A 72089-nucleotide genomic window follows, 5' to 3' on the forward strand; every position below is an offset into this window, starting at 1 on the left:
GCGACCAGGCAAGAGCCGAAGGAGGGCTTTTCTAATTTTGTCACTCGATGGAGGGACAAGGCCTCCATGATGACAACTCGGCCACTTGAGAAGGATCAGATAAGAATGGTTGTGCACAACCTGCAACCCAAGCTGATGCAGAAAATGATCGTCTTACCCATTCCCACCTTTACTGACTTACATGAGATTGGGGTACAGATTGAAGATGCTATGAAGCAAGGTCTGATCGACCAGGAAAGGGAGCAGCCCAAGAGGGCGTTTCCCGCGGTTCGAATGCAGCTACCAGTAGTAGTGCAGCCGCCAGAACTTCTGATGTCGGCATGGTCACCGCCATTCCAAAAACAGCTACACCCTTCACCGGTGCGTCTGGAACCAGCTCGCAGCCAGCGAAAAATCCACCTCGAGGTCAGAGGACTTTCTCCCCGCTTTACATGTCTCTGTCAGCAGCCTTGAGGGTCTTGATTAGAAAAGGGCATTTGAAGCCTCTGGAACCGTGCCCACTACCAAATAACTCCCTCTAACACATAACCCGGCCAAATATTGCGCCTTTCACCGGCAATACGGTCACGACACCGACCTCTGCTTCATACTGCATCATGAGATCCAGGATCTCATTGACAACAAGGTGATTGCACCTCCCAACAAGCCAAATGTCACTACCAACCCACTCCCACCACATTACCAAGCTCCACCGCCCAAGCAAATAAACCTGATCCAAACCGCGGCCATCCCATATGACCCTTGCATATACATCACTTCGTCCCACCTACCTAAGCCTGAGGTGTTCATCCCAGATAGCACAGCCTTGTGCATGATAAGCACCTCCCTAACCCAGCCCAAGCCAGTGGTGGTGACAGTCGAAGACAAAATCGGGGTGACCTTGGAGGGAAATGGGAATGTTAGTTCAGAACCTGAGGGATCTGGGAGCTTTACTGAGGAAGCATACGACCCGTGCGGTTATATAGTGTCAACAGATCAGTCCAAGCTAATGGTAAAGTTGCCAACTGGTGCAGAGGTATATGTTATCCGGGAGGATGGACCGAGTCAGGGGCTAGATGACCTTGCCGAGCTAGAGGAGGATATCAGCAACCTTCAGTTCTTTGATGAGCAGGACTCGGGGGATGTGAGCATCAATTGGTTCGACCTGAATGGATTGACAAATAATGTAGGGTGGCTCAGTGACGACCCAAATGTTGTTGAGGAGCCTCAATCAGAACAGGGACCGCCAGAGATGGGAACATCAGCAGTGGCCGGAATGGCCGAGAATCAGGAGAAATTGTCGGAAAGCACCGGTGCAAAGAATCTTACTCGGGAATCGAGTAGTTTGTATATAGCAGACACGGAGCAGGAAGCCACGCTGAAGCAATTTGAGCAAAAGAAAATTGAGAAGGACGACAGGGCTAGAAAAGCCAAGGCACCTGAGGGGACAAAATGTATTGAGAATACGAGAATAGTCACAACAGAACCGGACAGTTGTCTGTCGGTTGCCGATGGGATATGGTGGGAAGACAACGACTTGCGTCTTGCCCATACTGACGAGGACTGGGGTCAGAGCCAACCAGACAGCACCTTGTACATCGAGGAGGTCGACCATATGACCCGAAGTGGGTGGTACTTCAAGCCCCCACACTTGGACTAGCCAGAGGCATCCGGAAAAGACAAAGAGGTAGAAAAGCAGAAAGAAAAACTACTAGAGGAGGAAGTTGTGCTGAAACAGCTAAAGAAAATTCAAGCAGACATCTCCATCTGGGGACTGCTTATGGCCTCGAGGGTTCACAGACAAGCCGTCCTTACAGCCATGGACAGGGCTAAGCTGTCGATTGATACAACGCCCGAGCAGTTGGTAGGGTTGATTTTCCCAGGTGGAGCTTTCCCGACCTTGACCTTCACAGACAAAGAACTACAGCTTGAGGGCTTTGATCATAACAAGCCGCTCTATATTTCTGTGGAGTGTAAGGAGAAATGGATACCGGTGGTCCTGGTTGACACGGGATCTGCAATCATTGTATGTCTGTCGAGAATGGCGTATGCTATCGGGTTGCAGCCCACAGATTTCGTGCCTACAGCCCAGGTGATACGGGCCTATGATAACACCAGTCAGGGAGGTAATGGGGACGGTACAGATCAAGACTCAGGTCGGCCCGGGGCAATAGGACATTGAGTTTCATGTCTTAGATGTTCCAGCCTCCTTCAATCTACTCCTTGGGTGGCCGTGGCTGCACCAAATGAAAGTCGTTTCTTCCACCTTACACCAGATGCTGAAGTACCCCCACGGGAAGGGGTTAGCAATTATTTTTGAAAACTCGTCCATGCATCCGCCGCCAAAGGTTACTACACCAGTTCTAGAAATTGAGCACGGTGTGGAGGATGTTTTTCTGTCGGGATTCACCTTAGCTGAGGCTCAGGTGGTACAGGATATGCTAGCTATTGATGAGGGACTATACGTCAGTGGGCAATCTGTCTACCTCATGAACAAACTTCAACACATGCCCGGAATGGGATTGGGACGAAGTGGCCGGAAGGGCGTCGCAGCATTGGTTGAAGTACCACATAACCCTTATACCTTTGGCAATGGCCAGAAGAGCCAAGGCTAAGTAGGCCGAGAAGCACTACGAGCTGGTGCACAGACCTATCCAAGGGACCCTGAACAGACGCTTTGTCCGGGAGGGGGAAGATTTCCTGTTTTGCGACTTTCCGGAGCCATGGTTGAATTTAGGGAAGCGGCGCTTTCCCAGCTTCGAGATCTTTTTTGACCTTCAGTTGTCAGGGGATGAGGTTACCGAAGAACAGACCGACCCACCAACTGAGGCTAAGCAGTGCAAAGAGGAAGAGTTCGAGAGCACAAAAATTGAGATAGGAGCAGCGCTGGCTTGTCTCCTCTCAGATCCTCAGATCATACCAAAGTGCTTCGGGGATAACTTTTCAGTTTCCATGATCGAGGATCAAGCGGCTATGGGCCCATCTTATGGCATTCTCGATGCATCCATCGCACCCTCCATTGTCTCGCAGTACGAGGAGGGCTTTTTATTGAGCAGTTCTGGGTCAGGTAGTGAACTAGAATCTGATTCCACAGAGTCTGTGGAGTCGAAATCAGATTCTGGTTCTTCTGAGTCAGAGTCAAAGTCAGGTATTCCCAGGGTTGATAACCTGGATGCCACTATCCTGTCCGAGTCGTCTTTTTCATTTTCTTTTGAGTCAGTTGTAACTAAAGAATCAGACGAACTGGATGTTATTAATGAGAATAGTGCTGTTGTGGCTTCTGAGTACTTTTCTGTGCCTTAGTTTATTACATTAATCAGGACTTTCAAAACTTTGATAAAAACGACGAGGAAGAAATTCCTCCGAATTTGAAACATTTGCTTGATCAAGAGCAGGAGAGGTTTGTAAAACCTTTGGTTGATGAAATCACCTTAATTAATGTTGGTACTGAGAAGGACCCGCGGCTGGTCCAGATCAGGTCCACATTGTCTTCTGAGGAATGCGAGCGCTTAGTCGCTTTGTTAAAAGATTTCAAGGATGTTTTTGCGTGGACGACTTTCCTTTGCCACATATCGACGAATTAGTGGACTTCACTACTGGGCATGTGCTACTCTTGTTCATGGATGGGATTTCAGGCTACAATCAGATTTTGATGGCACCCAAAGCCAGGGAAAAAACTATTTTCACTACCCCGTGGTGAACCTATTGTTATAGGGTGATGTCGTTCGGTTTAAAGAATGTTAGGGCTACATATCAACGGGCTGCAACCACGATCTTGCACAATATGATCCATAAAGAGGTTGAGGTGTATGTGGACGACATGATTGTCAAGTTCAAGGAAAGAGAGGGCCACTACACCGCCTTGAAGAAATTTTTCCAGCGGATCAGAGAATATCCTCAAAAATGTACTTTTGGTGTTACAGTAGGGAAAATGCTGGGGTTCTTGATTACGCAAAGGGACATCGAGGTCGACCCTTCCAAAATCAAGGCCATCTCAGAAATGCCACCACCAAGGACTGAAAAGGAGGTGCGAGGCTTTCTGGGTAAAGTGCAATTCATAAGACGGTTTATTGAAAAATTAGCCTTGACTTGTGAACCACTGTTTGGTCTCCTAAAGAAAGGAAAGAAGTTCTAATGGGATGACTGATGCCAAGTTGCTTTTGAGTAGATCAAGCAGTATTTACAGAACCCACCTGTGTTGTCACCACCAGAGCCGGGGAAACCGTTGATTCTGTACCTATCCGTGACCGACACGACAATGGGCTGCATGCTTGCACAGGAATCTGAGGATAAAGTGGAGAAGGCTATCTACTACCTGAGTAAGAAAGTGCTGGAATACGAGACCCACTACACTCCGTTGGAGAAGGCTTGTCTGGCCTTGGTATGGGCTACCAAGAAGTTGAGGCACTACCTGTTAGCTCACTCTGTAATACTGGTTTCAAGATTAGATCCCATCAAATATCTCTTCGAGAAACCAGCACTTACGGGTAGGGTAGCCCGTTGGTTGCTTCTTCTCTCCGAATTTGATCTGAAGTACATGATGCGCAAGTCTGTGAAAGGGAGAGCTGTAGCAGAGTTCCTAGCCGATCACCCTGTGGAGGGAGATGAAGCAGTTGAATATCTGTTCTCAGATGAAGCCATTTTGTAGGTTGAAGAAGAACCTGGACTATGTACTTTGACAGAATATCAAACCAGTACGGGTATGGGATAGCGGTGTTGCCGATAGCACTCGACAATTCTCGTATACCTTTAGCTTTCAAATTCCGGTTTAAAGTATCGAACAATGAGACAAAGTATGAGGCATGTATTGCTAGACTGGAACCCGCCCTAGAACTAGGGGCAAAATGGTTAGATCTCATCAAGGACTCGAACCTTGTTGTATCTCAAGCTAAAGGAGATTGGAAAGTTAAAGAAGAAAAGATGAAAATCTATCACCAGACCTTGGACGTTCTGATTCCTCGGTTTGAAAAACTGAACTTCGTTCATCTGTTAAGAGAGAACAACAGGTTCGCTGATTCATTAGCAACTCTATCTTCTATGATAGACATCCCTTTTGGAGTTCGGATGCGTCCGATCATCATTGAACAGAGGTATGTGCTAGCCTACGAGCTGATTGCTACCATAGACGAAGTACAAGATCAGAACCCCTGGTATCACGATATCTAGAACTTCTTGGAAAAGGAGGCTTATCCACCAGGGGCAAATGCCAAAGATAAGAGGGCAATTCGAAGAATGGCTACTCAGTTCATCGTCTGCGAGGGTAAACTATACAAGCGGGGTCATCTTGGGATGCACAAGCTGTATGCTGATGCTGAAGAGTCCAAGCACCTGATGGACGCCATCCATGGAGAGAGTGTGGAGCACACCTGAGCGGGGTAATGCTAGCCTGGAAGATCCTTAAATAGGGTTACTACTGGTCAACCATGGAGGAGGATTGTATTGGCTTTGTTCGGCGATGCCACAAATGCCAAATCCATGCAAACCGCATGAACATTCCGCTGTCGAAGCTGTACAACATGACTTCGCCATGGCCATTTTCAGTCTGGGGGATTGATGTAATTGGGGCAGTTACTCCAAAGTGGTTGACCGGGCATGAGTACATTCTGGTAGCGATAGACTACTTTACGAAGTGGGTTGAGGCCCAATCCTACACAGTGCTGAAGGCATCGTACGTTGCTAGGTTTATCAAGAACAACATCATTTATCGCTATGGGGTCCTGAATGAGATTATTTCGGACAATGGTTCCCATTTCATGAAGGAGGTGATCGACTTGTTGGAGAAGTACAACATGGCTTTTCATAAGTCATCCACATATTAGCCGCAAACCAACGGAGCAGTTGAGGCTGCCAATAAGAACATCAAGCACATTCTGCAGAAAATGGTGGAAACCTACAGGGACTGGCCAGATAAGCTGTCATTTGCTCTATGGGGCTACCGAACTTCAATTCGAACTTCTGCTGGGGCAACTCCGTACTCCTTGGTTTATGGAATAGAGGCTGTTCTGCCTATCGAAGTTGAGGTTCCATCATTGCGGGTTATGGCTGAGTGCCAGATAGCTGAGGCAGATTGCAGCAGAGCAAGTTCGAAGAACTCATACTGTTTGACGAGAGAAGGCTGAAAGCACTGTATCATATCCAAGATTATCAACGAAGAATTGCCAGGGCTTTTAACAAAAAAGTTAAGTCCAGGAATTTGAAGGAAGGGGATTTGGTGCTTAAAGACAATCGAGCTCCCATCCACGATCCTAGGGGCACGTTCAGACCTAATTGGACTGGTCCCTACATCATCAAGTCTATTTGGTCAGGTGGAGCTGTCATTCTTATAGACCTAGATGGCCTAGAGTTCTCCCAGCCGATCAACATGGACAAGTTGAAGAAATACTATCCCTGAGTGGCTCGCTAGGTCGAAAACCCGAAAGGGTGACCTAGGCAAAAGTTAGAGCACAGAAAATTTGAAATAATAAAAACTAAGCTCGCAAGGTTAAAAACCCAAAAAGAGTGGCCTTGGCAAAAGTTAGAGCGCAAAAGGAGAGTGTTAAAACATGAGTGAACTTGAACCGAACTACATAAGGCTTGATTCCCATAGGCAACTTCATTCTGAAGTCCAGCAATAAACACTTCCAAATCAACTTTGTCCATGTGATCATGTTGGTCATCTTTGTCTCTTCTGTATCCAAGAGCTCGGTTGTGATCTCCAATGCAGTGTTATTCGGACTAGGGGCAACTTTCCAGTTGTTAGATCCGAGATTGTACATCTCGAGGATAGATCTCAAGCGTGTCCAGTTGTGATCCATATCGAAAATGGTTTTGAAAAGTTTTGATAAAAGTTGATTTTGTTCAAATTAATCTTTTTACAACTTAGACCATTTTTGGACCAAACGGAAAATTTTCAGTACCCACGACCTTCAATTTCATTGATTTCAACACAGAGTTCTCCTACTCTTGATACAAATCGAAGTTTCTTTTTATTACATTCATAAAAAAAACTTGAAAGTACAGATTAAAGCAATAAACTCGGGGCATAGTCAAGTGCTCCTGCGTCCCCTCCCAGGGCTAGTGGAAGCTTCTGATGCCAAAGTAGACCCGGTTTGTGCCTCGTTTTCAAGCCAGGCTATTCACTCGCCAGAAAGGGCACAATTGAAACTGGGAGCAGGGGCCAAAAGTTCTCTTGTTCTCCATGCTATTGCATACCGAGCTATTTGTGAGCCTCGGACCGGAAATGAAGCTGGGTACTCTATCCCCACTTCCGAGCAAATCTAATCATGCCCAAATTGATGCTTGAATCGAAATGGGAGGTAGAAGACACAGTGTGTCAGGCCAACCAGCTGAATCCCAGGCTGCCAGGACATGCTGTAGCCCATCGCCGCCAGATTAAGCCAGGGGCAACGCCAAGCAATGTTGACGGCAGATAGGCTGCACATCCATTCACACCACGATCCCTCATCTAGGGCATCAACTAGTCGTTGCTGGAAGAAATAGCCGCGTGCTGAATATGCTTGGCATGAGTCCACCACTTTCAACTTGTCCATCAGCCATATCTGGGGACGGATGAAAAATAAGAGAGATTAAAGAATAGAGAGGTGTACGTGGAGAGAAAGTGAGAAAGGGTTTTGAGAGAAAAACAAAGCCTGAGGACCGAGTGATATGAGAAATACACATGTGAGAAGGGCGGGAAACATTACCTGTAAAAGTAGTGGACTCCTTACGAATCTAGTTGTCTCCCAACGACGGAAAGCGTCCAAACCCATCAGAGTCTCAACTAGTGTCATCCCAATGAAGCTCTTGCCCACTTTCAAGCCTTGGGCAACCTCAATCAAATGGACGCTAGACCCTCCGAAGCCTGGGGCAAGTAAGAAATGAGACAACATGCACAAACAGAAGGTGTGTCACCGAAAACTCTTCCAAAGATGGTCGCCACGGTCACCGGCGTCAGAAAACCGATGAATCAAGCTCGGAATATCCAGTTCTCCATCGCGAATCAAAGACCAAGCGTCATGCAAAGCAAGCCCACACATCTGTCCTAAAGCTTGGATGTGGCCAAAACGGAATTGGGACAAGATCTCTTCATCGCGCTGGGATTCCATCAAAGCTTGGAAATCTTCAAAAGTGGGACATATCTCTTGTCCACCAAAGCTAAAAACGTGAGTTACCAGATTCCAACACCTAGTCACAGCATGGAGGAACGAAAAATGCAGCGGGTTGCGGTTTAGCGTGAATAGTGCATTTATTCCGAAACCCCAAAAATTCAACTTTTCCAAGCCATCTAAAGTTACAAGCCAATCGGAGAGGTTTTGGGCAAGAAATGCTTCCATTCGGGCAAAAACAGAGTTAAAATGAAGGAACCACGAAGCTGGAACCTTTATAGAAGATAAGGCATTGAGTGGAGGACAGATGGCAGCAATCTGGAGCTTCTTAAAATAACTGGCCAACCGGCCACTTAAGTGGCCGGTAGTGAGAGTAAGTGGCCGGCAATCATCCTAAGTGGCCAGCAGCCACCCCTTTGTCTTCAGCAAAGAGCCTTTAGCCTTCTTGTGTACTGAGGATGCTGAAAACCTGAGTTTGATTCTATTTCGGATGCGTCCTGCTATTTTGTCTAACAGTTGTATTTGTTTATCGAGTTTATTGTAATTTGCTTATCAGGTTGGTTGCTCTTTGCTTATCGAGTTTGTTGTAATTCATTTATCGAGTTGTCATTGTTTTGCTTATCGAGTTGTTCTTTAAGTTGTTTTGTTTTGTTTGTTATGTTGGTTCACTACCTGACTATGCAATAAACAAATGTTCAATTTTCATTAATCTCGTTTTTGTGCAAAATGGTGCGATGCAATGCTCAGAATATAATATGTAACGCTTTTTGAACAAAAGTTGCTTTCATTCCAATCATGGTTTCTTTTTACAAAACGTACAAGTTTTAAAGAAAATAAACTGCCTAAGGCTGTACAATATGCTAATGCTACTAGCAAAAAAAAAAAAACAAAGAAACAAAGCAAAAAAGCATCTGAGTCGATGCTATCTATCTCAAGATCGAGAGGCTCTCTTCGTCCTCTTCCTCGGCTGTGCGGACTCAGAGCGGTCACCATCTGCACCGCTACCTGAATCTGAGCCGGAGCCGAAACCAGAGCTGCCTCCGCTCCCATCCTCGGAGCCCTCCTCGGCATCGTCACCACCCTCAGAACCTGAGCCGATGTCGTCACCTCCACCCTCAGCTGACTCAGCCTCCTCACCGGTCTCGTCATCATCATCATGCGTGGTAGGCTCTCAATGTCTCCCTCGGCTGTGTGCCGGGATCTCTCCCCCTGTTACTGGAGTAGCCTCTGGCGGTCCTGTCTAAAGGGGTGTGACCTGAAAAGGGAGTTTGAATACATCAATCATAGTATACATATAAGATGCAAGTATGATGTGCAAAGTGAGTACGTGCAGAGATCAGATACAATATGTGCATGCAGTGTGTCGTGTCAGATGTGGTCTATACATATAGTGAATCAGTGCAATGAAATGTTCAGTTTCAGTATATCAGCAGAAATATGATGACCAAAATGTAACAAAACTGAAGAGTTACCGGAATGCCGTGGGACTGCAACATCATCTCTCTCCGTAAGACCATACCTTCATGTGAGGCCATCACCTCGAGTAACCCCTCGACATATCCTATGGAGGGCTACAAATGCAAGTTAAAGCAATTAGTGAATGAACGAATGAGAATCTGAGTGAAACTGAAATGCACAAAACCTGTAAAGTATACCAGTGGTGAGTCAGGTGTCCTAACGTATTGATGATCAGGAAATTGAGGCTCAAGCGGAATCTGATAAGGTACTCCACCAAGCCGCCAACCTGTCAGCCCAGTCGGAAGATCCGGCCATCCAATAAACTGCCTAGTAGAAGGCATCTCTCTAGACTCACCCCTCCGTGTCCGGGCTCTGCTCGTCGAGGGAGCGCCCGCTGCCCGGACCTTACTCGTCAATGGAATGTCTGCGGCCCTAGTCCTACTTGACGAGGCAATATCAACTGTCCTCCCCGGGGGAGCACGAACGCTTGTCAACAGAGGCATCAGATACGTCGAGAGGTAAGTCGTGAAGTCCCTCTCCGCGATGAATCGGTCCGTATCTGAGCCTCGTATGACATTAGTAATCTTTTGACCGGAAAGACCCTCGGTGGCTCGCAGAGTAGGCGGGGGTGGTAAGGGGATAGACTGTAATGGTAAGCCTAATGTCTAGCGCATGAAGCGTGCACCTAAGAACCAGGCGCGGCCTACTGGTCCCTCGAACAAAATCCGGTACCGGGAAGCACCCCCAACTCCGGCGAAATGAAATCGAGCGAACTCCAGCATCGCCGCCCAAGGCTGCCATGTAATCTACAGATAGCAAGTGCATTAGTTGCTAGTAGATATGTAAATGAAGTGAAGCCGAAAATAGGAAAAGCTGTGAGCTTTGACTTACCTCAGTCGTCCTCATGGTGTCAAAGTACTGGCACAGGTATGGGAGGGTCTCCCGAGGCCTAGGCTGGCACCGACCGTCGTATCGGTGTGAGTAGGATACCTCGAAGGGTGTCTCAACCTCTAGCTCAGGAGCCAGTGCTGGAAAGTAGGCGTATACCCACAACTATGAAAAGCAAGACAGTGGCAATAAAAATACAGATAAGTACAGATAACGCAGAAAGCAAAGTGTGGTACAGTGTATAGAAAATACAAGTACAGAGCAGAGTATGTATGCAATGTTCAGAAAATGCAAAATGCAGAAAGTACAGATGCAAAGAAGAAAGCAGATTGCGTATGTACAGAGTGTGGTATGTGTGTAGTATACAGAAAATGCAAAGCAGAAAACACAACAGAAATGTAAAGCTGGAAAGTAAAGTGTACCTCCCAGGCTCTCTAGTAGCCACCCACTCTGTCCCTGCACCTCTGGGAGGTCGAGCTCATATAGCAGTAGAGGGTAGCAAGGCCGGCGCCACCCTAATCGTAGTGCCACATCTGGGATAGGTCCACTAAGGCGCTCAGAAGATATAGTCCAACAGTGTTCGCCCTGTCAGCAAACAAAGTATTGCCGAAGAGGAACATCAAGAAACCCCGGGCGTACTGCTCTGTAGCCTCAACTGTCGTCGGCTCCATCCCTCTGTAATGGTCTAAGAACCAGGTATACCGAACGAAGCCTGATGACCGAAAGATGGGCGGGTGTGCTTCTAGCAGATACGTCCAAGTATCCTCCCACTCACCCATATTAGGATCATATGGGATCGGCTGGCCTCCCATCTCCAGGCCTGTCAGCATAGCGAAGTCATACGGGGTCATCATCATGTCCCCGGTGGTAGAGAAGTGAAAGGAGTTGGTGGTGTCCCGCTATCTCTCTACCAAGGCACCTAAGACAGTCCTACTCGCAAAGAGACACGAGAGCCCTGTGCAGAATAAGCTAAACCCCGTCTCATCAACAATCTGCTGAACGTCGTCAGGGAGCTCCAAGTACTACTCCCTCACCGTGGTCAACCCGTACCCGCGGGTGAAACGAGTGTCAACCTGTGTGGAGAAGCAGAGGTACAGTGTGTGAATGTGTTCAGCATGAGCAGAAATACAGTGTTGAAAATGTTCAGAATGAGCAGATGAAATACAGTGCAAAAGTGCGAGCTATACAAGAAATGTAAAGTACAACGCGGGAAATATAAGAGTACAGTGTGTACCTCAGGCGCATCGTGGGACAGATGGGACTCGGGCTCCTGTAGTAGAAGATCTATGGCCGCGCACCGTGCAAACCCAATGAAATGGCACACTGTGCTAGGTGGTAGCACATGTACCGCGGGATAGTACGTCACCGAGTCAAATGGCCGAACTCGAGGTGGAAACGGAATGTGCACGGGCTCCTCCTCTATCCTCAGAGGACCCCTGTCGTGTGGCACGTCATCTGCCATCTGCAAATAGGGTGAAAATGAGCAAAATGGGCAAAAGTGCCAAAAAGTCAACAAAAGTCAACTCTTGGGAAGAGAAAAAGTCAAAGAAAGTCAAAGCTCGGGAAAAGGCACCAAACTCAGGATAAAGTCAAGGGAAACAAACCTCGGAGGGTAAAAATGGAGAGAGAGGCTCCGAAAATGAATTTTGATCGGTTCAAAACGAAGTGAACTGAAGAGTTTTAGCGAATCAACTTCACGAGGGGCATTGGAAAACGCGTGTGGAGCACAGATCTAAGGAAAAAAACTGTTCAGAGGTAAAAAGGAAGGAGGTTCGGCACTGTGGGTGTGAGAAAAAGTGATTTGGGTTTGTGTTTTTAAAGCCCTTCATGCAAAAAGACAAAGCTGCCCTGAATCTGTTGCAACTGGCCGACAGGCCAGTTTTTGTGGCCGACCGGCCATTTTAGTGGCCGACATCTTTGAAAAGTGGCCGGCAGCTTCCCCTGATGGCCAGCAGGCCTCCACCAACTCCCCTTACCTCTTTTACCTTGATATGTGTCCTTGGGTCCCAAGAACTGCAAGGAATGCTCAAAGTTTGATTCAAAATGCCTCCGCGGAAGCCTAGAATTGTGTTCTCCGTGCGCGGTGATCATTGCCTTTCAACACACAGAAGGTGTATCCTTTTAAACGTAGTGCAACTCTTCAAGAGGTAAATCAGGAGTTGCCTTTGAGTTGTCTCTATCATATGCTTTTGTTGTTGCATAGAATGAGCATCGTTTTCATCGTTGCATGGAGTATGCATTTTGAGTTGTATTGAATATGCATTACCATGTTGCATTGAATATGCCTCGTTGATTATTTTGCATTGAATATGCCTATTTGGTTATCTTGCATTGATTATGCACTGTTGATTATCTTGCAGTGAATATGCCTCGTTGGTTATCTTGCATTGATTATGCACTGTTGATTATCTTGCATTGAATCTACATCGTTGATTATTTTGCATTGAATATGCATCTTGCATTGCATGTGCATCGTTGTCATTCGTCTCGCAGGAGACAGGCATTACCTTGCATTGTATCTATCAAGTTTCTCTCTCGTACATGCACGATATTGTATGTACGGTTCATTTAGAGGAATTTCAGGTAAAACCATTCCTCTCCCTCTTTCTCGTAGGTTAGAGACATTTGGGTACGCCCACTATCTACACCGACATTTCGTTCGTTAGAAACACCTGGGTACACCCGGTGTTTACACTGGCACCTTATTAGAAGCATTGGGACGTACTCAGATGTTTATACCACTCTTCAGTGCTTGCACTGCTTACCTTCCCTCTCTCGCGTGTGATATGCTGAGAGGTGTTGCCTTTCCCTCTCTTGCGTGTGATACGCTGAGAGGTGTTGCTTTTCCCTCTTTTGCGTGTGATACGCTGAGAGGTGTTGCCTTTCCCTCTCTCGCGTGTGATACGCTGAGAGGTGTTTCCTTTCTCTCTCTCACGTGTGATACGCTGAGAGGTGTTTTATTTGAGACTTCGGGGACGCCCGACTGTCACTTTTAGCCTTTCCTGCGTGAGCCGCAGTGAAGATTGCATGATTTTCTTACATCCTTTCTATATGAAATGTGTATGACTGCTGTAACTTGTAGGTTTGCTTAAAATGTTGTATTTATTTTGCATGAATGCTTCTTTACAGCCCTCTTTGCATAATCATAAGTTATGCTTTTGCATCATGCATGTCGTTTCCATTTTGCCCCTGCTTACGGGCGCATCTGTTTTGTTACCTTACCTGTTTGTCTAAGTCATCGGCCTTGTCAAAAATGGGTCGTCTCTAGACTCTGACATTTACTCCCGTCATTTCATGATTTTCAAGTTCTGTCAAAGAGGGGCAACTATAGACACCCGATTTTTGACCGACTTCAAGACTTTAACGTCGTCATTTGTGCACGCGATGATTGTGCATGTTTGTGCTTGTTTCGAGCGCCCGAAGTTCTCGACTGAGTGCCTTGTCTTTGAGCCTCTTAACACTCTGTGTTTTGACCTTGTTTTCGAGCCAAACCTTGTTGCCTCTTGCCTGGGGGGGGAAAGCCATTGCCGGCCACTTTTGGCACTTGCCGGCTACTTTTCTTCCTTGCCGGCCACTTGAAGTGCTCGGTCGGCTAGAGGAGGTGGCCGGCGGCCAATTTTCTCATTTTTTAGATATTTTCAGATCTTTTGAGCCAACTGTTGTGCACTGAACACATCCTCCATACACGTGTATAGAGGGATGAAGCAAGCTTTTTGCTTGCTTATTCTATATAATGGGAGGTCCCTCCCCCTATTTGAGTGTGGAGAAAATTTAGGAGCAAAATTTTATTCTCTCTAGAATTCTCTATCTCTCTCTCTACATTGTGCTATATTGTGCTTAAAAGTGAGTTTTCTTCACATATTTGCACTAAAACACCTAGTCCAACACCTTCACTTTGGAGCTGAGGACCATTGAAGCTTGGTTTGAGGTCCTAAGCTTGATTTTGGTTCAGAATCGTTGTTGTGCTTCAAGGGTAAGAACTTGTCCCTTTTAAGCTTTGTTTTGATTAAGTACTTGACCACCTTTGTATGCTATTTTAAGGCTAGTTTTAACCTCTTAAAAACTCTGATTTTAAGGCTCTAAAATGTTGGTTTGAGTTTTGTTTGGTTAGGGGGTGGTTCTCCCCCTTGGCTCTGTGGCTTATAAAGCCTTTTGAGCCACCTTCCTTAGCTTTTGTAACACCCTTTGTTTGGCCTTTCTACCATTGAAACTCAGAGGAATTTCAGTGGTGGAAAGTTGGTTTTGTGGTCCAAAATGGGAGGGGGTGGTCCCCTCTCCTCTTGTCTAGTTTGCATGTGTTGATGGCCTACCAAATGAGCATGTATTTCTACCTTTTCGTAACCCAGTTTGAGCATGTTTTTGGCCTTATTTTAACATGTTATAGCTCTGTTTTTGGCTGGTTGGAGCACCTCTTGTTTGCTTCTTACACTTGTAGTGTAATCATGCTTGCTAGCCTAGCTTACTTGATGTTATAGCCTATTATTCTAGCTTAATTTGGCTACGCTCCAGCATATTTTTGCTCATGTTTTAGCATGCTTTAACTTTGTTTTGAGTGGTCTTTGTCCTTTGAGGTTTGCTTTGCATGGTTGTAGTGTAAATGGCCTTGACTAGCTTTGAGTTTCGGGGCCCTTAACATGTTGTGTATGTGATGAATGCATGTTTTGGCATTATTTAGCATGTAATTTCAGTGTACATAGTGTAGTCACACTCTCACATATTCCACTCTTTCAATACTTTTGAGAGTTGTGCCTTATGCCTTGCTCGTGAGCCAATTGGTATGCATGTCTGTCTAAGCTTTTGGGCTTCAATTCCAGCATATTTAGACCATTGTTTTGGCATGATTGAGCTCTGTCTAGAGCTGGTTTGATCATTCAAGCTATGTATTGCATGCTTCTTGCGTAATGCTCTTTACTAGCTTTGATGTTTTTGGCCCTCAACATGTTATGCTTGTATTGCTTGCATGCTTAAGGTCTTTACCATACCATCTCAGTACTTGAAATTCTTCCACCTCTCTCATTTCTTAATTTTTCCATTTAATTTGAGAGTTGGTTGGCATTGAGATTGTGTTTAAGCTTGGGATTGAGGCTTGTGCTTAAATGGCTTTAATCCTCTTTTGGAGGGTTCCTCCTAGTCAAAGGCATAGTCTCTCCTATGTCTTAAACCATTCTTTTAGTTGACCTCTTATCCTTGGAGGACTTTCGCATTGGACTTAACCGGTTAATGGACTAATTGGTAAGTTAAAATGAGTGAACAAGAAATGGACCAAGTAAAACATGTGAAAGATAACATGTGTGTTGCATTGCATGTGTTTGGATCAGACTTGAATCCAAACACGAGAAATGTGGGGCATTTCATACTCGAAGTGATGAAACGTGTCACATTTCTTGGTCGCCAACTCCCTTGATCTTGCATGATAGGGTGGAGGCTCTTTGAGTCTTATGTGTGCATTCACTAAGCTTGTGCAAGCTTGGTTTTCGGGCCATCATGCATTGAGATGATTGGTTGGTGGCTTGAAAGCCGAACGCCACACTCCTTTGAGCTTGAGACATGATAAGGAGTGTGGTAGTACACACATTTCCTACAAAATACATTAATGTGCCTCTGTTGTCCTCTGTTGCAGCAAAACCAGAAGTCTGGAACAGCTAGTAGCCGACAGGCCACTTTCACTAGCCGACCGACCACTTTCACTAGCCGACCGGCCAGTTAAGGTGGCCGGCAGCCACTTTTTGTGGCCGACTGGCCATCAGACCAATTTTGTGCAGAAGTAATCCTGTTTTGGAGCAGAAACAGTATGGAGTTTGGTTCAAGGTTCAGAAACCAAGGCAAGTGCAAACAAAGGCAATTGACGGCAAAGCAATGGATTTACGAGCGAAGCCAACCAAGCATGCATGTCTCCCTCGCCCTCGAGGCTATTTTAACTGCTTTGCTTAGCTAGTTAATTTACCGGTTTTGTAATTAATTAGTTAATGTGCTTGGCTAATTTAATTCTTCTTTGTAATATTTTAATTAGCTTAGAATAGTTAGTTAAATTTATTTCAATTGTGCTGTAATAATTAATTAGCTAGAATAGTTAATTAGTTGATTTGTAATAATTAGCTTAGCTTATTTATTCGGACCCTCCATCGAGAGGGCACAATGTTGTAATAAGCGTGCATGTGTGTGCATGTCTTCCAACCCCATTTCTTTCTCCCTTTTACTTATCAGCTTTCGATGGTTAGATTAGGGAATATTTCGATTAGCATACCTTATGCTTGCATGTTTGCATCATTCATTTGTCTTACATGCAGCGAGCTCGGCGCATCATTCAAACTGCATCGTATTTCAATACTTACTTGAATATATGTTTCAAAGCATGTTATCAAGTGTTGCATTCATATGTCATCTTAGATAGCCAAGCCTATTTAGTTACATTGTTGCATGTGTTGCATTAGGCATCTTATATAGTTAGGATCATGCATGATTTCTAACTAGTTTTCTGTTTTGGCTCGGAGTACACGGTAAGTGTTTACGCTTTAGCATCCTTGCATGAGTGTGAGTGTTGCCATGACAACATGCTTGCCATGAGGCTATTTGCTTAATTAATTAACTGCATGAATGCCTGTGGATGAAGGCTTGGTTGCTTGAATTGGGACAATTCATTGATTATGAGTTTTAAGCCCACTTTGTGGAGTGGCAAATCATGTTGTTTTAAAGCCCACTTGAGGGTGGCAAATCCACGCCTTAGCCCACCGTGATTGTGGCATTTTCAAACCATTTTTGAAAACAAACATGAATTGTTTTGTTCCAATTCTTGCGATTTAGTCTATACTTGTATGCTGTACCCATCACATAGTAAGTTAGCTAATAATCAAACAAGAACACATGTGTTTATAAAAACAACATATCATGTTTAGTAGAGGTCGATCCTTTGATCGGGCAAGCGGGAGTGCACATGTTATGACCTTCCCCTCTCGTACCCAAGTTCCCGAGCCGAGGTAACTTTGGTGATGACAGACACGTCGCCTTTGGCACGAGTCAGGGTTTCCTAAATTTCTCAAAATAAAATATTTAGGTGGCGACTCTGTAATCTGGCAAAGCAGTCCATGTTTAGCGCTTTTTGATTCAAAATCGATTTTTCAAAACCAATTGCCAGATTTGGACTCTTTGGTGATTTATCAGTCTTACATTACACTTTGTGAGATTAGATTCAGAACCGTGATAGGAGTCCGAACTGTAGTAGCATGGACCCAATTTGCGCCCTCTCCAAAAAGGGGGCGCGCGAAGAGAGTTCGGGTGGGTCTGCAGACATAAACGAATTGGGCTAAGGCCGTTTGATATGAATGATTGGGCCAAAGGCCATTTGGTATGAATGAATGGGCCAGAGGCCGTTTGGTATGAATGATTGGGCCAGAGGCCATTTGATATGAATGAATGGGCCAGAGGCCGTTTGATATGAATGAATGGGCCAAAGGCTGTTTGATATGAATGAATGGACCAGAGGCTGTTTGAAATGAATGATTGGGCCAAAGGCCATTTGATATGAATGAATGGGCCGATGGTCGTTTGGCACGAACAAATTGGGCCCAAGGCCATTTGACAAGAACGAACTGGGCCTGAGGCTGTTTGATATGTTTGGGCTTGAGGCCGTTTGATGAATTAGACCGAATCATGAATGGGCCAAAGGCCGTATCATATGACTTCTACAATTTCATTCATGTACTCCTTTATTTTGATATTATTCACTAGGCTATCGCTCACTCTCATTTATGTGTGTGTAGGTGAGCAAAGAGATATCCAAACCCTGCCCCTGTGAAAAACATGAGTGGAGTCAAGTTTTTGTGGAGTCAGTCCGAACATCTCACGCATGAGACTTTATTTTGTTTCTTTTACTTTGATTTCCCTTTTATTTTTTTGGTGTAAATGTTGGATCATCATGTACATAAGCTTTTTGTTAGGCTGACTATATGTTTGAAAGGTCCTGGAAATTTAAGATATTATTTTTGTCTACATGTGTGAGTTATTATGTAGTGTTTTGCTTTATCATGTAAGCATAGCTCATTGGACAAAAAGTTTTTAGTCTGCTTCCGTTTTAGCCCCTTATTTTATTGAAAATATGTTTGATCAGGTTTGAGGTCGTAGGTAATCCCCTGATCACTTGTCAGTTATGACCTTAATCTATAGGGACTGGTCCGGGTCATGATAGAGTGGTATCAGAGAACGAGTTAATAACTCACACACTTGTCCAAATGAGCAATAAGTATCTAGAAAAGATCTAGGACGCATTCATGAGATAAGTACGAACTTGAAGACATTGAGCATATGCTTAAATGTTTTAAATAAATGACTATATGCTATATGCTTTGTGAATAACTTGCATTGTGAATTACTTGGATACGTATACTCTTTTGTAAATGCATATTTGTGAACATTTTTGAATAAAGAATAATGCAAGTTTAATCAGATAATGGTGAGAACAAGAGGTGATGAAATAGAGGAGTCCTCTACTGCCAGAATGGATAGGATGGAAAGATTGATTCAGGAAATGGAAGAAACATTGAGGCAACAACAACAGTGGCAACAACAATGGCAACAGCCACACCCTCCACCTTCATCTCCAGCACCACCTGTGCCAGACCTACATAATGATGACCAAACAATAGCTCTCACCAAAGAGTTCAAGAAAATGAAACCGCCATAGTTTCATGGAGGATTGGATCCGTTAAAGGCAGAGGCATGGGTACTCGGGATAGAAAAATTGTTTGAGGTATTTCCTTGTCAAGAAACACAAAAGGTATTGCTAGCCACCTTTACACTAGAAGATGAAGCGAGAAGGTGATGGATGTTAATGCATGAGGATCATAAAGACATTGGCTAGACACGATTTCTGGAAATTTTCTACGACAAATACTTTCCACAATGTGTCCGCGATAGGAAAGTGTCGGAGTTTATGGAACTCAAACAAAATAACATGACAGTAGTCGAGTATGAAGCCAAGTTTACTGAATTGGCCAGATTTGCTCCACATATGGCAGACACCGACTATAAGAAGGCAAGGAACTTTGAAGGAGGCCTTCAAGACGATATCTTAGACAAGGTGAATGTGTTAAAGCTAGAAACTTATATTGATCTATTGGATCGAGCCATAATATCATAAGCTAATATAGCCAGACAAGCCAAATCATCAACTGACTGGAAAAGCAGTAAAAGACAAGGTTTCTTCTCAAAGAAGAGATTATCAAAGAAACAGAATACGGGCACCTCAAGTACTTCTAATTCTTCCAGACATACATCTCCAATGTGCAATATTCGTAGTAAAAGGCACCGCGGAGTTTGTTACCGTGTGTCAGGAGCTTGCCTTAAATGTGGTAAAATGGGGCATATGGCAAGAGATTATAATCAGAACAATGGGAAGTTAGCTGCTAGCTCAATTGCATCAATCCCAAAATCGGGAAATACTACAAGGCCTACTACTACTGGAAATACTGTGAGGCAAGGGAGAGTATTTGCGCTTGTTCTAGGTGATACACGGAACACAGAAGCCGTTGTCTCAGGTACCATCTCTATATGCAACCAGGATGTTTTTGTACTAATCGACTTCGGATCGACACACTCTTTTGTAACTTATGCATTTGCATCTAGATTGAGTAGACCTTTAGAATCATTGCCATACTTGTTATGTGTGTCTGCTTTATCCAGGGAATCTGTGTTGTGTACATCTATATGTCGATTTTATGATATGCGTATTGGGAATGCTACCTTGTATGTAGATTTATTACCCTTGGACTTTAGATATTTCGATGTAATTCTGGACATGGATTGGCTAACCATCGATTGTGTAACGAAGCGGGCTATATTTAAACCACCGGGGGAGGAAGAAATTGTGTTTGTGGGTAATGGGATAGTGCCTCCACCTTATTTGATATCTGCAATGAAAGCATGTAAATTGATCAAGAAGGGATGCCGGGGTTATTTATGTTGTGTACTATCTGAACAATTTGTGAATGTTGAATTGAACAGTACCCCTATTGTTAGTGAGCTTCCAGATGTATTCCCAGATGAATTGCCAGGAGAACTAGTTGACAGGAAAATAGAGTTTACCATTAAAGTCGTGCCAGGAACTCAACCTATTTCCAAAACTCCCTACAAAATAGTTACTGCTGAAATGAAAGAACTGAAAGAACAGTTGCAAGACTTACTGGACAAGGGGTTTATTCGACCAAGTACTTCACCATGGGGTGCACTGGTACTATTTGTGAAGAAGAAGGATGGAACCTTATGCCTGTGTATTGACTATCATGAATTGAACAAGATAACAATAAAGAATAAATACCCCTTACCCCGTATTGATGACTTGTTTGATCAGTTGCAGAGATCACAAGTATTTTTTAAATTTGATTTGAGATCTGGGTACCACCAGTTGAAGGTAAAGGCAGAAGATGTAGAGAAAACTGCATTCAGAATGAGGTATGGTCATTATGAATTCCTTGTTATGCCATTTGGAGTGACTAATGCCCCCGCAACATTTGTGGATCTTATGAACCGAATTTTTAAACCTTACCTCGATGAATTTGTTGTAGTATTTATTGATGATATTCTGATATATTTGAAGAATAGACTTGAACATGAACAACATTTGAGAATCGTTTTGCAAACACTTGGAGAAAAGAAACTATTTTCCAAACTAAATAAATGTAAATTTTGGTTGGATGAAGTCATTTTCTTAGGGCATGTTATCAACAAGGAAGGGATTTCAGTAGACCCACAGAAGATAGAGGAAATAGTGAATTGGCCCACTCCAACGAATGTAACAAAAGGTCGCCGTTTCATGGGCTTAACCGGGTACTACAGAAGATTTGTGAATGACTTTTCGAAAATAGCTGTACCACTTACTCAACTAAAACGCAAGAGGCAGCCATTTGAATGGAATAATGAAAGAGAATCTACCTTTCATGAACTGAAAACGAGATTGACCACTACACCAGTATTGACATTGCCCACAGGTACGGAAAACTTTGTGATGTTCAGTGACACATCTTATAAAGGTTTGGGTTGTGTATTAATGCAGAATGGAAGGGTGATCACCTACGCCTCTCGGCAGTTGAGGCCACATGAGAAGAATTACCTAACACATGACTTGGAATTCGCCGTAGTTGTATTTGCTTTAAAAATTTGGCAGCATTAATTGTATAGGGCGAAATGCGAAGTCTACATGAATCACAAAAGTTTGAAGTATTTCTATACGCAAAAGGAGCTGAATATGTGACAAAGGAGATGGCTTGAACTAATAAAAGACTATGATATTCATATTCAGTATCACGGGAAAGCCAATACAGTTGCTGATACCTTGAGCAGAAAATCGACGGGGAATTTAGCTTACTTGCTTACTGAACAGAAAGAAATCTTGCTAGATCTCGAGAGAACCGAGATCGAAGTTGTGTTTATACGAACAAGCTGGGTTGATAGCCGCTATTTCAGCTGAACCAGCAACAGTTTTATAAATCAAGCAAAGGCAAAAAGAAGATGAGTTCCTCAAGAAGATAATTGATGAGTTTGAGGCAAACCCGAAATCAAAATTCAGCATTCATGGTGAAGTGTTGAAATTTCATAATCGAATGTGTGTAATATCTTAATAAAGATATGTTCAAGTACGTTATTTTCCACAACATTACTTCTATATGAGCCTTATGGGTCTGTAATTTGAATTATGGATGAATAGTTTGAATGACAGTCTTTTACACAAGACTAATTGAATACGAATGTGATTATAGTCATGAGTATGACACACACATGGATACGAATATGGAAAAGAATAATTGGGCCAAAGGTCGTCTGACATAAACGAATTGGGCCTAAGGCCGTTTGATATGAATGAATGGGCCAAAGGCCATTTGGTATGAATGAATGGGCCAAAGGCCGTTTGATATGAATAAATGGGCCAGAGGCCGTTTGATCTGAATAAATGGGCCAGAGGCCGTTTGATATAAATGATTGGGCTAGAGGTCGTTCGATATGAAATAATAGGCCAAAGGCCCTTTGGCACGAACAAATTGGGCCCAAGGCCGTTTGACAAGAACGAACTGAGCCCAAGGCCATTTGATATGTTTGGGCCTGAGGCCGTTTGATGAATTAGATCGAATCATGAAACGGCCTAAGGCCTTATGATATGACTTCTACAATTTCATTCATGTACTCCTTTATTTTGATATTATTCACTGGGCTATCGCTTACTCTTATTTATGTGTGTGTAGGTGAGAAAAGAGATGTCCAAACCCAGCCCTAGTGAAAGACATGAGAGGAGTCAAGTTTTTGTAGAGTCAGCCCGAACGTCTCACGAATGAGACTTTGTTTTGTTTCTTTTACTTTGATTTCCCTTTTGTTTTTTTTTTTGGTGTAAATGTTGGATCATCATATATATAAGCTTTTCGTTAGGCTGACTATATGTTTGAAAGGTCCTGGACATTTAAGATGTTATTTTTGTCTACATGTGTGAGTTATTATGGAGTGTTTTGCTTTACCATGTAATCATAGCCCATTGGACAAATTTTTTTAAGTCTGCTTCCGTTTTGGCCCCTTATTCTATTGAAAATATGTTTGATCAAGTTTGAGGCCATAGGTAATCCCTTGATCGCTAGCTGGTTATGACCTTAATCTATAGGGGCAGGTTTAGGTCATGACACTCCAGTTTCAACCTCACACCTTCTGAAACAAGCGAAACTTGGGATAGAAACAAATAAGAATGAGATTTTGAGAAAGAGTTTTCAAAAACAACAAACCCAACATAACTTAAAGAGGAACGAGGCGGTTTCACATACCCGGTCATCACACTACGCCTTTAAAGGTTGTGAATGATGAAAAAGTTAATTCATCAGCTATTATGGGTGAAAAAACAAAAGGCCATGAGAATAAAAATTCCATGGCAGAGGGCAATTTCACCAAGGAAAAATATTTTTTGGATTTTCAAAAAATGTTTCGAACCCATTAGTGTGTGAAAGAAAGAAGTGTGATCTTAACCCAAATATGGCTAAAAATGATGAACAACCATATGTTTATGAATTTGAAATTTTTGACATTGTTCAAGATGTCAACATGTATGAGTTTTTAAGGTCGTCTATGGCTTTTGTTATTCAAAATCTTTTTTGGATATGTGGATCACACCAAAACTTGGTTTTAATAAAATGGTTAATGAACCAATATTGTTTGGAAAATATGTTTAGAGATATAATAAAACTTCCACTGTTGGAATTTTTTCTTTTTGTGGGTTTCAAATCTTCAAAATTAGGCCATTGTCAATCAATCCAAATGGCCAAATATAGGCTTATATTGTTTTCCCATTTGGCCTTATGAGTCTAGATATCATATCGATAGTTGAAAATTTTATTAAGAATGTTCATAAGCCAAGTTTAAATTTTACAACTCTTCCAGAATTCAAGTCATCTCATTCTTAAAGAGTTAGGGGACATTATTTGCACTATAAATATTTTTCTTGTCGATTATGGCCTATTGATTGTGGCCAAATCTAATTTTATTGATTATGGATTATCGATTGTGGCCAAATATAATTTTATTGATTGTGGCCTGTCAATTATGACCTGTTCATCATGACCAAATCTAATTTCATTAATTATGACTTATTTATTTTGGTACGTCGATTCAGACCATAAATCATTTTTAAAGGCCTATTATGACCACATTATTATTATTATTATTATTATTATTATTATTATTATTATTATTATTATTATTCGTTTGGTGCAAGATCGTGGTACCAATTTACCAAGGAAGTGGGGTGACATAATTTGTTGTAGCAACGTTTGGTCATGGTGGATCAGTTTGTGACAACATGGTTAGCAACAGTTTGTGGCAATATCAAGCCTATAAATAGGCTAAAAAAGTAACAAGCAAGGGATAAAGAAATCATCAAACTCATCAGAGTCTTTTCTTTATTTTTAGGAGTAGACTACCTTAATTTTTAGGAGTAGATTATCTTAATTTTTAAGTGTAGTTTTCTCTGTAATTTGTGACTTGTAATTCTTGTAAACTTAGATAATTTATCTAGAGTTGTCTTTGTTTATTTGGATATTTCACTCTTTCGATTGTTAATTGTTCCAAAGAAGTCCTTGTATTTTCAAGGCATTTTAGAACATTTACACAATCATCTGATTTTTTGTTTGGTTGTTTGGTTAAAATTGTTGTTAAGTCTCTGTCGATCAAGACTTGGCATAATTTTTTTCGAACATATAATAAATATTTTGATATATTTTTATTATAGTGAAATAATGAATGAATAATCATTTACAACCATATTAATTAACAGTTTAAAAGTTTTAGGGAGATCAAATTATGAATTTGTTTACTATTAAATGACATAAAAAAAATGTTATTTTAACATTTATTCAAAATTGACCAGCAAAGTTGTAAGTAATCTTGTTACACAATGTTGCAAGTAAAAATATGCCTTCATAAGAGCAAGAGAAAATTACATTGACACCCTTGAGATTTGGTCCAATTATGTTCTATTCCTTAACATTCTGGAAATTACATTTCTACTCCTGTGGTTAATAATTTTATTTCACAAACCCCCCTACTTATATAAAACGCAACAACTCCTAAACAAAGGAAATTACATTGGAAAAAAAAATAAAGCAAAGGAAATGAAAAAAAAAAAAAGAAAACAGAGAAAGTAAAGCAAACACAAGAAAAGAGAAAGTGCATGAGTTCAATGTTTTCATTTTGTCTAAATAATTATAATGACAGTGGGTTAGTGTAATTTTCCAAAACTCAGAGGGTGATATGTATTAAACCCAAACCTCAGGGGTATAAGTGTAATTTACCCTTAAAATTATTATTATTCGTTTGTAACACATATCATAATATAACACACCATGAATTATAACCAAGTGATAATTTGTACATTATAGAATTTTTCATTGTTTTTATTTTTTTCAGAAAAAATATTTTGATACAAGTATAATTCATGATTTTTGGTAAATTTGATTAACACAAATGATGATTTGATTTCTGGTTTAGAATACACCCTTTTTTTTTTCTTTTTTTTTTCTTTTTTTAAAACTTGTAAATAAATTATTTTTATGAGCCTTTTATATAGAATCACACGCAGTGACAAAAATTTCCATCAGCTATTAGCAAATTTATTAATTTTTTATTTTAAAAATAAATTTTTGTACATCACACAAGTCACCTATTAATTTTAATAAGTAAAATATTATATTTTTTCATATTTTTGTAATTTTACTGTGCAATTATTTCCCCGTAAAATAAAAAAACTTTGAGATATATATATATTTCCAAGGCCATACATATTTTTCCATGAAAAAATTATTCCTTTATTCTCACATCTTTTCTCTCTTTCCAAAAGTTATTGTTGGTAGTATTGCCAAGTGATGTGTTCCAAAGTGTTGTGATTGGTGGACGGGATTTATAATTTTATATTAGGTGATTGAAAAATAGAATAAGACATAGGCCTCTTTCTGAAAATGGGTTAAAAGTCACTTTCCAGCTTTTAACCCATTTTGGATCACATTACCTCTTACATTTTTTACTCACAAAAACACACACACACACAAAAAAAAAAGGCTAAAAAGTCAACTTTTAACCAACTTCTCAAAACACCCCATAATAGATTGTGATTAATGAGAAATACCACTAGGTGATGCCCAATAGCACCAAATAATTTTTCCTTTCTTACATATTTGACAACTCATTTATGTCTTCTTCTCTCCTTAATTCTTTAGTTTACTTCTTCTCTCTCTTTCAAACCTTTCATCTTCATCTCTCTCTCTCTTAACCCTTTCGTTTCTCTCCCAGACTCATTCCCCCATTTCTCTCTCTCCATCATCTCTGCTTCTTTTTTTCGTTCTCTTTTTCTTCCAATGGTGGTGTGGCGAACAATGGTGTTGGTTGTAACACCCTCAAAAGTAGACATATACCAATCATTCATAAGATCCATAAAACATAGGAAAAGTATTATATTCCATTTATCAGAGTGTTCTTTACAAAAGATGTTACAAAAGACGTTAAATAATAACAACAAAATGGATGCCCTACGGGTTTACAACTTTCCAAGCCAACACTTGGTTACAACAAAAGAGGGTCAAAAGCCCTTTACAATTAAAGCCCTCGGCTTGGAAAAAGAAAATGTATAAACATAACGTAAAACAACGAAACAGAGACTTCAGCCCCAAAACCTCCCAAGCTATGTCCTTTGAGGTGACATGTCACCTGTACCTGAAAATGGTGTCCCAAGTAGGGTGAGCCAAAGCCCAGTAGAGATATGCTAAATAGTATATGAGCATTAACTAAAACATTAGCATTCGATAAATGTCTAATACTTATAATCCATCTTAAACCTTTCTCCATAACCAACCAACATTGGTACCCATATTTCAATTCACATTCAGTTATTATCCAAGTCAATTCGTTGACATAATTCATTATCATATAAACAAGTTAACATGAGACTACAACTCATTCATCAATACTTCAATCATAAACATCATTCAACACTTCATATCTTGCCATTTTACGGAACTACATCCGAGGGAACCGACACCCAAACATATAAATGATTTCGGGACTTTCACCATGGACAATCCGGCCAACTTAATTATCATTGGAGTCCATCCTCTATCTCCTCCCACACAAGATACATATACAATGTATTAAACATGTTGGCATAGACAATGACCCAACAATTCACATAATCTACATTTTAATCCGATCGTCATATTCAATGACATAAACCAATTGATTAGTTTCAATTTACCTAATCATCATACAATGTCTACAACAATCAAGACTATCCTCCACCGATAGCCCAAAATAATTATTTCTAAATAGATAATAAATTTACCAAACAGATAAATTATCAACTTTTCCATAGGTGGGTGATTATTCAATCCAACCACACCATTTAATCACAATCCTTCCCAATTCCATAATTCCACAATGAATTTACTATTTATAAAAAATAGTTATTTAATTCTAAATTAGGGCATTTCCTCCAATTTTCCCAAATATTATACCCATGGCCAAATTCCTTCCATATTACACACAAACCCCAAATTTTAAGATCTCATACACATATGACACCCAAAATGGAAAACCCTCTTTCAAAAATTTCAAATTCAAACCCTAACTTTATTCAAACTTCTCATAGCCCATCATTTATACAAAACAACTAATGTTTATGTTAAAACTCATAAGACGGAGTAGATTATCTCTACCTCGAAGTTAGTAGCTCAAAGGGAAAGAAAAGGAAAACCCAAGATGCTCTAAATCCAAAAAAATTCGGATCAAAACATAGCCCACGCGAAGCTCAAGCTTTAATACAAAGGGACTAGGTTAGAGAACTCCTAGAACAAGATGTATTTCTAGAGAGAGATAGAGTGTAGAAAGAGAGTGTGTCAATTTAGGGTTTTGGAGGAAGAAGTGAATGAAAAAGTGATAAAAAATCTCGCTGCTGCCAACTGATATATTCGAAGCTCCCTTGAGCGACCAAATACAAAAGGACCTCGCTCGAGCACAAAAAGCATCGCTCGAGCGAAAAAAGAGAAGCTTCAGGTCTGCAACCCAGACGCACACTCGAGCGCAACAGTTCTCGCTCGAGCAAAGGAACATAAAACATAGGGCTTGCTCACTTGAGCGCAAGAAGCGTTGCTTGAGCGAAGAATACCAACCTTAAGGTTTTTCAAAGACGCAAACGTACGCTCGAGTGAAGAGGCAAATAACACTGACCTTGCTCGAGTGCAAGAAAGCTCGCTCGAGCGGAAACTGCGTCTGAAAAGAAATCTGAAGACGCTCAATACTCGCTCGAGCGAAGAAGCAAATACCCAGGGCTCGCTCTATCTTAAAAAGCCTCGCTTAAGCGAAGAAGCCAAAACCTAGGCAGCAACCATTTGTTTCAACACACAACCAACCTGTTTCAAACTCACCCAACACATCCTAAAACGCAAATACAAGGAATTTAAGGATGGAGCAAGATAAAGACAACAACATACAACCACTAGACCCGAGTCCAAAATACAATAAATAAAGGGAAAAATCGGGATCGCTATATTGGTGATGAGCGATGGCGTTGTGATGAGTGAAGACGATGGCCGCAGAGAAAGGAAGAAGGAAAGAGAAAAGGTATTTGGAAAAGGAAAAGAGAAAATGCAGGTGAAATGTGAATAAAATATACCTACATATCACATAGTTTCACACCCATTTTTCATTTCCTTTTCCAAATCCTTTTGTAAATCCCCCAACAAAACACAACATAAATGTATATACATCAGCTGTAAACTGTTATCTGTTACAAATCTCTGATCTGTCACTCTCTCTGTTATTGATCTATAATCTCTAAGTGTATATACATGAGCATAATTTGCTATTTTGAACTCTCAATTCCATTTTTCACAACAAACCAAAAAAAAATAAAATCCATTTGTACTATTTTTTCTAAGTTGACCCAACTAATTGCTAAACTATGACTTTTGATTCAGTCGATTTCGAGCTACAAATCGGTCGACACGAGTTACTAACTAATTTTCAAATTTGAATACGTTGGTTCGGTCAACACGAGTTACTAACTAATTTTCAAATATGAATATGTCGGTTCGGCTGACAAGATAAGGGTAAACACGAGCCGAATCAACACGTGAACACCCTTAGCACCGATTAGGGTCGTAAATGAGCAGAGTCGAGCCTAGTGTTAATATGTTTAAACTTGTTTATTAAGATTTTAACGAGTTCAAATTTAATAAAAATTTAGTGAATCAAGCTCGAGCTGAGTTGGTTTAGGTTTGATTTAAATTCGAGCATGTTTAATGAGTGAAATTTATACAATTATATATGTAATATATATAAATATACTAAAAAAAATATATTTTACCAAAATAATAACTATTATTGTAGACACCCCATTTTTGACCGTCCTCAAGACTTGGACGTCACCATTTGAACACTCGGTGATCATCCATGTTTGTGTTCGTCTTGAGTTCCCGGAGGTCTCGGCCACGCGCCTTGCCTCAGGATCTCTCGACTCGGCTGTTTTGTGTTTGGTTTTGCACCAAACACTTGTGTTTTACTTTTGAGGGGCAGGGAGTGGCTTGTGGGCCACCCCCACAACTCACCGGCCATGGCTTGAGGCCACCGGCCATTGTTTTGTTGCCATCGGCCATATGTTTGGTCGGTCGGCACTCTTTGTGGTCGGTCGACCATGTATTTTTCCATTTTATCATTTTTGGCTGGCCGACCACTGTGCATCTGCTTTTGCAAATATTTTTATGCCAGCTATGCTAGCTGGCATACACCTTGCACCCCCTCCATACACGTGTATGAAGGGATTTCACTCATGCTTAGATTGTTTTGTAAGCTTTGCAAGAGTGATCCTCTATAAGAGGAGGGCTTCTCCTCTCTCCTCAAGGGTTAGAGGGTTGAGTTCCAGAGGTCTGGATTAGGGTTAGCCATAGTGTATCTATTCTATCTCTATATCTCCTTCTCTTTGTGTATAAGTGTGTGTTTGTCCTTACTTTTGTGCACAAACACCTAGTTTTACACCTTATCTTGGTTGCTGAGGAGCCATTAGGTTGTTCTTGAAGTTTTGAGCTAAGGAAAGCTGCTGGAGTGCTGTTCTTGAAGGGGTTTACAAGGGTAAGAACTTTACCTTTAAATACCCCATTTTTGCATAGTCTTTTTGCCTACCTTGCATCTATTTTTGAGCTTAGTGTATAACATATAAAAGTTTTGTTTTTACTTGCTTAAAATAGTTGTTTAAGGTTGCTTTGAGCTTTGGGGTTTTTTGACCCCTCTTAGGCCTTGTTTGGCCCCCATTTTGTGATATTTTGGTGAGCTCCGGGACCACCTTGTTTGGGCCTCCTCACCACTGAAATCTTGAGGGATTTCAGTGGTGGGGATGGTGCTTTAAGATCCTAAGAAGGAGAGGGCCATCCTCTCTTCTTGTTGCCTTCAAAAAGTGCCATTTTAGCCTCATGTGTGAGCATCATTTTTAAGTTCATGTTGGCCATGTCTTAAGTGTTATTTGTGCTTATTTTGTTATGATATAGCACTGTTTTTAGTTGGTTTAGACACGCCATGCATGCTTAGCATACTTGTCTTATAATGCCATGAATTTGCCTTAACATGCTTTCTGCTTTGAGCCTTGTTATAGCATGATTTTGGCCAAGCTTTGTGAAGCTTTTATGCATGATTTAGTACGCTTTAGCTCTGTTTTTAATTGCTTTGGCCATGCTTGACATGCTTTGTATAGCCACCTTGCATTTTGGCTTGCTAGCCTCGGGTGTGTGAGTGTTTAGCATGCATTGCTTAGCTTGTTTCAGTGGTTTGGCACCACTTATAGCATCATTTCAGTCCCAATGGTATGCTTGTATGCTTGCATTTGATCCTCCCTTAATGCTTCAAAAGGTTGTAGTCTTGTGCTCCATGTTTGGCCTCTTTCGTATGCTTCCATGCGTAGGCCACTTAGATGCTATCTAGGCGTGTCCTTAGCTTTGTTTGGGTCTGCCTTGGGACTATTTTAAGTCCTCTTAGCCTTGTGAGGCTTGGTTGGCATGGCCATGGTTTAAGCCCCTTAGCTTACCATTGAGTTTCGGACATCGTTGCATGCTTAGTTTGTCTTGTTTACTTGGTTTGACACCTTTTATAAAATGATTTTAGAGCTTAGTATGCATGCCATTAGTCCATGATTATCTCCCTTTAAGTGTGCTTAAGAGTTGCCTTTTGATGCTTAGGAATTGGATCATGTATGCATGCATGTTTGTATGTGTTTCGGCTCTCATTTCCTTGGCATTTGGCCACTGTTTTGGGCTTAGTAGAGGGCTGCCCAAATTAGTTTAAGACCATTGTTCGCATGTTGTTGCATACTCACCTTGTGTGTCGTCGCATACTTGGCCTATTGCACATTGTTGCATGCTTGAAACACTTTGCATTTGGCATGCATTCCCCTCGGCTAAGTTGCTTACATGGTGCCATATGTCTTGCACACTTGCATGTTTAAAATTGCATCTTGCATGCTTGATTAGCTTGCATACTTCACATGCTTGTTTGCTTAGGTTGTGTGCCTAGTACACGTTGCATATTTGTATGCTTACCCTCATGCTCATGTTGCATGCTTAGCTCGTATGCTTAGGTTGCATTTGGCATGCATGCCTTGCCCCTTGAATCACCATGATAGAGGTTGGGCCATTTGTTTGTTTGGTTTGCATTACATTTGAAATCAAAACGCACAACTTGGCCTCTTTGGCCATCACGCATTGAAATGCGCGATTGGTGGCTCGAGGGTCGAGGACCATCCTCCTCTGAGTCATGAACATGATAAGGAGGGTGTTGGTGCACACATTTGCTTGAAATGCATTGCTATGCCATGTTTGCCCTCTGTTGCTGTCAAAACAGGTTCTGCAGGAAGCTTTGGCCGGTCGACTACATCAAGTGCCGATCGACCAATTATGGATGGCTGATAACTCCATAGATGGTCGACGACCACTTCCATTTGGCCGGTGACCATTCCTCATGGCCGGTGGCATTCCCCAGCGTTCATAAGGTGTACCTTGGGAATTGTGCCATTTTCAGAGGAGCAGAGCAGAGAAAACAGAGGCAGCTTGTGCATGGCATTGGATTTCCAGGCAAAGCCAATCCGAGCATACGTGCATCCCTCTTCCTGAGGCCCTTTACTGCTTTCAGTAGCTTAATTGATTTGTTAATTAGTTAAGTGTTGTATAATTTAATTAATTAGCTTGTAGGTTAGTTAATTTGTATTATTCTTTTGGTCCCTCCGAGCGAGGGCGAATGTGTAATAAGTGTGGGTGCGTGTGTGCATGTCTTCCAATCCCTATTTCTTTCTCCCTTTTACTTACATGCTTTTGATGGTTAGTATTAGGGCATATTCAATTTAGCATACCTTATGCTATGCATGCGTGCATCATTTATCAGTATTGCATGCACCGGGCTCGGCTCATCATGCTAACTGCATAATATTTCAAATCTGACTTGAATACATTTTACTTGTTGCATTTCACATGCCATCCTAGGATTAGCCGAGCCTATTCTAGATTGCATTATTGCCTGTGATGCATTAGCCATTTAACATGGACTTGGATCATACATTTGATTGCTAACATGTTCATTGTTTTGGCTTAGAGTACACTGTAAGTGTTTTATGCTTTAGCATCTCGCATGAGTGTGAATGTTAACATGACAGCATGCTTACCATATGGCTATGTGCTTATGTGATATTACTGCCTGAATGCCTGTGGGTGAAGGTTGGATTACTTGAGTTGGAACAACTCGTTGAAATCCGTATTTTAGCCTACTTGCGAGTAGCAAATTTCAAACCATTTTCGAACAAACGGATATGCAATGCTTTGTTCCAAATTAGGCGATCTAGTCTATACTTTTGTGTTGTGCGCATGACATAGTAAGATTAGCTAATTAATCGGAATATGAACGCATAATGTCTTCAAAACTAGATATCATGTTTAGTAGAGGCCGATCTTCGGATCGGGTGAGCGGGGGTGCTCATAGCTGACCTTCCCCAATCGTACCCAAGTTCCCGAGCCGAGGCAACTTTGGTGATGACGGACACGTGGCCTTAGACAAACGAGTCAAGGTTTCCTAAATTCTCCTAAAATAAAATATTTAGGTGGCGACTTTGTATTTGGCCAAGTAGTCCATGTTTGACACTTCTTTCAAAAAAATCTGTTTTCAAAAACGATTTGCTGGATTTGGACTCTTTGATGATTCATCGGTCTTGCGTTGCACTCTGCGAGATTAGATACAGGACCGTGACTTTGAGTCCTGAATTGTAGTAAGCCTAAATGAACAAATCAGGATTTCCCTCCCAGGGCGTTCGAGGACGTCTACAATTATATAAATGTTTTTTTTATAGATATTATATACATTTTACATTTTAAACTATATAAATAACATATTTATTTTATTTTTTATGAATATTTTTACATTATTTAATATATAAACAATATATTTATTTTATTTTTAGTGAATGTTAAACGAGTCAAATTTTAGAATGTTTAGATTTGTTTATTAAGATTTTATTGAATTCAAGCTCGAGTCTATTCACGAACAATTCTGTTCATTTGAAACCTCACTTCACGTGTGAGGTTCACAAACTCGTTGTAGATTTGGGAAAGTTAAAATTGACATAATTTTGAGACTATTTTTCATAAGTTTAACATCAACATTATTATATTATAGGATAAATTATAAATATACTTTATGAGATTTATTTAAAATACGGATTGTTCCTGTAATAACAAATGACTGTTTTTATTAATAAATTATCAAATCAATTACTAATTTTTAATGATGTCAAAAATATATTTCAATTAATAATTTAAGTAATTTTATTATCGTATAGGAGAGCACTTGGAAATTTTATTTTATTTTATTAATTTTGTTAAATAAAAAATTATGACAATAAAGTATTTGTGTCAATGCCCAATTTTCAAAGGTTAATTAGGTAGAATCTAATTAACCTAATCGTGAGATTTTAAAGTAAAAATTCCCATTATTACTTAATTCTTTCTCAAAAATCGATTTCCTTAGCCGATTCTCATTCAATTATGAAGATTAGGTTTTTCCTTATAAAACAGTCCATTATCCCTTTAAATACTCTAAATGGGAGAAAAAATTCATGTTTAAAAAAACTCAAATAATTTATAAAAAATTCATTAAAAAAAAAGTTTCAATTATTGACCAAAAAGAAAAATTGAGGTAGTCATATATACGTCACAACTTATTGGCTCTAACATAAAATTATATAATTAAATAATTTTTTTTAAAAATAAATTAATTACATCGCATAATCATATAACAACTTCAAATGGTTGTATCACTCTAATGGTCCACTAAACTAGACATAAATGTTAATGTTGTATTTTAATCCGTACATAGTGGTTTCAATTGTGTTGCATTATCAATTTTTTTTAAAAAAAATTAGTGAATATTATTTTTTTTTTTCCATATTTTTACATGATGGAACGTGAGAAAGCTACTTCTAAATTTTCCAACTATCCTGAAAAAGCAAACTATTCATATCACGCCATCATGATCATGATGATCTAATGTATAAGGATCAACTTACACAATTTACAAAGGAAACCTGTCGTTTAAGAACTTGTGTTTTACGTGGTAAATAGTTACATTATGAAGCCAACATTCTGAACTTTACAAGTAAGTGCTACAATGTTATCTTTGTGTTATTCAAATTCATATATATACATATATATATATATATATATATTTAAATTATTCTTTTATAATCATGTATATACAGTAAGGTAAGACAAATTTGTAATAATTATTTCTTTTTTTTTAATAATCATCATTCATTATGCCATTATATAAGGTTGCCTTTTTTCATTATACTTATTATTATGCAGTTTAAATTCACAATTATTTTATACAATACTGCTTAATGAATTCATCTTCATTTAGTTCACTATCTGTTTGGACTCTGTGGTTTAAATTAAACAAAAGAGACAAGTAGGTTGTAATAGATAAAAGAGATAACTGTTGAAAACTTTAAAGTATGGAGGGTATAAGGCAATAGATTTAGTGGATAATTTTTTGTTGGTGAGAGGTACACCTTTTGTGAAATAGTTTGGTGAAAAATTCTTTTGTTGTTTGGAAGGTTATTTTATTTCCAATTTTAATCCTTAATTTATTTGCTGACTTTTTTATCTGTTTGACTTTTCTTTGACTATTTGTTCAAATTTATATCTATCTATTTAAATTTTTTAACCTATTTTTTTTATATGTTCAAATACACAGCATTTTCAAACTTTTTATATCTATTTGTTCCTTTCTCCACTTCTCTTTTCTCTCTCTATTATTTGTTGAAATTTCTCACACCTTTTTTTCTTCTTATTTTTAACATATCTGTTGAACACAAAACTAGAGAAAAAAGAGTATTATTTGTTGAAATCCTAATCCCAATGAAAACAACAACAACATATGAGGAAATGAATACACTAAACCAATCAATAAACTAAGTCACTATCTGTTGCAATCATCATCATCAACAATAACAACAACAGTAACATCTCTCTCTCTGTTTCTCTCTCTCCCACTCTCTCTTTTTCTCTCTCTCTGTAGGAATGAACAAAAAAGAGGACAAAGACCACTAGATATGCTCTGACCTACCAAAACCAAATCTTGAACAATCAAGATCAGATCCAAGGTATCTCAAAAAATCAATCCATGCCTCAAATCTGTACATTTACAAAGCCATATGTATTCTCATGAACTCGACTGTCGTAGCGATCAAATCAATTGATCTCAATTTGATCTCCACCACCACTGTACGGCAGGGTGATCATCTCATGGAAGTGGACCGGGATGGAGAAGAGTACAATCCTCGAAGAAGAGGGTTTTGGTCGTTTCTCTATTTCGAAGCATTCTCAATACTACAAAATTATAAATAGATCATACTTTGACAAATGAAAATATCTCACTTTTATTGGAAGTATCACTACTAAAAAAATGGCCTTTTGCTACCATTTAATTTGCGACCACCTGATTATCAATCGCAAATGACTAATTTATTCTTTACTTTCTTTGATTTAATTTCCCCATTTTATGTTTACCCTAGGCGTTCACAAGATCATTCTCTTCCTCACACGCGTTCTCGTTGTCTCTCTCTCTCTCAATCTTACAGTGGTATGTATGAGTCAAGATTCCCTCCTTGCATTTTCTACTTGCAGGGCCATTGGGCCCTTTTTTAGGTCCAATTTTGATAATCCGAACCGTTCATATTTTAAGATTTGTTTAGTATATCATACTTGTAAAAAATCAACTAGATCGGATATCAAAAAGCATGTGATCGAAAAACTGTTTATTAAATTCTTTAAAAAAATAGTTTTTAGTTCAAGTTTTCTGAACACATGCTTTCTGATATCCGATCAACTTAATTTTTTACAGGTATGATATACTAAACAAATCTTAAAATATGAACAGTTCGGATTATCAAAATTAGGCCTAAAAGTAGACCCAATGACCTTGCAAGTAGGAAATATAAGGAGGAAATGTAAGGTGGGAATCCTGACTCGGTACGAATCTCTTAGGTTGCGTTTGGTAGAATTTTGTAAATATGATTTGAGAGTATGAGTTGTATTTTGAGTTTGTGAGTTGTAGAATTATGATTTGAGTGTAAAAAATTTATTTGGTTATGGTCTTTCAATAGAGTGCTGAATTGAGTTTTGAATTGAGTATGGAATTGAGTTTTGAAAGTTTGATTTGACATGTGAAGTAAAAAAACTTGTTTGATTATAAGCTTTGGAAAGAGTTTTCAAAAATTAATTCAAATTGTTATAACTCATAACAAAACACACTACTTTCACACTATTGAAAATTCTGATCAACACTAATAACTAAACTCTTTTTAAAATTAAATTAAAAAAAATTTATTCATTAATCAATTTTTTAATTGAAAATACTACAAAGGAAATATTTTTTTTTTCAAAATAAATATTCAAAAAAATTAAATCAAAAATATTTAAATAATCTAAAAAATTTAATAATTAAAAAATTAAAATAAATATTCAAAAAATTTAAATCGTAAAAATTTAAATATTCAAAAAATTTAAATAATTTAAAATGTTAATATTTTAAATTTAAAAACAACTCTACACTCAAATCATAACCAAACACATAAAAAAAAACTCAATTAAGAAATTATTTTTAAAACTCATAACCAAACACATAATTTGAAACTCCATACTACTTTCACAACTCTACATTCAAATCGTAACCAAATACATAACAAAAAAATTAAAATATTTAATTTTTTTTTTATAAAATAGAGTTTGAATTTATTTTTATAAAATATTTTAAAATTAAAAAAATTAAAATCGTAAAATTTTGAAATTAAAATATTTAAAAATATTCAAAAAATTAAAAAAATCGTAACATATTTAAATAATAATTATTTAAAATATTTAAAAAATTAAAATATTTTGAAAATAGTTTTGAATTATGTGTTTGGTTATGAATTTTGAAAAGTAATAATTATGTTTTGAATTGAGTTTTGAGAAATAGGTGTAGAATTATGATTTGAAAATTCAAAACAAACAAGACACTCAAATTGGATAAAACTATGATTTGAATTGCCTACCAAACGGAGGCTTACTCTTTCTGTGTCCCTCAATCTTGTTCTCTGTCTCTCTCCTTGTTCTTCTCAATCTTGTGCTCTCTTTGTTTCTTATTAGCGGTTGCCACACGTGATGCGTGCGCAATTCAAATAAATATAAATAAAATAAAACATTCATTATATATTGTGTGTTAATTAAGTGGTAAGAGTCTTATTCATTTGATATAAGTCTAAGGTTCAACTCTCCTCCTCTCATCTATCTAATTTTATTTTTATTTTAAATAAAAAAATAAACACATGACAGCCTAAGAAACATAGGCCTTGTTTGGTTTGTGTTTCGGAAAAAATTTTAGAAAAAAATCTCTACAAATAAATTTTCAAAAGTAATCAAACCAAATAAATTTTTTCAATTTTTTTTTCCAAAACTTGTTTAGTTTATAAATTTTCTAAACAAATCTCTCTCCCATATACATCAAATCAATCACTTTATTCAAAACTCTTTCTCAAAATAATATTTCAAAATATCTTTTAAAAAAAAATTAAACCAAACAAATTTTCGTATTTTTTCGCCTCAAAACATGTTTCTCAAATACATAATGCCAGAGACTCCGAAAGGCTTCGCGACACCAGACGAAGGTTTGGAGACACCGCAAGGGTGTTCACTTTTGTGATAGTGTAGAAGAAGATATAGATAGAAGATAGATAGAACGATCATTGAAAGTACGTTCACTCTCTCTCTCTCTCTCTCTCTCTCTCTCTCTCAAGTTTCTTTCTTTGTTTCTTCTTGTTTCGGGTTTGAATCTGTACGTAGGGTTTCGATTGAGTTCAAGGTGCTCTCTCTCGAAAGTTCTCTCTGTTTCTATCTTCTTTCGTTTCTTCTTATTTTTTGATTTGATTCTGCTCCTAGGGTTTGGATCGACAGATGACCCTTGCAATATTCAAATTTGATGATTTCTATTATTTGATGAATGTAATTCAATTTTATTTCTTCATTTCGATTTTTTTTTTGTTGCCTCCTAAGCCTGAAAAATCAGCATGTTTTTGTTTTGTCTGATCATATTTCTCCATTTTGCCGTTGTTTATCTTCTTAGAAATTGTTGGAAACTAAAATTGAAGAAATTGAGTTTTATTCTTTAGCTCTGTTTTTAGTCCCTTGGAATGAAAATTAAGATGATAGTTTTATGCTGTACATTTTTCTGATGATATTTATAGTTTTTGCCTCTGTTTTGTTGCTGAGAAAATGCTGGAAAAGAAAAAAAAATGCAGTAAAGTTGTTGACAAATTCTCATGAGACACGGAAGTTTTTGAATTTGCAGCACCTTATAATGTGATTATTGGTTTAGATAAGGTATATGATAGGTTTCCTAGATAGCATTATGAGCTGCTATATAACGTGGATAGTTTTGGAAAATAAGGAGTATTAGTTAGATATGTTGATGTAATTAAAGATATATATGTATAATCTTGGTACGAAACAGAGAGATGATAATCTTGGTCAAAGGGTCCAAACCGTGATAGAAAAGTACCCTCCTTAATTTTTTTTCCCCTCGTGGTTTCTTTGCTTCTTAATTTTTTGTCTTCTTGTGGTTTTTTTGCTCCTTAATTTTTTTTCCCCTCGTGGTTTCTTTGAGTGCTTACTCACGGAACTCACATCACTTGATCTGGAACAGGGGTATTCCTGAAGCTATGCTAGAAAAGATTGCAAAAGTGGCATCACAAGAAGAAGAACGGAAGGTTCTGTTTGTTTTGCACTGCTTTTCTGGTTTTTATCTATACTAGATATATGTTTGTCACATAATTTGGCATCATCAACAACACACACACAAAAAAACAAAAATGTAATTTATTTATTTATTTTTGATTATTTACGTTATTATTGTTTTTGCAACCTTGGTTGTAAAACTATGTTACTTGCACATTTTCGGTCCTTACTCATGGAGAGCACCATTTTATTTGGAAATTATATGTATTGAAAAATTAGGTATATGAAAATAATGCCAAAGGTTATGTCTTTACCCAATCTTTCCCTCCCCCTCCTGGCTGTCAGGATTGGGTTCGCTTCTTCATAACTTCTATTGAAAAAATACTGTAATTTTTCTTGTCACAATTATGTTATTTCTTATCTTTTTGGCATTGGGTTTATGCGTAGAATTTACAAGGTCTACTTGAAATAAATGGTCCTTCCTTCCTTTACTTTTATCTTCTTCTTCTTCTTCTTACTGTTAAGTTGTAACTTGTAATGTTTTAGAATCATCTGTAAAAATTAGTACGATGTGTTGCTTGCTTGTATATGATGATATTTAAGTGATTGACTATTTTGTGTGCATGTATTTTTTTTTTTGGAGGGTCATTTAATTATTTTGTTTATTGAAGTAATTAAGAATAGGGGGAATTACGTCCCCGTGGGACAATTTTATTTTATTTTTTTTAACACAAACATGGAGACGGCTTTTCACTTGTACCTCATGACAAAATCACTTGCACCCCACATTTTTTGTAATTTTTTTTTCTCTCTCACTATGTTGTAATTAACCCGTAAAAATAAGACTATAAATGTTTCTTATGTAACGTTGTATCGTGCTGTATCAAAGGTATATTTTTTAGCTTTGTGTTAGGCTTGTCTTCTCGCTTTCACTTACTTTTGGACCTACTTTGTCCCAGGATTTTTTGAGGAAGTCAATGTTCTCAAGCCTTAAAGATAGAGGTGGTGAGGACCGGGTCTACACAGCTGCCAAGGGGGCTGCATTCTTAGCCCATAATAGTTTTTCTCGTATTAGTTGGACTAGAGTGGAGGACGAAGTGTTCTTGGAAGACCCTGATGCATTAATACATGTGCAGTGGGAGGTTTTGAAAGCTCTTATGATTCTTGTATTAAGTGTTTATGATATGGTAATTGCTCTGGCTGAAAAATTATGCTTAGCAAGTTTGAGATTCACATTCTTCATCATTAGATTGCTTAGATTGTTTCATATTGCATTCACACACTGCTTTTTATTTATATAATTGCTTAGTATGTGTTTGTAGTTTGACCAAATGTGATGACATTTTTCACCCAGTTCATAAATTGGGTGGTCAGATTACTTGTTTTGTCAATTATGTCCAGACCTTTCCCTTGTCATTGACGTCTTCACTCTCTTGTGTTAGTGATTGTATTTGGCATTGTGTTCTTTTCTATTCTGTCTCTTTATCCCTTCACTTTTACATGCTATTAACCTAAACCTTGTTCCCTTCTATTGTCATTTTTTTAGCTTTTGTAATTGTATCATTATACAATCACAAAGTAACTTGTTCAGGTAGATGCTCCTTATTTTATTTTCTTTACTTTTTTTTGGGTCTCTCTCTGTGTATGTATATATATATATGTATGTATTTTTTTTAAAATTTGGACAGAAATAAGCTCAAAATATATCAACATAATGCTTTGACTACGGCTGATGCATATTCATTCCTATTTCATTTCTTCGTGGAAAACACCTGTACTGATCATCCTTTTTTTCCCATCCTTTTTTTTTTCCAGGAAGATTTTATTCGAATTGCTTACGAGGAAGAGTTGAATGCTGAGCGTAATAAGTTTATGTTTGATTTATTCAGATTGCACAAGGTTTGTGTGAGCCTCTTGAGTTCAATATAAGTTAGTGGATTGTGGCCATGGACCTATCAAATTATAATTACATAGTTGACATTCATATTTAAGTTTGATTTTGAGTTTATTGGTTTGTCTAGCTTGATAACTGAAATTGATATTGCAAACAAGTTGATGGTGCAACTTTTATTGTTACTTTATAGACTACGAACGAAGCTATTCTGGCCATTGCTCATTGGGAGATGAAGTTGGATGATTTTATCCTTCTTCATGAATATGATGTTAATAGTCTCTTAGAGGTAACTGTTACAATTACATGTCACTGTGTGACATTGCTTTTAGTCTTTGTAACAGCCAGAGTCACTTATTCAGAGATAATAGAAAAACGTATTTGTGCAGCAACAGACAACACCACAAGACTTGCTGATCCATAAGGTAACACGTTATTTTAGTCCTTATTTATGCTGTTGCCCTTGTAATCCCTAGCCTTCTTGTTATTAATCTCCTTTTGTTCTGACTTGTAGCTGAAAAATTGGTTATTGTGATGTGTTAAATTTGTCTTCATTTTTCTTGGTATGGGTATGCATGCTTGAGAATTGTAGATGATTGTTTGAGGCATCAAACAACAGTATTTTTTATTTGAACTTTAAATGGCATTACTAAGTAATTTTATATATGTATTTTTTTTTTTGCTTTGCTCCTTTCGTTGTTGTTTTTCCATAGTTCAAGTACACTCATCTATCATAATTGATTAGTTATGCAATGTTTTGAATATGATTTATGTTGATGTAGGATGTGCGTGTGTCTGAACTCTTAATCCAATGTACGATGATTGTTATGAAGCAGTTGCGACCATTGAAGGTACAAGTGTGAATCACTTTTGATTTGTTTCTTAATATTGTTAAAATCCGCCTACTCTCCACCTACTTCGCCCACTTAAACCTACTCCACTAAACCTAACCCACTACACCACTACCACCTCACCTACTCCACTAAACCTAACCCACTACACCACTACCACCTCCACTTCACCTACTCCTTACCTACTACACACTCACCCTCTTCTATATATAGGAATCATGAATCATTGTAATAAATAATATACAACAATCAATAATACAATCATTTCTCTTTATACATTAAATTTCTACATGGTATCAGAGCAAGGTTAAGAGTTTAGTATTTTTTTTCGCGTCACCGGCGGGCGGCAACCTCGCCTTGGCCGCCCGCCGGACCTCAACCTTGTCCGCCGGACCTCAACCTATTCAGCTTATTTTCTACACAAAACCTTTCCCCATCTTATGGTCTACAACATGCTCATTTTAACCTAGAAACTCCAAGATCAATCCTCAAGTAGAGATTGGAGTGGTTGCACAGGCTACTTTTTTCACCTTATTGGAGATATCGATCCACGAATCAAGGGTCTTGAGAGCTTTGCCAGATAGCAGTGCTTTGCGAGCCAGAGCTACTCCTTCGGCTAGAGTGTTAACACGTCCACTGACCAAGAGGGCCGCACCAGCATTTAGCATCAATGCATCAGCGATGGAGCCTTCTTCTCCAACCCAACTCCATGTTAGAGAGAGACTGAGAGAGTTGGCCCCTTGTGTGCTTATCCCTCTTAGCCCCTGATTCAGTGCTCTTTAATTTCCTTCCAACAAATACCACTTTCTTTGTCTTTTTCACTTACATCACATGGGCTTGTTCCCACTCTCTCTCCTCCTATCTCCTATCACTTTTCTGAACACTATCCTAAGCACTCTGTCTCCACTCCCTTTAACGTATTATTTTTCTTTCTTTTTCTTTCTTTTTTCATTTTCCTTTTCCTATATCTATCTATATATATATATATTTTTTATTCCCACATGCACTTTATGATGCAACTATTTTTTTTAATCCACCCACTCAAAGCCGTCTGAGCATAGCATTCCAGCAACCAAGAATGGTTGAAAGAAACCTCAAGCTCCACTCACCACCCTTTTTTTTTTACTTTTCTTCTTTTATTTCTTAATTTTTACTTACATCACTTTACACCCACTCTCTCTCCTCACTTTGCATCCACCGCCCAAACTTTTTTTATTATAAAGCTTCTTGGTGCACTCCTTGTTCCCCACTTTCGTTATTTTATATATATATATATATATATATCTCTTTTTATTATATTATATTAAAAAAAAAAAAAAAAAACACATCATCATCTCTCCTCCGTTTGCTTTCAAACTCCATTATTTTTATTTATTTTCTCCAAACCACTTTCCTTATTTTCCCCATCTTTCATTTTTGATTTCAATTATATTTTTTATTATTTCTTTTTTTATTTTTCTTTCACATTATTTTTCATCTTTTTCCAATTCCATTCATACCATATAGCTTTGCACACCAAACCATATTTTATTCATCTCAGGGATCAACCCCGATCACAATTTTACACAAAAAAAAAAAAAAAAAAAACAACGGTTTTGTTTTCTGTTCTGCAGACGGCCACACACCGACATCCCTTCTCTACTCTGCCGCCGGTCTCTTCTTTTTGCCTCCGTCCTGGGCAGTCCTTGACGGTGCTGCCTCTGTGTTTTCCACGCCGCCCAACACGTTCACTCCCCCATACTCTTCCACTGCAGCATATGGCGGCCCTCCAAATCGGAACATCACCGTGGCCTTCCGCTTCAGCTCCTTATTTTCTGCCTTTAGCACACTTATCTCTGCTCGCGCATCCTTATACATGCGTTGGAGCAGAGCCAGCTGGGAGTTTAACTGTTGCACCTCATTTGTCCTGCTCTGCAGCCGGTGTGACAAGTTTGTGACCGCCGTCATGGTTTCCACACATGACTTCAGAGTATACTGATTGGCCTCAATATCAGTTTGCACCGCCATTTTTTGCTCCACCGACCGCATCGGAAAGTTCAACGGAGCAAACACAGAGGTGTTTGGTTGAGGTTCACTGGCCACCGCACCAGTTCTCTCTCTTGTTGACTCATTGAGGTCTGGAAAGAGAGTGAGCAGACCACGGGAAGACGAAGCCATTTTCTGGACAACAGAGTGTTACAGAGTGTCTCTCTCAGAAATCTTTCTCAGAAAACAGAGTGTTACCGAGTATCTCTCTCAGAAATCTCTCTCAGAAAACGAAGAGTTTTTTCAGAGTTTTTCTAGCAGGTTTTTGTCTCTGCTTCCAAGCCTCAGCCTCCGCTTCGGTTTATAAAGACCATGACAAAGAGGCCGACACGCGTTCTGTCGATCACGTGCATCGCCGCGTCTGGCGCGCCTTTTGATGGCACGCCTTTTTATGGATTGGGCACGCCTTTTGATGGCACGCTTTTTGATGGCACGCCTTTTGAAAGATTGGGCACACCTTTTGAGGGTGCGACTTTTTGAGGGTCCGACAAGACTCTGTAAACTGTCCCGACATTGATTCCGGTTAGCTCCTTCAAGGGTCCGACAAGACTCTGTAAACTGTCCCGACATTGATTTCGGTTAGTTTCTACAAGGGTCCAGCAAGACTCCGTAAACTGTCACAACAACTATCACAACATTGTCTGCTACAACGGTCCGACATGACCCCATAAACTGTCTTCTACATCGGTCTGACACCGCCATCCAGTGTCCTCTACACCGTTATGACACCACCATACAGTGTCCTTTACAACGTTATGACACCACCATACAGTGTCCTCTACAACGTTATGACACCCCCATACAGTGTCCTCTACAACGTTATGACACCACCATCCAGTGTCTTCACCAATGGTCTGACACGATCATACAGTATCTCTTATCCTCTTTTATTTTTATGTATTTTCTTGTTTTGTTACTCTCTCCAAACTCAAGTTACCCCCTTGAGTTTGCGGGGGGCTGTTAAAATCCGCCTACTCTCCACCTACTTCACCCACTTAAACGTACTCCACTAAACCTAACCCACTACACCACTACCACCTCACCTACTCCACTAAACCTAACCCACTACACCACTACCACCTCCACTTCACCTACTCCTTACCTACTGCACACTCACCCTCTTCTATATATAGGAATCATGAATCATTGTAATAAATAATATACAACAATCAATAATACAATCATTTCTCTTTATACATTAAATTTCTACATAATATTTTCTGCTACTTCACAATTAGATCACTCAAAGGTATTAACACTGAAGAACTGTTGATAAATTACTAAAAAATGTTTACCAAAATATTGTATTGAAGTTTAGGATTGTTATATATGTTTGTGCTTCGTCTTCGCAGTCAAATGTATCGTTCACTTTGCATTTGCGGCTTGCTCAAATTAATGTCTCCGTGTAAAGTGGATAGTTCATTCATCATCCTGAAGTCAGGTTTGAACTTAATGTTATGTGGTTATCATAACATTAATAAGATTTCATTTTTGACTTTTTGAATTTAAAGATTCTAAAATTTAAATTAGATTCTAAATATTTTTAAATGAGATGTGGCTAAAATATGAATAAGGCCAAGTTTGGCATGTCTTGAAAAAGACAAAGTCAAAAAGTCACTATCCTATTTAAGTCACATCACCTCTCTAACACATCACTTCAAACCCAACCCAAACCCAACCCATATTTCATAAAAAGTCAAAAAGTGCACTTATTTAGATCATCCCAAACAACCCCTAAGATTTTTTTCGACTTTCTATTTCTATTAAAAGGTCTTTAAAATTTCAATTTACATATATGGGGAGATGAACCAATAGTTTTATGCCACATATATTTATTAATTTTCAAACCAAACAAAACCAAAGCAAGCCTTAAGTCCCCATTAAATGGGGTCGGCTGCATGAATCCTTCTTCTCTATGCGACTCTATCAAAGGCCATTTTGTTAGTCAAATTAAGTAGATCCATATTTTTATTTACAACGCTAACCAACGTTAATCTATCTACCTGGTCCCCTAACACTTCCATTCTACCGTCACTGCATTTCATCTTTTCACTACCGTCTCTGTTGGTCTCCGTTGAATATGACCAAACCATCTTAATCGATTCTCTCTCAATTTATCTTCTATCGGTGCTACTTCTATCTATTCTCGAATACACTCATTCCTAATTCTGTCTTGTCTAGTCTTGCCACACATCCACCTTAGCATCCTCATCTTATCTACATGTTGTTTCTTGGTTACCTAACACTCCGTCCAATACAACATCGCTGGTCTAATAGTCGTTTATAAAACTTACCTTTTAGTCTAATGGGTATTTGTTTATCACACAGTACCCCAGACGCACTTCTCCACTTACACCATCCTGTCTTAATCCTATGTGCCACATCCGCATCAATCTCTCCCGCTGTTGTGATAATCGATCCTAAATGGCGAAAATGTTTACTCTGAGGTAGTTCTTGGTTCTCAATTTTCACTTCTCCTCTGCTTTAATTATTACTGTTATTAAATTTGCACTCCATGTATTTTGTTTTAGTTCTACTTATTTGCAATCCTTTAGATTCAAGTGTTTTTCTCCAAGTCTCCAACTTTGTGTGAACTTCTTCTCTAGTCTCATCCACTAGCACGGTATCGTCTGCAAAAAGCATACACCATGGCATGTCATCCTAAATATTTGTTGTCAACTCATCCATAACTAAAGCAAAAAGATAAGGACTTAAGGTAGATTCTTGGTGTAACCCTACAGTGATAGGAAATTCATTTGTCTCTCCAGTAGACAATCTAATAGTGGTCACCATCCCTTCATACATGTCCCTAATCACATCAATGTAACCTTTTGTCACCCCTTTCTTCTCTAGCACCTACCACATTATATCCCAAGACACTCTGTCATATGCTTTCTTAAGGTCGATAAACACCATATGAATGTGTTTTTTCTTTTCTCTATACTTTTCTATTACTCTCCTCAAAAGATAGATCACTTCCATTGTTGACTTACCTGGCATAAACCCAAATTGATTCTCTGACACCTCTGTTATATCTCACAATCGGCGTTCCATCACCGTCTCCCACACTTTCATTATATGACACATTAGTTTGATTCCTCTATAGTTGTTGCAATTCTGGACATCTCCTTTATTCTTATAGATTGACACTAAAATACTCTTCCTCCACTCATCTGGCATGTTCCAAGTCAACAAAATTTTGCTAAACAACCTAGTCAACCAAGCAATCTTTTTTTTACCCTTCCAAGCTTCAATAGGGATATCATCGAATTCTAAAGGCTTATTTGATTTCATCTTCTTAAGTGTAATCTCCACTTTAAAGTTCCTAATCCTGCGATAGGTCTTGGTTTATCGTATTACTGGCCATTTCTTCTCCTATTGACGTACTTCTATGTTCCTCATTTAGTAGTTTCTCAAAATAGTTCTTTCATCTTTCCTTAATCTCTTCATCTTTCACCAATACTTTAGAATTCTCACTCTTGATGCACTTAACTTGATTAAAATCTCTTGTTTTCCTCTCCCGTATCTTAGCAAGTTTGTATATCCTTTTCTCTCCCTCCTTACTGTCTAGTCTAGTGTATAGGTCATCATAAGCTTTCAACTTAGCCTCTTTTACTATTTTCTTGACCTCATTATTAGCCAATCTATAGCTCTTAAGGTTTTTCTCAGTTCTATCATTCTGTCGCTTTTTAAAATACTTTTTTTTTTTTTGCCTTAACTACCGCTTGAACCTCTTCCATCCATCACCAAGTTTCCCTAGAGCTGAGTTCCGTTCTTTTCGACTCTCCAAGAACTTCCCTTGAGATCACCACCAAGTTTCCCTAGAGCTGGGTCCCCTTTTTTTCGACTCTCCAACCACTTCCCTTGAGATTCTCCTCATACAATTGGCCATCGAGTTCCACTTAGTGTTAGCATTCTCTTCCAAGTCCTAAGTATCTTCCTTATTCATTATATTCTTAAATATTTCTAATTTATCCCTTTTTTAGGTCCCACCATCTCGTCTTACGACGCCCACCATTCTTCCTAGCTTGGTATTGCCCTTTGAAACATAAATCTAGTATCAAAATCCTATGTTAAGAGGCCAAGCTCTCTCCAAGACTCACCTTACAATCATTGCATTTTAGGCGGTCCACTTTTCTTACTAAGAAATAATCTATTTGGTTTTTAACTGACCCACTCTTAAAGGTTATCAAATGCTCCTCCCTCTTTTTATACATAGTATTGGCCACCACTGGGTCAGAAGCCAATGCAAAATCTAAGATACTTTCTCCAGTCTTATTTTTGTTACCAAAACTGTATCCGCCTTGCACCCTTTCATAGCCTAGTTTATCTATGCCTACATGACCATTAAAATCTCCACCTATAACCAGGTTCTCTCCTACAGGTATCTCCTGTAAGATCTCATCCCTTTTGCTCCAAAATATTTCTCTTAGTCTGATCATCTAATCCTACTTGAGGGGCGTATGCACTAATAACGTTAACTGTCTTCCCTCCAATAACTAGTTTAACTAACATAATCCTATCCCATTTTCTAATGACCGTCATTACATTCTCCACAAGACCCTTGGCAATTATGATTCCTACCCCATTCTTGCGTCTATCCTGACCACTATAATACAGCTTAAAACCAGCATCCTCAATTTCCCTAGCTTTCTCACCCGTTCACTTAGTTTCTTGTACGCAAGCTATACTAACTCTCCTCCTAGTTAAGGTTCCTATATTCCAAGTGGCTACCCTAAACCTGTAGTTTTGGACTAGGTTCTTTACTCGCACTCGTCTAGAAAAACGTGGGAATCTTTGCCCGTTTTTCACCACACCCAGGCGTCGATGCGGCGCTCCTTGCTCACTTTTCGAAACACCTGGAGGAAGGCGCTAAGCTAATGCGCCACTTGAGGGGAACGACCTAGCATTTAAACGATTCAAAGTAGGATTCATTGTCATAAGGGATCCGAGTGGCTTTTTTACGTGTTGGCTGTCGGCTACTTAACACACAACCCTCCTCCTTTACCTGGGCTTGGGACCGGCGGAGTTGTTAACAACACTGGCGGAGTTATATTTATTAATTTTCAAAAATAAAAATTTAAATGAGATGCAATTTAAATATAGATAAGATACTATTTTGGCCTTTATATTTAAATATTTTAAAATTTTCAATATAATTTGGTTGGTCCAATAGTTATTTGTCATATGTATTCTTCTCTTTTAAAAATAAAAAATTAAAAAATTAAAATTCTGATTTATTTTCTATAATAATGTCATAAATTAAGGATTATTTATTTATTTATTTCCATAAATAAAGTAATTTGGAAGGTAGGAATTAATAAATTTGAAATGTATTGCAATAATAATAAAAAATTCAATAATTATAATTAAAGTTGAAGAGCCAATGATTTTATGACACATGTATTTTTGTATTTTTTTAATTCAAAAATCTAGAAAAATTGGATTAAGAGTTTTGAGTTCATATAGTTATGAACGTTTTTTCCTTATATAATTTTATTGATTATTTTTTAATTTCTCTCTTTTAAACCAGAGAAATTATGCAATGCACCTAATGATGGAATTGACCCAAGAGAAGTGCCGTGGTATCACTAATGTTCTATTGCTGGAGCCTTGGGGGTGCTTCGATTTCTTGGAGCTGCATAGGCTTGAGCCGCCTGTCCAATTTGTTGGGCTTGATGTACTTGCTTGTCAAATACTTGAAGCCATGGACCAGTTAATAGAATGGAAAGGGCTTGAGGTAATTTGTTTTGCTTGTGGCAAATATTGTTGCCCGTGCCATAATCCTTAGCACACATTTTTTTAATGTATAACTGATGAGTATAGCCCTGTTACATGCAAGAGTTTTTTTGGCGTTTTCCCATTTGATGTGGCAGATTATTTGCATATCAGGTGGCATATTCCACTTAAAATGAGCATATTGTAAATTTAGGATATCACTGAATAGTGGCCCAGTAGTTGCAATATTTGTCTACTTTTGTGGGTTTTGCAGAATTATTGTGCTTTGTATGAAAGTTTTCTGTGGAGGATTATGAATTCTTTGCACCATTGCAATTTTACCATTTTCCATTCTCCTTTTGCAGTTACACAAGTCCATGAAATCAGCTACATTTCCCTTGCGGTCAGGTGTCTTTGGAAATTGTACAGAAGAGGTAATTGAGGTTGTTGGACATGCTGACTGTGAAAGAAGGTCAGAAGGACATCGTTTTATTAGCTCACATCATCTTTTATTGGGCCTGCTTCGCACAAGGATTGGAGGAAGTGTGCTGAAGTTTGTGCAGTTACGACAAGCTCTTGAGCAACCTGTGAGAAATCCTAGATATCGCATATACGGGACAGCACAGTGTTTAGCTGGTAAGAATGCTTTTGCTTTACATCCAAATTCACTTACTGATGCACTTCTAGATAAAAGCATCTTTATCATTTGAAATTTGACTTGTAAATAAAAAAATCTTACCAAATGCACTTACTAATCTCCTTAATTTGACTACAAAATGGCCTTTGGATAGAGTCGAGTAGAGAAGAAGAATTTATGCAGTTAACCCATTTGATGGAACTTAAGGCTTAGCTTGGTTTGGTGTTCGATTATGAAAAATAGTAGGTTGAATCTTTTAATGTGTATGCTTTTCATAAATTTGGTGTAGGTGTTGACAAAATACAACTTGAACACCTGTTTTTAGCAATTATGTTTTTAGAGCTTGGGAGAAATTTTTTTTCTTTGGGAGACGAAATAATTGAGATTATAGAACAAGAAGATTTGTCTATGGATGAGTGCGTCCTCAAACTTGGCAACCTGTGCTTGCTTGAAGGACTTAAATGTGCCCCGCAAAAGGTATTTTTCTTTTTCTTTTCTAGAAAGTAGAATTGTTTGTTATATCATATCTATAACCTGGTTTGTAACAGGAAGATTTGTCAATAAATGAGCCCATCCTCAAACTTGGCAAGCTGTGCATGCTTGAAGAACTTGAAATTGATCTGGGAAAGGTATTTCTATTCAAAAAAAAAAAAATTCTCTGGGAAAGTTATTTTTGGTAGCGTTTGGTTTATAACTCAAATCATGATTTGGATAATTATTTTTTTTTTTTAAAAACCTATAATCAAATACACTATTCAAAATTAAATTTAAAACTCAAAACCAAACTCTTTTCAAAACTCTATTTAAAAAAAAAAAATCAAAAAATTATCTTTTTATTTTTATTTTTGAAGAAATATATATATATATATATATATTTTTTTTTTTTGAAAAAAATATTTTGTTATTTTTTTAAGTATTGGCCAAATAATTTGTTGTGATTTAGAGATATATGGGCAATCTAAATTTTTTTAAAATTTAAAAAAAAATTAAAATATTTAAAATAATAAATAAAAAATATTTTAAATTAAAATTATATATTTAAAATTAAAAATAAAATTTTTAAATATTAAATAAAAATATAACGCACTACATATTAAAATAAATAAATAAATAAATAAATATTTACAATAAAAAATAGTTTCCCTAAAAAAATAAAATTAAGAAAAATTTAAATGTTTTAATAAAAAATAAACCTAAAAAATTTCAAAATACAATTCAAAAACTCAAAATTTAATGTACAATTCAATTTTTTTTTTTTCAAAATTCATAACCAAACAAATTTGGGTAAATTATTTTTAAGACCTATTTGGAAGACTTGTATAAAATATGGTCCTATGAAAAAACTTATAGTCTAATAGCTCCTGTGGTTTTACTGTGGACACGTATACCCCTAATCTTCATTAATTAATAATCTGATTAATGATAATATCGTATATGGAAAATCCAATGTTGCCATAGATTGTGATTATATTTTTATAGTTAGAAATTTGAAATTCAAAATAATCTAATTAATGGCAATACCATATATGGGAAATCGTTACCATAAATTGTGATCATATTTATATGGTTGGAAATTTGAAATTCAAAACATAAATGTAACATTCCAAACTCAACGTGACATTCCCAAACCAAATGTGACATTTCCATATGCTTCTGAAATTCAAAATAACTTGATTAATGGCAATATCATATATGGGAAATCCAATGTTACCAAAGAATGTGATCATATCTATATGGTTGGAAATTTGAAATTCAAAACATAAATGTAACATCTCAAACCCAATGTGACATTTATAAACACAATGTGACATTCTCATATGCTTCTCATCCCAAATCCAACACATGTAACATTTCAAACCTAACGTGACATTCCAATACTCCACCGTTAAATTATAAATAATGTAACTTCCTAAATGTAATATGGAACATCGCAACCCAACCCATGTATTAAACCATCATCACTCCCAACCCAGTGTAACTTTAACATCGAGTAATGGGATTCAATCCACCTTCAATTACAAACCCAAATCCTCAATAATTTTGCGCAATGTATTGTGACATGTATGTAAACATTAATTGCAATAAAGACACGATACACATTCAAACACATATGCAATCGAACAAACACACGTCATCTACTACATGATATATGTGGATTAACGTTACACACTAAATGTAATATGCATTGTAACACGATCATCCAGGTCCTAATGTACAATTGCCATCCTATGATGTGGTTCACATTCGACATCCAATTAACAACCAAGATCAAATATCCCCAACCAAACCATGAACTCATACACATCACTTCACACATCAAACATATCAAAACGTATCAACCATCACAATATTAAATACACACAAGCCTGCCCAAATGTGATATGATGAATGAGCAAATAGTGTACAATATGGAAACAAATTAGGGGTATCATAGTACACTAATATCATTCATTTATAACTTATAGGATCTTATGGAACACATTCCTATTTAAATAGGGCTTCAAACTCTAAAATAATATTTATAGGACTTCACATTAAATAAAGTCTTTCAAATAGGACTTATAAATAATTTTCCTAACAAATTTTTCTTTTTCAAAACTCATTTCAAAAATTTAAAACTCAAAATACAATTTAAAACTCAAATCATGATTTAAAAACTACCAAACAGAAGTTTATTTTTCTTTTCTAGAAAGTAGAATTGTTTGTTATAATCTATATAGCCTGGTTTGTTTCTCATTAATCCGTGTGAGAAAAAAAAATGTAAAATTGTTTGGAGCATGTTTTATTTATCTTGATGTTAACAATCCCCAAGAAATTTTCAACATTCTTCTTTTTTCTGTTTTTGTTTTTTTATTTTTAAATTTATTTAAAGTGCTAGTATACTTTCTTTTTTTTGCTTTTTTTTTCTTAAGTTTATTTTTATGTTCTCTCTCTCTCTCTCTCTCCACTTGTTGAAGGATTTCCGAAGCAACAGCTTGGACAATAACAAAAATGCATGGAATGCTGGCTTGAGTAGCAAAAGATTTGATGTGTTCTTAGAAGGTAAAGTAGCAAATTTTTTATTTTATTTTTTGTATCTGCAAATCATGTATCTTTTTTTTAATTATTGTGTTTTTATTAGGTCTATTGAAGCTCACTAGAAGACAAGCTGGAAAGACTTCTGAGGGCAGTGTTTGGGGTTTTATAAGTAGTGTTTCCAAATTCTGGGAGCCACAAGCTCTCAAGCTTCGTGTCTAGCAGGACTCTTATGCACTTTAGCAAAGGAGTTAATGAATACATAGTCCTAATAATGAGATGGTGGGCAAATTATACCATTTCATTGGTTGGGCACATGAACACGTACTCTATGTGAGCTATTAAATAACTTCTGGTATATTGTTGTATTGTGTATTTATGTTTGTGGGGGGCATGGTTCGGTTTCATGATTTTATTAATGATGTTGGGCTCGTTTATATTATGATTCATCATTTTGTTCATTTTTGGTCATCATTTTGTTTATTTTATTTTATTTTATTTTATTTTTTGAATTGATATTATTTATGCTGTGTTTGCATCTGTTTGAACCGCTTGCATGATGATTGTTGGGCCATTAACCTTACTGGTTTTCCTATCCAAAAAAAAACCCTTCCTCATTTTTATTTTTTATTTTTTCAAATTAAATAATTAGGTTGCTTTGAAAACAGAATGTCAAAACAACATAGTTGTTTCAATCGGGAATAAAAAAAACCCAAATTGGTTAATGGTTCAGGATTGTTGCTCACCGGTTGGGCACTAATTCTTGTGGAATTTGATCGACGAGGTCATATGAGCCATGGCTCCTATTGTTAGTGAGTAGTGGCAGATCCAGTTTTTACGGCTAAGTTTAGGTGTGTATATATCTATATCTAGATTAACGTAAAACTTGTGTTATGTACAATTTTAGACTAATTTAAAATTTTGTTTTGAAATTAAATAAAAATAATTTGAAAAAAGAAGATATGATTAAGAAATTTTACCTATTTTTAACTGGGTTACACAAAAATAATGTTTGAAACAAAAAGAAACTTTTGTTGGTGTTTTATTCTAACTATAATCTAAATCTAATCTAAAATGACTTTAGGAAGGCGGAACAATGTGATTGTTTTTGACCCTTTGTTTGTTTGTTTTTGTTTTGTTTTGTTTTTTTTTTTTCAGTTCCCAAAATATCTTTCATAACGTAAACTTGCGTCTACAGACGTGTCACATCTTCAGCCACCTGCATTACCAATCGTTGCCTAAAAACCAACACACACTGTTCTGTTGGAAAATTTGAATTTAAATTTACTCTAACGGTTGTGTCTCTTGAGATGGAAGGGTGTGTCCTTTTGAAGGGTCACAACTTTTCTAAAGAGTCATGGAGGAATTTATAAATTCCATTCCTCTCGCTTCATTTTAGCGCAGAGAATTGTCATTTTCTTCTTCACTTTGCATTTATTCTTCATATTTCTTGAGTCTAATTTCCTATAAAGAGAGTTTATACACAACGAAATTTGCTAGGCTTGCAATAGTAATGCAAGACATTGATCGTTGTATCCTGGGAGATAGACGTCCATTGAATCCTAAGCACCGGTGGGAGGACGAATCTGTCTTAAGAAAAGAGTGTCACACACTCGACTCGATCAGGTTTTGTCTTTTTATGTACTGTAAGTTCTATCACGTTATTATGTTGATTTATTTTGATTTCTGGTTTTGCCCAAAAAGCGTTTGCATAATTTTAAATTATATTTTTCATATAGTTTGGTACTAGTTTTTCTAACAATCTTAAGACAGAATTTGTGCCTGTTTATGTTTTTTGGTACAATATAATTGATTTGCCCGATCTTTTCATAACTGGAATTTGAAAAGAAAAATCTGAGAAATGTTTCTTATTATTTGAAAAATCTTAATCTTTTTTATGGTCTTGATTGTTGCTTATGATTGAGAATTTATTACATACATATGTGTGTGTGTATGAGGCATTGAAGGTTTCTAATAGGGGTGAGCATGGTTCGGATTGGTCTGGATTGGGAAAAAACCAAGACCAATCCATTATCTACGGTTCCTGAAAAATTAAAACCAATCCAATCCGTTTAAATTGTGAAACCAATCCGTTGAAACACGGATTGTATCGGTTTAGGACCATGGATTTAAATAATTAAATAAGAAAAAAAATATAGACATTACATTTCCATTCCAATAGCAACATAGCTGCTGAAAACCTGTAAACAGTATTATAAGTAAACAACATCCATTCCAATAGCACATCCATTCCAATAGCATTTCCATTCCAATAGCAACATAGCTGCTGAAAACCTGTAAACAATATAAGTAAACAACATCCATTCCAATAGCATTTCCATTCCAATAGCAACATAGCTGGTGAAAACGTGTAAACAATATAAGTAAACAACATCCATTCCAATGGCATCTAAACTGGAGCGAACAACATCCATTCTAAGCAAACATCATCCATTCCAAGCAAATACACATCAACAATAGTAGATAACAACAGCCAAATTCAATAGTAGTAGACATTACATTTCCCTTTTCCACAAATTCTAGGCAAACAGATATAAAGTAGTTTTAGACAAAAACAAATAAACAAACAAAGGCATGTTGACAGCAGCACATCTTAAGGATGACAAACAAAAGCACCACAACAGCGCAGTGGCAGTAGCAGCGCAATAGCAGCAGTAATAGGTGATTTCCAGCAGACGAAATCACTTTCTAGCAGCTATGTTAACATTGGTTAGAGCCGTAAAAAAATTAATTTCAGTTTAAAGTAAAAAATAACACAATACATGAATGAAATTTAAATGATTAATTGAATATTAGAATTCTATTACCTCTTTCTATGTCCTCCAAATCTGCAAAGTTTTCTTCTATCTGAAGTGGCAATGGCGAAGCACGCAACCAATCTTGTGTACAAATTAAACTTTCAACAAGTTTTGGAGTAAGAGAACTACGAAATTGGTCAAGGATACGACCTCCTGTGCTGAAAGTAGACTCAGAAGCAACAGTAGAGACAGGGATGGCCAAAATATCCCTCGCAACATGAGAAAGAATTTTATATCTTGAAGAATTTGTCTTCCACCAACTTAAGATGTCAAAGTTTACGACTTCCTTTTCACAAGATTCTTCCAAATACCTATCTACTTCTGACTTTCCTTCATCACCTTCTTCTTCCTCCAAAAGCTTTTGAAATTTTGTCATAAGAGACACTTGGTGCTCACTTGCACCAATGTTTACTTGATTAACAATGTCTACCTCATGAACCATTTCATTGGAAGATGAAGCAACTGTCTCAAACTGTTTATACTCATCAAAAATGTTATTCAAAGTCTCTCTTACTTTTTGAGTGAGCTCACTCACCATGGCAGGTTGATAAACTTCAAAATAACAAAACCTCACATACTTCAACTTATAACGAGGATCTAACGCAACAGCAATCAATAACATCATATTTATTTTTTCAATTTTTCCCCAATACTTGTCAAATTTAGTCTTCATTTTTATTGCCATGGCTTTCAAAGAAGGATCTAAACTCTTTCCCCATTCAGTTAAGGCACTTTCTATAGCACAAACTTCAGTGAAGTACAATTTAGAAGTGACATACAAAGAACCAGACAAGCGAACAGTTGCATCATAAAACTTTTGCAAAAATTGTGTAAAAACATGAGCATCTTCCCAATCTTGAGAGGTGGGAGGTCCATGATTAAGTTCTAGTTTGAAATGTGGATCCTCATCCTCTGAACTCTCAAATACTTTTTGAAATTTTGTTGCAACATCTAGCATTAGATATGTGGAGTTCCACCTAGTTTGAGCATCTAGACACAACAAGCTTTTACATGTTACCCTCTCTGTTTCAGCACATGTCCTGAAAAATTGCTCTCGTTGTGGAGAACTCCTTACATACTTCACCGCATCACGAATTCGAGTTATTGAATCTTTTATTTCACTTAACCCATCCTTGACAATTAAATTAATTATATGGGCACAACACCTCATATGCAAGTACTCACTCCTTAAAATCAAAGAGTCATTGTTTTTTGAAAACTTCCTTTTCACATATGCAATAGCTACATCATTTGCACTTGCATTATCCACAGTGATTGTACTAATCTTCTCTATGCCCCAATCAACTAAACATGATTCCACTGCCTTACCAATTGCCTCTCCTTTGTGACTAGAAATCACACTAAAGTTGAGAATTCTTTTTTGCAAATTCCAGTCTTTATCAATAAAGTGGGCAGTTAGGCACATGTATGAAACATTTTGTAGAGATGTCCATGAATCCATAGTGAGACAAAGTCTATAGTTTGTATTCTTCAACACATTTTTCAATTTTTTCTTCTCACTACAATATAAATCCACAATATCCCGTGCTACTGTAAAGCGTGAAAACTTTTTGAAATTGGGTTGCATCACACTACAAAATTGATGGAATCCTTCACGCTCTACAAACCCAAATGGCAACTCATCAGTGATTACCATTTTAACAAGTGAATCCCTACATGCTTGCTGATCAAATTTCCAAACTCCAAGAGTTTTTTCACCTTCAGTTACAGATTGAAATGCCAAAGTCTTTTGTTTTTTATTTTCTTTATTCTGAGGGGACTTAGGACAATTTGCAATATGTTTTCTCAAAGTGCTAGTTCCATTTGCACTAATCCAAGCATAAAAAGCTTTACAATGGTTACATTTAACACATGCAGCAGTCTTACTTCCTTCTTTAAAAATTTTGATAAAATGCTCCCAAACTTCAGAATATTGTCTAGCTTTTGGCTTAGGAGGAGGGGGCATACCTTTGAACCAGAAGGAGTTTCAGGCTGAGGATCATGTTCTTTATCAGATTGAGACTGAGAGAGGTCAATTACATCATTTGTGTCTCCGGTACTTGACATCTATCAAATAAGAGAAAGAAATAAATCAAAAAAAAAAAAATTCTTTATAAGTCTATTCATTTATCAATTCAAACAATACCTAGACAGATTCATTTTAGCCCCTTTTTCTTATTGTGTGGCTGACAGAATATGAAAAAGGAACTGACACAATGGATGTTTGGTTTGACTCAGGTATCATAACTTAATGTTACACATAACTTTGTTTACTATTGAAAAAAAACATGGATTTTCTTTAGTATTTTTGAATATTTTCTTACCTTATGGCATTATAAATATTCTTTACAGTTTTATGATTTGTGGTCTGGCCCATCTGGGTCTTGTAAAAGTTTTACTAAAAGTTACTTTATTTTTTTTTCACTTGGATAAATAATTCTAGTAACAAGTGAGCAACTGTTTCCTTCAGTATTTTGGCAACATCTTATTATTGTTATAACTCTACAATTGGAACCATCAAGATTCCTGTGATTCAAACCCCACGCTACAAAAAAAGAAAAAAATCGAAGTTGGAACCATCAAGATTGGAAGATGAATCAATGGGATTCTTAGGAGATGCCTTTGATAAATTTTTTTGAACTATTTCATCTAGGATAATGTGAAGTAATAAGCACAAATTAAGCACATTAAAATGTTGCTGAATATAGAGAATGCTTTACACAAAGCTTTCTTTGCAGCATCCTATTACATGTTAAAATTTTGAGTGGCTGATTTTTGTTTATGTTTGTTTTTTGCTGGTTCAGTAAAGTTTTCTTTATTTATGTCTTTATGTTCAAAACACAATAAGGAAAAGGGGCATTTTGTTAATGGTTCTGAATTGATAACCTAGACAGATTGCATTGTTTGCATTGCAATTCAAACAAAATAGGGCTCTTCATTCACAATCTTACAACAGAAAATATCACTTTAAAGCTTACTGCACTTAGCAAATAAAAATACAAAATTCAAGTACTCTCAAATTAAATACTGTCTAGTTCAAGAATGAGAGGAATGCATACTGTGGATTCTTAGTTACATACAGAAATCAAAGAAAAAACATACACTGTGGATTAATTTTTTTACTTACATTTAAAAATAAAACAAACAACAGAAAATAGAGATGAAATCAGAAAAAATAAATAAAGATAGAAAACAGAAAATAGAACACAGAAAAAAAATGATAAAAATAAAATGAAAATAGAAAACAGAATAAAAATAAAAATAAAAATAGAAAAAATAAAAATAATATCTCTTACTTACATTTACTGAATCCATTGTAGATGACATGAACAATCGATTTGAGATTAAATCCACCGATCTGAGATAAAATCACAACAGTGTATTGTGTATGTTTTTTCTTTGAGATTAAACCCATTTCAGTGTGTTAGAGAGAGAGAGAGAGAGACAGAGAAAGAGAGAGAGGAGCTCACCGAGAGAGAGAGACAACAGCTATAGCTACCGATCTGATCTGAGATGGATGATCTGGGAACAAAGGAACAAAAATAGTGTCACTGTGAGAGAGAGAAAGAGAGAGAGAGAACTCACCGAGAGAGAGAGACGAGCAGCACACCGTCGCCGATCTGATCTGAGATGGATGAGAGTGTGAGAGAGAACTCAGTCTGAGATGAGAAAGAGAAGTGAGAGAGACACCATCGACAGAGAGATGAGATGAGGCGTGAATGAGAGAGGCGTAAATTAGGTCACATTTTAGTTTTTATATGAGAGAAGAAATTATATTGTGTGGCAAGGTATATAGTATAAATATAGATTATTTTTAGATGGTCCGGATCGGTTCCAATCCGTAACCGTGGGGTTCAATCCAGAACTGATCCGTGGCATACGGATTTTGAAATTTTCAATCCGAAACCGAACCAAAGATTCAAAAAACCAATCCAAACCTATCGAATTGGACTGGACTGGATCGGATTACGGATTTTACGGATTCCTTGCTCAGCCCTAGTTTCCAGTATCTTGGGATGATGGCTTTTTAGCCAAAATCTGTAGTGTGGGTGGTCAAAAAAGTGATATAACCCACAATGAAGTAAATTGAATAATAAGAAGGGTGAGGTTCTTCCTTGATTAATTTTAATCGATTACACATACCTCTCTTCTCTCTATTTATTTCTCCATTGAAACACCACACCACAAAACACAAAACAAAGCCGAAATCGAATAATTGGAACGTTGTAGAGCCGCCACAGAGAGAGAAAAGTCTTCTACCGTTGTAATCTCGAACTCACCTATGTTCTCTCCATCTAGGGCTTCGGCTACAGAAGCCTCCGAGCAGGCTTAATAGGGCTTCTAATGATTGTACGGTTTCAACTTCGTCTTCATCTTCTTCTTCGTCGGCGCTGTTGAAGAGGAAGAGGCCAGCGAGGTTGGATAATTCCAAATTCGGGAATGGGTTTTGGTGGTGGTTGTGTGGCGACGCCGGTGGTGGGAGTGGAGAGGAGGGAGGTTGTGGAGGCTGAGAGTGATGGGTATTCGGTGTTTTGTAAGAGGGGAAGAATGGAAGCCATGGAAGATAGGTTGTCTGCCCTCCTCAATCTTCAAGGCGATCCCAAACAGTGATGTGTTAATGCCTTTGAATCCGTCATTGGAAACGGAGAAACCAATCGGCATGTTGGTGCTTCGTTCAAAGGTGCCATTTCATTTTTATCCCAAACTGTTTGAAACTTTTAGTTGGGTCCTTAATCGTTGAATTGAGTTTGGGTATTCCTTTCATCCAAATATCAAATCTAATGGTTTATTTATTTATAAGCAAATTCTTTTGTCGTTTATTAGTTGAACATAATGATCAACTTTTTGGAAAGACAATTGGAAATGTTTTAAATTAAAATTTTCTAATTTAAATTAAATATATAAATATGGCATGTATGTGTGATATTTTTTAACAAACTCATAACATAATTTGGTGAGATGTTATATTGTGGTCCCAGTCCCAGCTATGCTACCTATAACACTTTATTGAAGGGTTATTGCCTAATTAATAATGTGGACAGAGCACACGATGTTTTCTACAATGGCGAATTCTGGTGTTATGCCAAATAGAGTTTCGTGTAACTTTTTAGTACACGCACTTTGCAAGAAAGGACTATTGAAGGATGCTAGGAAGCTTCTTAAAGGAAAATTAGATGAAAATTGTGACAAGGGAAGATCAAATTTAATCCATAGCACTGTGCTTCTGTCACTTGTTGGTTATTTATTTGTTTATTTATTTTTATAAATAATAATCTCATAAAAATGGCATTAGGGGGATGCCACCAGAATACAGCCACTTGATTGCTTTATATTTGCTTAGGACCCTTATTATAGGATGGACCGCTAAATGTGATATTCTTTAGTATTTGCAACAATTTGGGAATGTGTGGTTTCATGACACTCCAAACAACAGCAGTATACAATGGTCACTCTTCTCCATTGGCCAATTGTGGACCGTCTGATTTCCCCAAAATCTTGAGGGTCATTGGTTAGGATCATGCGTTTCGTTGTTTCCACTGTGTTTGTGATTTGAAACAGATCAAAAATAAATAAAAAAATAAAAAAATAAAAAATAATAGAGCAGGTGTGTAATTTTGTTTTGTAATCTTACAATCTGATCTAATTTTGTTTATGTTGGCTATTAGTTTGTGGAAAATATATATAGATATATAGATATATGCATGTATATATAGTTATGTCGGTTGGTGGCTTTCTTTTGAAAAGTTGTGTAACTTCTATCAATTGATTGGTAACTATAAATATTATATTTGTTAGTTCACTTTAATATCATGATAGGCAGTGATTTTGTACTGGTTGGTATATTTATATGGTTCTGTAAGATAATTAATTTGATGTCGATAATCAAATATATGTTGATAGAATTGATTGATTAATTTTATGCTTAAAGTTTAATTGAAAATATTTTGTATACAAATATATATTATGTGAAATTTTCAATTAATTTGTGATTGTGTTGATGACATCATCAATGAATTTCTTTTGGAAGATTATGAGAAATTATGTGAGATAGAATGGAAAATCTTTTGTGTTGATTATTATTTTTTCATAATCAAATTGAAAGTTATTTTTAAAGTAACTTTGAATTTTGTGAATCAGGATATCTTCAATCTTTATTTCACTTGTGTGGTAGACTTGGTTTAACCATGAATCATGTTCCTAATGTGGGAGTTTATCTTTTGAATTAGTAGAGCTAATTCCATTTTTGCCCCAAATATTTTTGAATGTGTTATTTTTGTGACCGTGACACTTGTCTGAAAATAAATCATGTTGTTTGTGCTAATTTATGTATTATCACAAATGTGGGGGAGAGAGATTAATGAGAAAATTATGATTTTGATTGACTTGTTAATCTTGTCCATGTCTACATATGTTGTAGAGTTGACAATTAATAAGCATCATTTTTTTTTATATGATGTCATTAATATCAATTTAATATGTGATGTATTATAAATGGATGTCAATTATTTATCAAAGTATTGATAAAAATATGAACTTACGTGTTTTGACATAAGAGGTATTCTAATTATTCTTTGGAATAATGACTAAAATTAGTGTGGTGACTGATAACTCTGTAATGAAATATTATATGAGTTAAAAAAATATATATATATTTCATGGGTGAAAGCCATTTTGGTAATTGTCGACATAGTCAACAATACTGGATAAGACAAATACGATGTAAATGTATTTATATAGTGATATTTATATTCCATGTTGAGATTGGAATTAAGGGTTGCAGTAAACAAAAAGAAATTAATCATGGCTAAAGAAATATCATTTGACAAAGTGTTGTGGCCACAACTGGTATTAGTCATTTCTTCTTTGTATTGCAAAAGCAAGTTATGAAGTCTAATTGTTTTTAGACAAATTAGTATTGTGTTTATATTCACAAAGCAATTTACATCTTGTTATTTAGTTCAAGCACGCCAATTAATGATATATTTTGATTTATCTCAGAATTGTGGGGGTGTATTAATATTTTTGTGTAATTATATGCCAACAAGAGAAATTAAATTTTCTTGGAATGCTTAAAATATGGGGGTGCTTGGAAAATTTTACTAAAGTAACGGTTCCGATTGTAGGTCCACAAAGAATCTCAATTCTTTTTATAGGATAAAGTTGGAGTAGAAGCAAATATGGTTTCATTTACTCCTAAGGAACACCTCTATGTTTATTATTTAAATTTGAAAATAGAAGTGACATAGAGTAATGGTAAGTCTCAATATAATCAAAGACTTAATACCGTAAGACATTTGCTTTCAATTGTGCATATTGTCTAAGGATAATATAGTGGATCCACGAACTACTCAATGATATATAACTGAGAAGGTCAAAATGGAAAATTAGTGGCTGCTAAACAAAAAGTTTGACCAGAGAGCAAATGAGGGAAAGTTTATCGAGGGGAATGTGATTAAAGCCTACTACACTAGAGTCATCATAATGGTAACCCTACTTAGATGACTGGATATCTCAAGAACTAAGTTCAAAGGGACAACTAAGTTATGTGTGGCTTGCCAAAAATCACTAAAGGAGTCTATCTCCTATCCATTCCTATGATGAGAGTGATATCTACAACATGTGTTGTATGTAGGGGATTTAGGGTAAGTTATGCTTTTAATGATCACTTATATCTTGAAAACCCTAGAGGGGATATCTTTCAAGAGGAGTATTTAAGAGACTCGAAATAAGGATCACTTATATGAGTGTGAAGGGGCCGCTTTTACGAGAATTGATAAGGCTAAATTTTCTAAAGCACTCATGAAATACCAGGACTTGCCCAAGGCCAAAACGGGCACAACCGTGAGAACTAAACTGTGTTTGGAGATATTCTGTGTGAATTCTATTGTCTTGGCTTACACAAACGGCTGAACAGTTCAAGGCATCATGTCCACTGATTAGCTAGTAAGTCCGATAGGCTTTCACTAGGAAAGGTTCAAAGCCGAAAGCTACCTATCCCGATGCAGGGTATTTCCTTAATGTACTCTCTCTTTGTCTGCATGTTGTTGTATGTCCTTTCCGTAAATTTCATTCATGTGGGGGATTGTCAGAAAATTTGAATTTAAATTTACTCCAATGGTTGTGTCTCTTGAGATGGAAGGGTGTGTCCTTTTGAAGGGTCACAACCTTTCTAAAGAGTCATGGAGGAATCTATAAATTCCATCCCTCTCACTTCATTTTAGCGTAGAGAATTGTCATTTTCTTCTTCACTTTGCATTTATTCTTCATATTCCTGAGTCTAATTTTCCTATAAAGAGAGTACATACACAGCGAAGTTCGCTAGGCTTGCAATAGTAGTGCTGCTAGTGCAAGACGTTGATTGTTGTATCCTGAGAGATAGACGTCCATTGAATCCTAAGCATCGGTGGGAGGACGAATCTGTCTTAAGGAAAGAGTGTCACACACTCGACTCGATCAGGTTTTTTCTTTTTATGTACTGTAAGTTCTATCACGTTATTATGTTGATTTATTTTGGTTTTCGGGTTTTTGGTTTTGCCCAAAAAGTGTTTGCATAATTTTAAATTATATTTTCCATATAGTTTGGTACTAGTTTTTCTAACATGTTCTGCACTATAAACGAAAGGTAAATTATATTTTGCTCTTTTTATATTTGATCACTTTTATCATTGTTTCACTTTGATTCTTAAAATTTATTTATTTTTCACTTTGACTTTTTATGTTTTAAGTTTTTTTTCATTTTACTCTTAAAACTAATTTTTGTACAAAATTAGTCAGAAAATGTCATAATAACTGTCATATAATATAAAAATATATTATTATATTAGAATTTAAAATTATGTTAGAGATGCGAGTTATTTATAATAAAATATTTTTATGTCACATGAATGTTAAAATGTTATTTTTTGTCTAATTTTTAACAAAAATTAGTTAAATTATGAAAAACTTGAAACACAAAAGGCCAAAATAAAAAAAAAATAAATCTTAAGGGGTTGTTTGGGATCTTCTAAATAAATACCCTTTTTGACTTTTTATGAAATATGAGTTGAGTTTGAAGTGATGTGGTAGAGAGGTGATGTGATTTCAATAAGATGATATGACTTAAATAGGATAGTGACTTTTTAACTTTTTTTTAAAGGATGCCAAACTTAATTTATCCTATAAACAAACACTATTACACTCTAGCCTTTAAGATTGAATTTTATTTTAATTTATATTTTAAGATAAACTAGTGAGGGGTCCGCGTGCATTGTGCCCATTACAATTAATGAGATTGATTGCATGCTTAACAAAAGAGCAATGTGAGAACAAATAATATTGAGCAGTTTCAAAAAAACTAATAATAATAATAATAATAATAATAATAATATTGAGCAATTCATTTAAAATTGACCCACAATTATATTAACTGCAAGGGCATGATCATATCTATAAACTATCTTCAAGCAGGTAAACCCATACATGTGATTGTTCAAACTCCAAAGTACATATTCGCAAAAGAACAATAGAAAATTCTAGAAGAGAGAGAGGAGAGTCAAAGAGTGTATGGACGCGGATCACGGTGGTTCACCAGCTCGGAGACCGGAGGACGGCACAGGGACGCTTAACTATTCCACTGTAACCAACCAGCAGCACGACCAAGAGAAGGGTAACGACACTGAGAAATCAATAGAGGAAGAGGATCTACTAGAACGTCATAGTAAGAAGAAGGGGAATACTCTGGATGGGCCTGTTTCTGTTAATCGCTCCTTCAAGGAGGCTCTGTCTTCTCCATTTCACCTGATAAGCAGTTCGGAACAGCGAGAGTTACTCTCGAGTGGGGTCGTTGAGGAGGTGTCAGATTCTGATACTTCCATACCCTCCATTGTTCTGTTGAAGGAAAGAGTTTGAGAGAATCCATAACCCTTGGCAGAACTCACTCATAGTGAAGCTCATGAGCCGGAGTTTGGGTTATACGTACTTGATGGACAGACTCAAGAACATCTGGAAACTACATAGTTCCTTTTTCGGTGTCGATCTGGGCAACCATTTCTTTCTTTTGAAATTCCAAGATGTGGTAGACTCGAATAAGGTGTTGAATGAAGGGCCTTGGTTTGTAGGAAGGAATTTCCTTGCGATTCGTCGCTGGGAACCTGACTTTCAACCGGAGAAGGAAAGTCTTTCTACTACAGTGGTGTGGGTTAGACTCCACAGTCTCCCCATTGAATATTATGACCACCAGATTCTTCGGCGGATTGGTAACAAGTTGGGTAAGGTCCTAAAGATTGACTTCCACACTGAGAATGGAGATAGAGGCAGATTTGCAAGACTGTGTGTGCAAATCGATTTGGCCAAACCACTCATAGCCAAATTGTTAGTGGGGTCCATCCTTATCAATATTGCTTATGAAGGCATTAATGCCATTTGTTTTCACTGTGGAATGATTGGACACAAGTCCAGCGAGTGCCCATCGCTGGTCCAAAATAAGCAGTCATCTGGAAAATTAGGTACTGCCACCCCATCCTCCTCATCTACTGCTACTTTTGGTCCTTGGATATTGGTCCAGAGGAAGGGCAAACAGTTGAAGAATCCGGTGTCGGAGAAGCAAAACAACCGGCGAACCAAACAAGTCTAGACGAGAAAGGACACTAGTTTTCAAAATTTGGCGCCAGTTGTCCAAGACCAGGCTGTCCCACCACTGCCTCAGAAACCTTCGACAATTAATGTTGATAGCAACCCTTCATCACCCATTCCTGTACACGTTAACCCTTTTGGTTGTCTTACAGACTGCTCTATTCCCCCTTTGGAAACCGTTCCTAGCATCCTTCACTCTTCAAAAGTCTTACACCCTACTGTAGACCTACAACCTGGTACTTCCGAGTCTACCACTTCAGCACCTGACCCTCCTGTGCCTCGCCTACACACATCTTTGCTTTGTCCCATCACCACGTCGACCAGTATGCATTTTGAATCTTTATCATCTTCTTCTACTTCTGCCCACACTACCTCTTTACTCTCTGCAGATTCTCACTCCGACCTTCACCGTGCCCCGTCGAACCTTTCACTCAAGAACCCCCCATAGCAACCCCACCCGACCATCTAGTCCCCACTCAGAACCAACCCTCCCCTTCCATTAGAACTTTGTAGAGGGTCAGAACCAACCCGGTTGGTTCATGGAGACAACCACTGGGTACTCCCAGGTGGACGATTGCCTGCTCAAGATGCTCCAAAGGGATCCAACCTTTGTACTGTGGTGGTACGATACGGAAATAATGAACATTTGGATGAGTCTCTTCCCCTTTCTACCCCTACTATCCCATCTGCTGCATCGCCAAACTGTAATTGTCACCTTCCTGTCAACCCTATTCACTCACGCAACCGACTTCCCTCGACAACTGATCCAGATGACTCAAGTGATCATGCCCAGTCTGGGACTGCTCTCAAACAGCTAGCCTGTGTTCAACCCACTGGTGGAAGAGACTTTTCTCCCTGCACCACTCTTACCGGTAACAGATCAGATGAACCTATCCTCAATTCCATGGGAGATTACTCTCCGGGGTCATCTCAACCAGGCAATATTGGTAGAGACTTCTCCATTTCTCCAATGACTACGTGTTACCGCCAACTTCTACATAATGCAAGAAAACCGGGCTTTCGAACACATGATTCAACTGTTCCCAAACCTTCACACCGCAGGAGCAGAAGTTCTGGGCCCAGAATGGATTTCACAGGAGGAGGAGGTGCTGAAAAATGAGGAGTTTGCACTTCCTCCACTCCCCTTCTTTAAGTCTCTAATGAAGGCATTCTTTTGGAATTGCCGAGGGGCGGCCAATCCCCATTTTTGAAGGGATTTCCGTAGTCTGATGGAGGAACATCACCCCCACCTTGTTGTCATTACTGAAACTCAGGTTGGTGGAGACCAAGGTATAAATATTTGCAAAAGCTTGGGTTTTCCTAATTTTCATGTTGCTGAACCAGTTGGTTTTGCTGGTGGTATTTGGTTACTCTGGAATAGTCTTGAGATCCATTGCGATGTCCTCTCGGTCACGCAGCAGGAGATCCACGCGTGTATCCAGGTTCTATCTCAACCTTCTTCTTGGCTTTTTTCTGCTATTTATGCCAGCCCTCGTTTTAATCTCAGGAAATTACTTTGGGAAAACCTCAAATTTTTTGCTAACTCCCATCATCTGCCTTGGTTGTTGATGGGGGATTTTAATGAAATTCTGACTAGTACAGAGAAATTTGGAGGCCAACCTATTGATACTCGGCGAGCTTTACTGTTTAAGGACTGTTTAGACCATTGTGGGTTGATCGATATGGGCTTCTCTGGGCCTCGATTCACTTGGAATAATTGCCGACAGTCAGGTTGTTTCATTAGCGAAAGATTGGACATAAGTCTTTGTAATGAGAGTTGGGCCCAACTTTTTCCAAATAATAAAATCCTCCACCTCCCTAAACTCCACTCGGATCACTGTCCTATCCTTTTGCACACCCACGCCAACCCCCCTCCCCGGGCTGCTCGACCCTTTCGGTTTGAAACCATTTGGCTATCCGATCCCTCCCTCAGTGTTGTGGTGTTTAAGAGTTGGACTGACTCTAGCCCTTTCCTTCAAGGGACCAAGATGTTTGTCGACAGAGTTTCAATTTGGAACCGAAATACTTTTGGTAACATTTTCTTCCAAAAAAGAAAGCTTGCTAACAGAATTTTAGGCATCCAAAAATCACTGGATTCGGGTCCTTCCCAGTTTTTACTCCGCCTTGAAGAGTCCCTTATTTCTGATTATAACCGCATTCTTCATCTTGAGGAGGAATTTTGGGCACTCAAAAGTAGAGTTAACTTCACTCTTGATGGGGATAGGAATACCAAATATTTTCACCAAACCACCCTTTCTCACCGCAAACATAATAAATTTTTGCTTTGAAAAATTCTAATGATGTTTGGGTTTATGAGGTTGACGGTATTAAGGCTAATATCCTTACCCATTTCAAGGATTTGTTTACCTGTTCCTTCCTCCAGTCTCGCCGTGTTGAGTTGCCCTTCCGGTTGCTAGCTTCTATTGACTCGGTTCATCATCCTGCTCTAGTGGCTACACCTTCTTTGGCTAAAATTAAGAGGGTGTTATGGTCCTTCAAACCTTGGAAGGCTCTCGGACCTGACGGTCTCAACCCCATTTTTTTTCATAAGTTTTGGGCTACGCTTACCCCGTCGGTTGTCAAAGTTGTTTCGGATGCGTTTGAATCTGGTCATATTGATCCTGAAATAAATAAGACCTTGATTTGTCTTATCCCTAAGGTCCCCAATCCTGAAGTGATTAATCAATTTCGCCCTATTGGTCTTTGTAACACCATTTATAAGCTCATTACTAAGATTCTCGTTGCTCGTCTTAGACCCCTTCTTGAAGATCTCATCAGCCCACTTCAAGCTAGTTTTATTCTGGGCAGAAGAGGAGTGGATAATGTCGTCATTGTGCAGGAGGTTGTGCATAGTTTTAAGGGAAAAAAAGGCAGGATCGGTAACATGTTGATAAAACTCGATTTAGACAAAGCTTATGATAGGCTCGAATGGAGCTTTATTCTTAATGTGCTTAGGTCCTTTAATTTCCTGCCTATTTGGGTTAATCTCATCATGTCTTGCGTGACTTCCAGTTCGTTAGCTATTCTGTTCAATGGGGAAAAAACTGAGGAGTTCACTCCTTCTAGGGGTATCAAACAGGGAGATCATATCTCTCCCTACATCTTTATTCTTTGCTTAGAGTTTCTTTCCGCTAGGATCTCTGAAGCCTATGGGAATCATACCTGGACCCCTATTCGTGTTTCGAGAAATGGTCCCCTTCTGTCTTACCTATTTTTTGCCGATGACCTCATTCTTTTTGGCGAGGCCTCCGAGGCCAATTGTCATTCCATCTCTCTCTTGCTTCAGGAGTTTTGCTCATTATCTGGGCAAAAGATCAGTTTTGGTAAATCTAAAGTTCTTTTCTCCTCGAATGTTCAAGATGACAAGCAACATTTTCTTACCTCTATCTTAGGGATCCCTGTCACTAGGAATTTAGGCAAGTACTTAGGCTGTCCCATCTACCATTCCCGACCCAGTAGGGAGTCTTTCCAATTTCTTATCGATAAGATCCAAGGAAAACTTGCTGGGTGGAAGAGCAAGATGTTATCCTTTGCTGGCCGAGCTACTCTGATTAAAGCTGTTAATGAGGCCATTCTTGCTCATATTATGCAGTGTAATTACATCCCCAAGTCGGTGACTAATACCATTGATAAACACAATAGAGACTTTTTGTGGGGTTCTTCCTCGGAAATTAGGAAAATTCATGGAGTAGCTTGGGACACGGTTACCAAACCCAAAAACCTTGGTGGGTTAGGCATTAGGCAAACCTGTTTAGTCAATGCAGTCTCTATGGCTAAGTTGAGTTGGTGTTTGTCGAGGGAGGACAATTCTCTTAGGGCAAAAACTTTGAAATCTAAGTATGGGGGGACTATGCGAGTTTGTAGTAAGACTTCTCCAACTTGGAGGAATATGCTTAAGGGTTCTAACATTCTTGAAAAAGGATCGAAAATGCTCATTAAAGATGGTAGATCAACCCGGTTTTGGATAGATGAGTGGGCTAAGTGCGGGCCTTTACGTGGCTGTATTGAAGGTCCATTGGCCCCTAGTGATTCCTCGCTGCGGGTGTGTGATTGTTGGGTGGCTAACGACTGGGACTTTTCCCGTCTATCCTTCGTTGTTCCCTCTGAAATTCTGGATTGTATTAGAAGCACCTCTCTATCCTGGTTCAACATTGGTAAGGATATCCGGGTATGGAAGCATTCAACTGATGGTAAGTTTCGTAGTAACTCTGCTTACCTCCTGACTAAGGAGTTTCATAACTCTCCTCCCATTACCAACTGGAGTTGGGTATGGGCTATTCGGGTTACCCCTCGTATCCTACATTTTGTTTGGCGTGTTCTCTATCTTAAGCTTAACACTAAGACTCAACTGTTCCATAGACAGATTGTTGCAGATAACCTCTGTCCGGTCTATAAATGCCTCCCTGAAACCATTGATCATGTGTTTAGAGACTGTCCCTCTGCCTCTCATTGTTGGTCTTGTATCGGCATTCCCTCGGAAGTCATCCCCTCATTTTCCCTTGACCTTCATTCTTGGTTCAAGCTAAATTGTCAATCTCGTGTTGTCCACTGTTCTACTGTCAATTGGGCCATCCTTTTTCCTTTTGTCTGCTGGGCCATTTGGTTACACCGTATTTCTTTTTGCTTCCACACCAGTCCCACCCCTTTTAAGGCTCCAATAGTGGTTGCCAAAGCTTTAGAGTGGCAACACATTACCGATTCTGGTGGTCTCATCAGAACCTCTTGCAATCTCTCTTTCGGTTGGAAACCCCCTCTCTATGGGACCTACAAGCTCAACACTGATGGTGCAGCTAAATGTCCTCCTGGTTCAGCCACTGGTGCTGGAGTTACTCACCCTACGGGTTTAGCTGCTAGAGGAGGTGTTATTCGAGACTGGATGGGTTGTTGGGTTGCAGGTTTTGTTCGTAACATAGGTGTAGCCTCAGCTATGGAGGCAGAATGTTGGGCCCTGAGAGACGGTTTGAAGCTGGCCATGGACTTAGGCTTATCTGGAATTTGTGTTGAAACAGATGCTAAAGCTGTAATCAACCTTGTTTTGCAAGAACCTCCTTCAGATCATCACTTCGGTAATCTCATTCTTGATTGCAGGTACCTCATGAGGGAGCTTCGGATCGTGATGGCTGATCATATCTATCGAGAAGCCAACAAGTGTGCGAATATCCTAGCAAATCAACGCAGTCTTGCCATTACCGGATTTCATGTTTTTGATTCTGCGCCTCATTTTGTTTTGAAGCAACTGTATGATGATGCTAGAGGGGTTTAATACCCCAGACACTTGTTATCTGTTTAATTTATATTAGTTCTCAGT

At 38.0% G+C, this 72089-nt stretch overlaps 3 protein-coding genes across 16 annotated transcripts; all 3 read left to right on the plus strand.

The window, feature by feature from the left end:
- Positions 1 to 19758: 19758 nt before the first annotated feature.
- LOC145799369 (uncharacterized) lies at positions 19759 to 21570 on the plus strand. The gene is made up of 3 exons (XM_082888931.1): positions 19759 to 20270; positions 20406 to 20538; positions 20998 to 21570. The coding sequence occupies exons 1-3, from the start codon at positions 19759 to 19761 to the stop codon at positions 21568 to 21570; spliced, it is 1218 nt and encodes a 405-aa protein (XP_082745057.1).
- A 16526-nt stretch (positions 21571 to 38096) lies between these two features.
- Positions 38097 to 53812, plus strand: LOC145789292 (uncharacterized). Of its 14 annotated transcripts, none has more exons than XM_082886644.1 (13): positions 38097 to 38232; positions 39183 to 39246; positions 40174 to 40401; positions 41030 to 41113; positions 41299 to 41394; positions 41477 to 41530; positions 41888 to 41956; positions 49515 to 49721; positions 50065 to 50335; positions 50626 to 50813; positions 50885 to 50965; positions 53294 to 53378; positions 53458 to 53812. In XM_082886644.1, exons 2-13 carry the CDS (start codon positions 39199 to 39201, stop codon positions 53571 to 53573), a joined length of 1527 nt encoding a protein of 508 aa, XP_082742770.1. In that variant the 5' UTR covers positions 38097 to 38232; positions 39183 to 39198; the 3' UTR covers positions 53574 to 53812. The 14 variants fall into 14 exon arrangements, with proteins under 14 accessions (XP_082742770.1, XP_082742772.1, XP_082742774.1 ...); XM_082886646.1 differs by having other exon boundaries at positions 41495 to 41530; XM_082886648.1 differs by having other exon boundaries at positions 41501 to 41530.
- Positions 53813 to 68010: 14198 nt separating this feature from the next.
- On the plus strand, positions 68011 to 72044 carry LOC114273895 (uncharacterized). The gene is made up of 2 exons (XM_028215711.2): positions 68011 to 68979; positions 69099 to 72044. The coding sequence occupies exons 1-2, from the start codon at positions 68011 to 68013 to the stop codon at positions 72042 to 72044; spliced, it is 3915 nt and encodes a 1304-aa protein (XP_028071512.2).
- The last annotated feature ends 45 nt before the right edge of the window (positions 72045 to 72089 follow it).

Source organism: Camellia sinensis, chromosome 9 (genome assembly GCF_055761805.1).
Source record: "Camellia sinensis isolate YWXY chromosome 9, ASM5576180v1, whole genome shotgun sequence".
NCBI classification, from domain to species: domain Eukaryota; kingdom Viridiplantae; phylum Streptophyta; class Magnoliopsida; order Ericales; family Theaceae; genus Camellia; species Camellia sinensis.

Excerpts from the sequence above, each read along its gene's own strand:
- LOC145799369 (XM_082888931.1), top strand. The coding sequence starts at position 19,759 with ATGGGGCATATGGCAAGAGATTATAATCAGAACAATGGGAAGTTAGCT. Across the intron at positions 20,271-20,405 it reads CCGGGGGAGGAAGAAATTGT|TACCCCTATTGTTAGTGAGC; the intron begins GTTTGTGGGTAA and ends TGAATTGAACAG. Across the intron at positions 20,539-20,997 it reads CCAAAACTCCCTACAAAATA|AATAGACTTGAACATGAACA; the intron begins GTTACTGCTGAA and ends ATATATTTGAAG.
- LOC145789292 (XM_082886644.1), top strand. The coding sequence starts at position 39,199 with ATGCTAGAAAAGATTGCAAAAGTGGCATCACAAGAAGAAGAACGGAAG. Across the intron at positions 49,722-50,064 it reads TAGAATGGAAAGGGCTTGAG|TTACACAAGTCCATGAAATC; the intron begins GTAATTTGTTTT and ends CTCCTTTTGCAG. Across the intron at positions 50,336-50,625 it reads GACAGCACAGTGTTTAGCTG|GTGTTGACAAAATACAACTT; the intron begins GTAAGAATGCTT and ends AATTTGGTGTAG.
- LOC114273895 (XM_028215711.2), top strand. The coding sequence starts at position 68,011 with ATGGAGGAACATCACCCCCACCTTGTTGTCATTACTGAAACTCAGGTT. Across the intron at positions 68,980-69,098 it reads TTTGGGCACTCAAAAGTAGA|GTTGACGGTATTAAGGCTAA; the intron begins GTTAACTTCACT and ends TGGGTTTATGAG.